General features: G+C 41.9%; 3 protein-coding genes, 1 non-coding gene and 1 pseudogene across 8 annotated transcripts; 2 read left to right on the top strand and 3 right to left on the bottom strand.

The window, feature by feature from the left end:
- The first annotated feature begins 11,455 nt into the window (after positions 1 to 11,455).
- Positions 11,456 to 18,748, top strand: LOC115749012 (thaumatin-like protein 1b). Of its 3 annotated transcripts, none has more exons than XR_007197454.1 (4): positions 11,456 to 11,681; positions 11,782 to 12,475; positions 13,375 to 13,880; positions 18,738 to 18,748. XR_007197454.1 is itself a non-coding variant. In XM_048274362.1 (3 exons), the coding sequence occupies exons 1-3, from the start codon at positions 11,618 to 11,620 to the stop codon at positions 13,562 to 13,564; spliced, it is 948 nt and encodes a 315-aa protein (XP_048130319.1). In that variant the 5' UTR covers positions 11,456 to 11,617; the 3' UTR covers positions 13,565 to 13,931. The 3 variants fall into 3 exon arrangements, 1 of the variants encoding a protein (XP_048130319.1); XR_007197455.1 differs by lacking the exon at positions 18,738 to 18,748 and having other exon boundaries at positions 13,375 to 13,666; positions 13,744 to 13,931; XM_048274362.1 differs by lacking the exon at positions 18,738 to 18,748 and having other exon boundaries at positions 13,375 to 13,931.
- A 1,706-nt stretch (positions 18,749 to 20,454) lies between these two features.
- Positions 20,455 to 20,538, bottom strand: TRNAL-CAA. Its single transcript has one exon. It is a non-coding gene; the product is annotated as a tRNA-Leu (tRNA).
- Positions 20,539 to 24,070: 3,532 nt separating this feature from the next.
- Positions 24,071 to 26,004, top strand: LOC115749016 (thaumatin-like protein 1). Its single transcript, XM_048274359.1, has 4 exons — positions 24,071 to 24,400; positions 24,501 to 25,179; positions 25,650 to 25,881; positions 25,933 to 26,004. The coding sequence occupies exons 1-3, from the start codon at positions 24,328 to 24,330 to the stop codon at positions 25,864 to 25,866; spliced, it is 969 nt and encodes a 322-aa protein (XP_048130316.1). The 5' UTR covers positions 24,071 to 24,327; the 3' UTR covers positions 25,867 to 25,881; positions 25,933 to 26,004.
- Positions 26,005 to 33,923: 7,919 nt separating this feature from the next.
- LOC115748912 (endoplasmin homolog) lies at positions 33,924 to 39,720 on the bottom strand. Of its 3 annotated transcripts, none has more exons than XM_030685565.2 (15): positions 39,561 to 39,720; positions 39,068 to 39,188; positions 38,810 to 38,963; positions 38,643 to 38,723; positions 38,382 to 38,493; positions 38,171 to 38,297; positions 37,949 to 38,087; positions 37,205 to 37,322; positions 36,855 to 37,060; positions 36,541 to 36,759; positions 36,272 to 36,434; positions 35,887 to 36,031; positions 35,636 to 35,786; positions 35,068 to 35,472; positions 33,924 to 34,397 (listed from the first exon to the last, which is right to left on the bottom strand). In XM_030685565.2, exons 1-15 carry the CDS (start codon positions 39,625 to 39,627, stop codon positions 34,131 to 34,133), a joined length of 2,475 nt encoding a protein of 824 aa, XP_030541425.1. In that variant the 5' UTR covers positions 39,628 to 39,720; the 3' UTR covers positions 33,924 to 34,130. The 3 variants fall into 3 exon arrangements, with proteins under 3 accessions (XP_030541425.1, XP_030541424.1, XP_030541427.1); XM_030685564.2 differs by having other exon boundaries at positions 36,272 to 36,437; positions 36,544 to 36,759; XM_030685567.2 differs by having other exon boundaries at positions 36,272 to 36,437; positions 36,544 to 36,759; positions 37,223 to 37,322.
- A 785-nt stretch (positions 39,721 to 40,505) lies between these two features.
- LOC115748952 lies at positions 40,506 to 43,963 on the bottom strand (annotated as a pseudogene).
- Between the last annotated feature and the right edge of the window lie 7,707 nt (positions 43,964 to 51,670).

Genomic DNA, 51,670 nt, shown 5'->3' with positions numbered 1-51,670 from the left:
CAAACTCCGATAACTCCACCATAACAATTCCTCAATTATTGCGGGCCCGCAATAATTTACTGTCCAAATACAAAGTAATTTGTCTGCCATATGGTCGTGGCCATAGCCATGCATGTATCTATCAATGGTCAAATTCTGCCAATAGATAGTCTCATACATAGAAGATGCTATAATAGACTTGATTAATGTACCTTCAAGAACCGTAACCGAAGACTTCCTTGATGTGTATTTTGTGGCAGTATATAATGGAAGAAGTTCATGTAAAATCCAAGTTGTTAGATCAGCCTATCAATGCCCATTTTAGATGGATGCCCTGAAGCTAACTCAAGTTGCTCTTGTGTATTGAGTTAAGGAACACATAAAAAGTCACGAACCTATTACAATTGGGTCAATTCAATCCAATTTTTTTTAATAATCAAGTATTAAACATTTTGCATTTGTGCCAAATTCAATCCATTTGGCCAATTGATACTGAAGTGAATAATTTTTAATAATAATTTTTTAATCTTTATTTTTTTTCCTTTTTCTTTCTCTTTCTTTTTGTTATTCTTCCCACCGGCCGCCGAGGGTCGCCGGAGCTTGCTAGGGCGTCGCTGTCCACGGACTAAGGCGCCATGGCCTCTCTAGCCGCGAACGAGGCTGCCCCGGCTAGTGGCTAGTAAGTTCCGACGACCCTCCCCGGCCACGGATCGCCGGCCAGTGGGAAGGGAAAAAAAAAACAAAAGGAAAGAGAAGTAAAATTAAAAAAGAAATTAAAAAATTAGAAAAATATTAAATATTTTGTAAAAAATCCACCTCAGTGCTAGGGAGGTCAGGTCATTGGCGGCCGGCCAAATGGATTGAATAGGGACAAATGCAATTTAGGAATCAATTAACAAAAAAAAAAAAAATTTAGGACTGAATTAACACAATTACAATAGACTTGTGATTTTTTTGGTAATTTTTCCTTTTGTGGCCCGAGAAATTGGCACCCTAAAAATTTTCCAATCAAGTAATCTCTTTTAGGAGACAGCCCTGGATCAGATGATAATCCATTACGATGCCATTGTCGGCAGGTAAGATGATAAAAAATAAATCTATTTCCAGCGTCTTCCTCTTTTGGTCTTATGATTAATTAGCTCATCAGTATGCTCTACGTAATTTGAAGCAACCCAATTGTCTACTAGCGCAATTAATAATTTACTGGAATAATCATTGTCATTATTTCCCTAAGTTACAACGGACACTACTAGTTATATATTTAAGCAATTCGTACTATGCAAACAAGAAATTGTGCTCATTACCCGTAAAATGAAAACAACTTTAATGTTCCTATTGCCGTTAGGTTTCATTGATCCTCCTGCCACGCTTTTTATTGTCAATGTGGTCAATATATCCGGTTATCATGATAATTTGACTTCAAACGTAAAGATCGCTACCGGTCGATATATTAGTTGGACCCACCTTCACTCAAAAGCTTAAGCCAATAAGTTATGGGACAATTAGAATATATTAACTGCTTAATACCACACCACTTATCCGATGTGGGACTTTCTAATACAACTCACACATGTATCCTAACATGTGGGAGGCTTTGCTATTTTAGTTGGTTTCTTTCCTTTCGGTCCTGTTCTCAACAAATTAATGTTTGATTGCACTATTTGTCCTGGATTGGCCTGCATACGGACAAATTTCGATATGCTTTCTGGGGCAATTTATCATTCTTCTACCAAGTGACTTATGATTGCAAAACTTCATTTGCAAGTTGATATCGCCTTCTGATGCTTGTGATGTGATCAGATTGTCACCTTTGTTTGAGTTCAATTTCATTCCATGTGACTTGACTAACACTGCAATTTCAGTAACCAAGCAACCAACTAAATTTCGCGTTAAATTCTTTGAGTGAAGGTGAATTATAGTGACTGCACTCTTTTGAATACCTGAGATTTCGCGACTGTTGTGCGACACGGTGCCATGTAAATATAGAAAGCTACTGTGTGTAGAACAACTTTGATGTAAATAAGCTTTCTGATTCTAAGTGTTATGGAACCAGTAACGGATAGTTGCACAAAACAGACTTCGGAAAAGGCCAACTCTAGAAAACACAAATGCATGAACAGGGAAACATAGTTTTCTCAGCTTCCCGGTGTTTTCATACATGAAAAACTTGTCATCTTGGTGTCAAGTTGGATTTAAGTCGCCTAACATAGCAACAGACATACCTGGGATTTTTTTTTCTTTTGAGGAGTGTTCAACTCTTGTTTACACGTCAATTTGCTTTTCTCAAAAAGATGCAGTGTGATCTTCCTGTGATTACATTGCATTAGGATTCTTATATTCTACGCTACACGTTATGTTGGGACGGCTGAAACAGGTACGACTTTGGAAAATGGGGTTGAGGACTGTGTCGATGAAATCCTTGACGAAAATGTGTCCACAGTAAGTTCATGAGGACTCTCCATGTTATCATTTGGCATTTGCTGAGTTTTTCTCTGCTTGAAGTCAAATTATCATTTCAAACACAGCATGCTCCTCCTAATGCTCGCAAAAACTGCCTTATGTGACAGGGTCATCGTATAGCAATCTGAGACTGTACCTGGATTTACTCGAGGCTTTCGGGCGTATCCCTATAACAGGTCAAGGCATCGAAGTTAGGAAGAGGTTGATGGATCTAAGCAAAGCTAAATGTGACCACCAGGATCAGGAGGAGCCTGTGTCAAGTTCACAGAATTGAGGTACTAATCATAGGGGAATAGTCATGCTTATATTGGTTATCTACTGCTTTACAGAGTGATATCTCTCTGATGTCTATCTCTGCCACATGTACTAAATGAATAACGTGATTAAACCAGCACAAAGTATCTGGTCTACTGTTGCCAGCCAGCTTGCGTCACTAATCTTGTTGCACAAAACCAAGCGATCGAACAATAAATAGACAGAGCAAGAAAATAAATCGGACACCAGATGTACGTGGTTCGGTCATAGAGACTTACGTCTACGAGAAGAGCAACAACGAATTCTACTATAGATCAAGCGATACACAGAGATTATAGATCAAATTCGAATAACTCAAACACTCTCAGTGTTTTCCAAGTCTCAATTACATCAAATAACCTGCAAGTATTTTAGCCTCCAATTTCTAATGAAATAATCTCTCAATCTCACAAAAGAATTAAGACAAACCTTAAACTCACAAGATTTAATCGGTTTGAACGCTGATTCTTCTCGATGTAATTCCGCGGACAAAACCAACGAAAATAAACCCTCTCAAGCACTCGACAACGAGGGGGCACTTCAATAGTGTTCACGTCATGTGCGCCGCTTCAAGACTTCGTTACGGCCAAATTCACGAATAATATATATACCTCCAAGAAGGGACGTTTGTTGGCCAACTCAACATGGACTAGGATTAGGAAATCCATGTTCACGGTTAATGTCCAAATCTTGGACTTTCTCCTTTCTTGCACGCAACCTTTTTCAACAAACAAGAAAGCAAATCTTATATTCTCTTTTCTTCTTTATTTCTTTCATTGTCGGTATCTTCAAGGAGTCCACTATGAACAAAATATCCATATAATTCGGTCAAAGTCAAAGATTGCACTTTCCCCTGTTCTCTTTCTTTCATGTGAACAGATAGCCGCCGGCGAACACATGAGCCGATTTTTTCGTTCTTTCACGTGCTGGAGCATCCACACAATATATCGTCGGATTTCGTTCGAGCTCAAACTCGAGATATAATTTCAACAGATCCAATAATTGAATTTTTGGGACCGAGTCCAAGATTCGCGTGTGCGGACATCAATATAGCGTTAACTATCTCAAACTGACTGTTTTGCCAAAAGGTTAAGAAATGGAAAAGTCGGATCCAACTTGAACTTTTCTTGAGCATCTCTAACAAAAACTCCTGCGTTGATGTATATGGTATATTTAGAGAACTTGTTTACCTTGAATCCAAAAAAGAAAAGGAGTATGATCACGAAACTTGGATTTGGCTATTTCTTATTGAAATTTCTCACCTTTCTAAACTAGTTTGACTTTGATCTCTCTTTAAACTTTAGAGTTGCGTATGTGACCCACGACCATAAGATTGAAAATACTGGTTTCAAAATGCTTGTTCAGAACTTGACGGAGTTGAGGGAACTTAAACATGATTTAGTAGATATGTCAGCTGTTTCTCCTAGTTCCTTCGCGAATCCATCGTCCTCCTCGACGTTTTTCAGCGCGCCTATGTGCAATTTACAAGGGGAACTTCCGCTCGACATACTCCGCTTGCCAAACCTCATTGATCTAAGTTTAAAGTTCAATGATATCACGGTTTCTTTCCTAAAGTCTAACTGCATGGAGCAAGTCTCCTGAATCCTTAACCCTCTCATTTACGAGCATCACAGGCAAAATGGCCAGTCCAATCGACGAACTGAAGAATATTAGAGCTCTCTATGTCGGCAATCGCATATTAATGCAGATCAATTCCCTCTCCGCTTGTGAACTTAACAAAAATAACCGGGTTCGACCTTTCGGACAATGAATTAACTCGCCATATCGCGTCATCCGTCGGAAAACTTGAACGACTCGTACATTTAGAGGCAAATTCACTGGTCTTTTAGACTTCAGAATCCTTTTCAACACTGAAAAATATGCAAGCCCCAAGGGTTTGAATCTAGCTCGCAACAGTACGAATTACACAAAGCTAAAAACGCTTTTACATGGGAATCCAATCCCGTTTGATTTGGCCTTAGGCGAAAGAAGTCGGAGATAGTAATGTATGGTTTGAGTGATGACCCATCACTATCTATGGGCAGTGAGAGTGAGACAGGCTACAACTTACAAGTGATGGAAGACAAAGGGATAAGATTAGGCGTGTTTGGACTTCTTTTTCTTCATCGATTGATTATGATTTCATGACTCTACTTGCCGCCTCGTGCAGATATAGTGTGCCTTAAAAACAGTCAAAGCCTTCAAGCTTTCAAAATAATACGCTGCATGGCTGTCACCTGTTACCCTCATGAATCATATTTGACATATGACATTTTTTATGAGGATTTTCTTGGTAATGAAAATGCCTCCGGAACCCTAATTAAGATAATTAGAAAGAGTGAGGATGATCATCAAGACCCTCTTTTGGTACTTTTGATGCTAAAAACTTGCACATTGATTTCGGGAAATTCACCCGTACATCGAATAGGAGAAGTGACATTTCCATTATATACCTAACCGACAGGCCAATTGCATCATATATTTAACAAGAAAGGGAAAAAGAAAAGTGCCCTTGTGTAGAGAGAAATAATAATAACAAATTAAATTTGATAAGACCAATCTAGTATGTAAAAGGAAAGATGAGAGACTTATGAAATACTTGATAAAGGTAAGAGGTTAATTAATTTTGTCCACCTATTGCTATTTGCAGCCATACTGTATACCAAATATATGCATGGGGAAGTTTGAAGCTGAAGTGACCATCGAATTTGCTTAATTAATAGTTAGCGCACTAACATCTAATGTCATTCCTCCATAGCTTTTTTTTTTTTTTTTAGGGGAGAGGGGGGGCTCAGATTTCCTCCATAGCTTTAACCTTCATAAACATGGACATTCATTCGACAAATATCTAAGCCAGCACCCTCAATAAGATTTGGCACTTAGCCACTTAAGAGAAGTCCAAAACCAATATGAAAGCCGCATAGAACCAAAAATCTGACCCAAACCCACGAGATATTTTCTGGGGAAGACGGCTGATTCAACTGAAAATGAAATCAAATTTGTTCTTAATTGATCTCACAGCCCGCCATGTTTTGCGCAGATCCCGCCTTCCAAGGGCCCCAAAGCAGCCAATTTGGAGAAACATACGTCATCGGTTTGAAATCCTCTAGCTGGTAAAATTGACCAGCATCACCATTCGATGGCTGCGTGCAGGAGGAAATTGATGTTTGCGGTGCATTTTGTTGGAGAAAGGTTTCCCACTCCGATCACGCCATTTCTTGAGGAAGCAAAATTTGACCCCAGGGCACGTTTATTCAAGACATGACTCGTTCTAGCAAATTGATTAATCTAAAGGTTTTGGGTCGTTGGTTTCCGGTAAGACCCACGTCTGGAGAGTTGACCTAATTCCAAGTTAAGCTAAAACGGCAGTTGCAGCTGAACCGAAGACAAGACAAACCATGAATGATTAACGTGGGCGACTAAGCAAAGCAGTTGAACCAAGTTGATGCTTCAATCCCTATACCTCAAATCCTCTCATTGGCGAGTCGTCGTGGGGTCAAGAATTATGATGACAAGGTTGACCCGGTTTATTGGAACCTCTTCCTCACTTGTCAACGGAACATCGACTTCTTCAATTTCGCGCGGTTCGGGTCGGACGAATTTTCCTCCGCCGCCAATCGATTACGGGCATCATTAGCTCATAAAAGAAGTCGTTTTTGCCAACAAACATGCAGGGCCAAACCAAATCGATTTCCTCAGGTTCGGTCTTTTGCACGTTGCCTTTTTTTGTCTTTTTTCCTGGTGTTGTGGACTGAATTTGAGTGTCGAAGGGAAGAAAATGATTTGGAGGCGATGAGATCACCCCCGCGAGGATATGATTATTGTCTGAATCATCACCGCATACATTGCTTTGAGCCAATGAACTCTTGGGGAAAAAAAAAGAAAAAGTACACTAGAATTACCATAACTTGTGTACGGTGTTTACTTGAGTGCCATAACTCTTGAAATACTAACGCGCGAAAACTAACTAGGATCTTGCAAATAAGTCAATGTAAAAGCACGGAAAAAATAACGAGGAACAATAAAGGACACTGGAGATTACGTGGTTCGGTTCGAATATCGATACCTACATCCACGTGAGAGACAGCACGAACAATCCATTATAATCGGAGAATCGCAGTTACAATCGTTCAATATGCTCATATTTCCCGCACCTAGATTATATCAAAACCTTAAGTGTTTATAAATAAAACAACTCACAAGTGGATATAATAAACTCACAAACATATCTTCTCTCTTCAGACTTCTTCGCGCGATCGGGAGAACGTCTCCGTATGCTCGTCCTTTTCTACAAAGGTTACTCTACGCGGCGTCTTTTCTGTTTTGTATGGCTCGTCGTGCTCTCTACCTTGGCTATTCAGAACAAGGCTAGAAGAAGGGCCCACCAAGTCTCCTTTTTGACCTTATATCTCTGGCGGCTACTGCAGGATAGAAATAAAAGCCAAGGAACCCTTGTTCTTTTGTTTCTTTCCTGACAAAAGACTTTTTTATCCCTAAATAATGAATACACATATTTATAACACATGTGCCCCTTATTTTGTCCTGTAGTGCCCAATATTCACTTTCTTTTGAACACGTCCTCCATTGCACGAGATTCAAAGAACTCACTTCTTGATCTGTCAAATCTTGCATATTTAACAAATCAATCAATATTCGTAAACAAATTCAAATTTGAGACATAATTAACAATAACTTTCAAAACGTTTATTTAAGTGTCATAACTCTCAAATATCGTTCACTTGAATGTTATATCGGAGCAAAATCGTTCACTTAAGTGCTTCATTAATTTTTCCCGCGCCCACGTCAACATGGCACTCAAGTGAATAATTTTTAAAAGTTATGGCACTTAAGTGAACGTTTTGAAAGTTATGGCACTCAAGTAAACGCCGTACAAAAATTATGACATTTCTAGTGTACTTTTTCCAAAAAAAGAAAAGAATTGATCGCCCGTCGATGAGTTCACATCTAAAACCTTGTAAGGTTACAAGTACTTGGAGGCTTAAGCTAGTGTAACGCCTTTTAAAATCGTGACTATAGGTATCGCGTTGCCAAAAAGCTTGTAAAGGGACCAGAGGATCGGGTCTCGCGTATGTTTCATGCTTAGGGGACGAAATCCACAGTTACACTTGATTCAGCCCTCTCTCATAGTCCCATGCGAGCGAAATTCAAATTCAAGGACGAGTTTCATAAAATATGCACGAAAGAAATACTTCACCTTCCGAGTCATAGCCCGACCATGGCATGATTGTCATCTTTAGCGATCGGTCCAATTTCCAATTTTATGTTCCACTCAAATTCAATATTTCGAATTCTACTCTTTCGTGACCTCATGTATTTATTGGACAAGATCGGAGCCGGATGCCTGACTCAATGCTTAGTCCGAATGGTAAAGGCGTCGATTGAGTTTCACGAGAAACCAATATCGATTCACTTCGCGAATGATCCTCTGAACAGCTCCTGTTGGATCATTTAGCCGAAACATGTCTCCAGTGCAGGGACTCCATGGCTGCTAGCACCTAGGCGGGACTATGGTGATGAGTTCAATAGCCTAACACCTTCAGGTTACGAGCAAAGAAGAGTAGCTGGGGCTTGACTTAAACACTTCGAAGCAAGTGTGCCACTCTCATGATAACATCAATGAAAGCCGTTAGTACTAGTCGGCCACCCTTCTATTTAAAAGGAAAAAAAAAAAAATTTGTATGAGGACGAGACGTGGAGAACAACGTGAATTATTGGGACATTTACTATAGCGATTTGGTCCAACGAAGCCAGGGAGTGAGTCGCCAGCCAGGGCCTAAACAAGAAGCGGCTCTTGGCAAACTTCTAAGATAGCAAAGATGGTAGGAATGAACTTAACTGTTCACCAAACTGGGGAAGAGCGATTATGAAATATGCATTAACTTATAAAGGTACATTTTGATATAACGACAATGTTTTCTTGGGAATATGTTCACCTGTAAATCAAAAGAAAAAATCGTTATTATCGATATGAGACGGGTTAAAAAGCGAATAATATCTCGGTGGAATTAATTCATGATGTCACATTTACATAACTATTTTTCGAATCTCTCCGGTTACCAATTAATGCAGTGAAGAGAATCTTTTGCCGAAACTATGTGACCTATATATGACGTAAGATTAAGCGGCCAAAACATGGGTGCACGTGATGCCTGCATCCTGGATTTGGCAAAGCAAAGTTTGAGTGCTGCTGCTGCTGCGGCGGATTTTATCCACACCAGAGTGGATCCGCGTCATTCTTTTTAGTGGGGTCTTAGGACAAAAATGACTAAGATTGCACCAGCTTAGGCCAAATTTGTTTTGTTCCGTAGAAAAGAAAATGCCACCTTATACCCACTTTCTCTAACGAAAAATAGACGGGACTCGATTATTTGGCACACGAGCCTATATCTCGAGTTTGAGTGAGAATGATTAGCGCTGATGTGACGATTTTTCAAAATTTTCTTTTATTTTTTTCTTTTTAACTTTCCGCTATTTCCCTATGGCCGGCGTAAAAGGAAAAGAAAAGAAAACAGAGAACAAATCTAAAAAATCTATAAAAAAAAAAGTGCAAAAATTATCCACGTTAGTTCTAATCGTGCCACGTAGGATGATTGACTTTAACTAAACCGTCATATCAACTATTTCCAATTAAAATTGACCAAAATGACTATATTGACAAATCGCCAAAAGATTTAGGATTAAATTGACCAAATTAAAAAGTTCGAGATTGAATTGGCTAACGTATAATAAATTAGGTCCTTTCGGATAGCTTTCCCCGTGTTCCACCGTAGCTGTAGTGTGGGCAAGCTCCCAATTCGGATACAAATTCTCTCCCTCTCTTCTTTCTCTCATTTCTAATTCTTATGTCGCCTAACATAGCTACAAAACAAATTTAAACAAAATCATAACATGACACGAGTACTTCAACGTGTCAATCAATAGTCCCACGATTTTCGTCAACAAAAAAAAAAAAATTCGAACTTCAAGAGAAAGAGCATGACGAGTAGAGCCGGCAATATGGGTCATGTACCCATTTTCTAACTTAGTTTAAGGAGGCCCATTCTATATGGAACCGGATTCCCTGCCATAGTTGTTCAATGTCAGGGGTAACATTAAATGAATCTGCACCGTCCATCCTCATCCGACTCCCAAGAATCCGCCATGTCATCTAAAGGAAGGGGAGGCAAAAATTGGGCGGCATATTCTATATGGGTAACTCACTTTTTTCTAAAATGTGCTAAAATGGGTTGAAGAAAACCGAAGCCCCAAAGGACAGGTTAGAGTTTGGGTCACCTTGTTGACCCATATTTTAACCCATTTTTCAACTCTACGTCTCTCGGTAAAAGGCCACCCCAACGATCAGGAAGCCATTGCATTCTTCATCTTTGTTTGCTTCTTCTTCACAGAGTCCGAGAGTGACGAACACAGAGGAAGATCACCCATACCTTCTACTCCTCATGGCGGTTGCCTTGGAGCTTGGAGGAAATCGCGATGATGACGATGATGCCGTTGATGACGTGGTAGATGTAGGGAGGCTCGAGCCACGTGCCAAGCGAGAGCCCCAGTAGGGGGATTTGGACCATCGCGAGCTCGGAGACTACTTCCGCCTACTTCCGTCGCAATAACTCCATCCACCCCAATGACTTCACCTTCCCTTTCCTCCTCGAGCCCCTGGCCGACCCTAGGGAATTCGGACAAGGCGTCTGCGTGCATTCCCATGTTGTCAAAATTGGCCATCTTGAGGATATCTTCATCCGGAATTCGCTGCTCAATCTTTATGCGTCTGGAGGTTGTGACATGGCACTTTGCCGCCGGATGTTCGACGAAATGCCCCACAGGGACGTCGTGTGGACTGTCCTCATCGCCGGGTATAGGAAGGAAGGTTAGGAGGTTCGGTGATGTCTTGATGGCGTTCCAGCGGATGTTGCTGTCCTAGTTAAACCCGAATTGGGTCACGATGGTGAATGTGTTGGCCGCTTGTTCGAGTGTTCGCGAGGTCGCCAGAGGAGGAGTTGTAGACAGAGGAGAGAGGAGGAAGGAGCAAGGTGGAAAAAATAAAAAAAAAAGTAGAAGAAATAAAAATAAAAATAAAAACACCTTTTAAAAACTTATAAAAAGTTAAATTTTTTTTAATAAATTTGTATTGCATAAAAATGCTTTAATAATATCATTTTTTAATCAAATTATAAAAAATAAGTGTTGTATGATTTGGTTAAATATAAAAATGTTTAAGAAATACAAGTCAAGTATGGGTTGAATATGGATTGAATCGGGTATGGGTCATAAACTTTGTATTGTATGAAAATGGGTTAAAATGGATCAATATGGGTCGGACCATATTCGATCCTACCCAAACCTAATCCAATCCACTCATTTGACATTTCTAATGACAAGAGGGACTAATGAGAGATACTTTAAAATATATAGGGACACTTCGGAAAAGAAGGCAACAAGTAAATGGACTAGTTCCATGTTCAGACCATCATGATAAGATTAACTCCAAAGAAGTAGCGTGACTAAAGATCTCATTACTCATACTATATGAATTCCTGTTATCTCGCTCACATTTTCTTATTAATCTTCCGCAGTCTTTCCAGGATCATGGGGTTGATTTCCCACGGGAAGGACCACCACCACCTTTTTGGACCGCCGAATGAAAGCATGGTCAGCCCGCGCTCCCTCTATAAGTACCCCATCTCTCGCCATTCCTCAAAGCTCTTAAAAAAGCCTCCTCTCCTCCTCTCCTCTCCTCTCCTCTCCTCCGTTGAAGAAGAAGAAGAACTTGCTGGGGCTTTGATTCTCACCCACCTTCACCAACCTTTCCCCCCCAGCTCCTCTTCTTCTTCTTCTTCTTCAATTTAGCTCCGATTCTCTGACACCATCAATGGCGCGACTCACCTTATTGGTTGCTCTGTTTTCTTTCGTAGTCTCTCCTCAGTTCGTACCAGGTCCATTGCTAGCTTGGAGCAAATTCTGATCTCCCCACTTTGCGTTTGCTCTTTGTGTTCTTCTTTAGCTGATCAAGATTGTGTTTTTTCCCCCCTGCAGGAGTGTACTCCACAACTTTCACGCTCGTCAACAAGTGCGGCTACACGGTGTGGCCAGGCATCCTCTCCAACGCCGGCGAGCAACCCTTCTCCTCCACTGGCTTCGCCCTCGACAGCGGCGCCTCCAATTCGCTCGCCGCCCCCGCCGCGTGGGGCGGCCGCTTCTGGGGCCGCACCCACTGCTCCGAGGACTCCACCGGGAAGTTCTCCTGCCTCACCGGGGACTGCGGCTCGGGCAAGGTCGAGTGCTCCGGCAGCGGCGCCACCCCGCCTGCCACCCTCGCCGAGTTCAAGCTCGACGGCGACGGCGGCATGGACTTCTTCGACGTGAGCCTAGTCGACGGGTACAACCTGCCGCTGCTGGTGGCGCCGCAGGGGGGGTCGGGCCAGAACTGCACCACCACGGGGTGCGTGGTGGACCTGAACGGGGAGTGCCCGTCGGAGCTGAAGGTGACGAGCAGCGACGGGTCGGAGGGCGTGGCGTGCAAGAGCGCGTGCGAGGCGTTCCAGCAGCCGGAGTACTGCTGCAGCGGGGCCTACAGCACGCCGGCGACGTGCAAGCCGTCCTCGTACTCGGAGCTGTTCAAGAGCGCTTGCCCGCGCGCCTACAGTTACGCGTACGACGACAGCACCAGCACCTTCACATGCGCTGACGCGGATTACGTCATCACATTCTGCCCCTCTCCCAACACCAGGTGAGGTGTTCAGTTTCACCCCCGTCACTCTCCCTCCCAGTCCAGCTTTTGCCGGTCGAAAGTTCGAGGGGCAGTCTTGTCATTACAAACTGACAATTTCGGTGAACGTTGGAGGGTAACGCTACTGTCCCCCATGTGACATGACTGACCAGACCAGACTTTACCCTTTGCGTGACCCCTTAGATGCATATAATCCGAACGTTAAACTTATTATTTTAACTCAACATTCTCACCTTAATTTTACCTTTTTTTTTTATAGCCTAGAGAGGTACAATTTCTACTAGGTAATTTTCTCCCCAGCTTCGGTCCAAACGAACCGAAATCGTCAGCTGGAAATTTCAACTTTACGAAGTCCTCCCAACCCTCTGAAAATTTCGCCGAGAATTGAATAAGAAGTCATTTTCCCGGTAAGCCAGGGTTGGTGCGAGCATTCAACGCCCCCACCAGTCCAACAAAAACAAACAACCTCCCCATCTACCACACTTTCTCATGAAAACGTAACCACAAAACGTTATTTCGCTTTTAACGTTTTTCCTAAGCAGCCAGTTGATAATTAATTCATTAATGAGCTTTTAAGGGTCCCACTCTCCCCGCACAGGTAGGGCTGGCTATGTGGGTGTAAATTGCATTGAATGTCTCAACAAAATAGCTCGCAAAATGCACGACGGCCTTTCCCAGACGGAGTCATGTTTTCGATTTCGCCGTTCCCTAGTTCTAGAGATCCGGGTCCCGTTTGTGTCTTGTCTCTCTTTTCGATGACGCTCGCACATGGGCCAAAGCCGACCGTTCCCCCCCTCCTCTCAACGGTCGTTGGCGGCGCCGACTGAGCGTGCCGTCCAGTCTGTCTCTATTAAAATTGCGAGCCCCATCTAACGTTTCTTTCTTTGGAAAACGTGCAGCCAGAAATCGTCGTCGTCTTCCTCCTCCTCCTCAGCGGGCCAGGCTCTGCCGACCGCCTCGAACTCTTCCAACAACGGCACGATGGTGTACGAGGGCGTGGAGGAAACGAGCGGCGCGTCGGCCAGCCACGCGGTGGCGGGATTAGTCAGCGTCGGCGTGGCAGTTTGGCGGCTGTCGCAGCTCTCCTAAACTCATCACATTGCTTGCGCTCACCCACAATCGGAACTTTACGATTACAATTATTCAAGCCCATTTAGCCTCGGACTCACATTCACATGCACACACACACCTGTCTATATACTTCCTTACGTGGGGCCCAAATCGGGTGGGTCTTCGAATTCGGATCAAACAATTTGGGATCCACACAGTTTATGATCTGATCTGGCACCAAATTGAGAACGAGATCACCGGCCGTGGCCCACACGGATCTGGCCACCGTGTGATGTGGAGCTGAGTCACCCATGACAAAAGAGAGATGGAGCTCGGACATGGCCGAGGATGTCCGGTCATGGCATCGTCCGGAGACCATGTTGTTATCAATTAGGAGAGGTTAAATTAGAATAGTTCGGGAATTTGGGGGGGAATTCTATACTCGGAGACGAGTTGGCTGTTTCTGCCCAATTCTTTGTATTCTTTAGGTGCGAAAATTTGTCATTGTAACTTGTTCTGGGAGGGGGGGAATTCTTTGTAGAATATGGTCATTTTGAAAATTGTCATCGTTTGGTGCCAATTATATAGAGAGATGCTATCTGAATAACATTTCCATTTGCTTGGAGGATACGAACTTTTGATTTTGTCAGATGGGTGAAATTTTCCGATCGATCAGTGGTCCAACTTTGTTTATCCGAGCTGCATGTTGTCAAATACAACGTGTCGTAACTCACGTGGGTACTTACTTTTACAATGTTTTTCCATCAAAATTTGACATCCGATCGGTTTGCAACTCGACCGTGCTGGTATTTAGAGTCGTGCCTCACCTCCAGGTGAATTATTATGTTAGAAAGTTCAACCCAAAAGCTTAAACCGATAGGTGGATGAAGATCATACGATTATAAAGAGCATATAAGACCGGCGATGTGGGACAACAACTTTAACATATTGAATGGCCGAGGATTTACAAAATAAGATAGTACTTGCTAGACGTATTGCTTGTATGTAGAACCGTAAAATGGGAGAATCAGGTCGAAAATAATCTAATCCATATTAAATCATTTAACTCGTTTCAATCCATTTTCGTTCTATACAAATATAGCGACTCATACTCGACCCAACTCATATTCGACTCATACATAACCCAACTTTTATTGTTAAAACATTTCAATATTAAAATCACTTTTAGAAAAAAAATTGTTTCTTTTACATTTTTAAAGAGATATATATTGCTATAATACTATGAACAATTTAAATGATTTAGCAAAAAGAGTTTAGTTTTTTTTATATATTTTTTCTTTCTTTTTTTCTTTTATGACCGGTGAGTGTGGCGGCAACCGACGATCCATATTTAATCCAATTTACGAAAATTTATTTCTTATAAATTCTTGAAAAAAAATATATACCTAAAATATAGTGGACTAAATTTTTTTATTTTTTAAAAAATGATTTTTTAATTTTTTTAAAAGTTAACTTTTCTTTTTTTTCTTCTCCCTCCTCTGTGCGCGTGTTCCGGGGCCTCGTGACCACTGGCAGCCGGTCAACCAGCAAGCTCCAGGCTCGCCAATGGACATCGCCTGGTAGTTCAAGGTCCTTTTCGCATCCCAAAGCGTTGGTTAGACAAGTCGGTGTTGTCATTTCCTTTTCTGGCCACGCGAGCAACCTAGTTAGACTTGTATAACCTTTTTTTCTCTAGATTGATTGTTGATTGTATTGGAATATAACAAGGGCTGAGTTGCGTGAAAATGTGGTTCTTGCGACTGATTTGTTGATGGCCGGGAGATGACATTGGATGATTGAAATTCTGTTTTGGTCGAAGGAGTGGTGGTCGTGGCGATGAGCGTCGGTATTGGTAACCGATGATCGACGGTAGAAAATTCCGGCAAGCGCCGATGAAGGATTTTTGGTGGAAGAGTTCTCGGTGAATTCTCGAAGAAGACGACCGGAAAAAAAGACAACAAAAAATAATATAAAAAAATAAATTTATGACTAACTTAAGATAGTTATCTTAACTAACCCATTTATGATTCATCTAAAATCTATTTAGGGGCCATTAAATTTCTAAGTAACTCATTTATACCTACTTAGCTTGTTTTTAAAACTTAAGACAACTCATTTATAACCCACCACCATTAAATATGAGTTAAAATATGGGTTGTAGATCCATTTTACCACCTCTACTTGTATGTAGATATATTTCGCGATGGGTGATGATGCGATCAAGGCTATGAATAGAGAAATTTTAGACTTAGTTTATCAATAAAATATAACGACCTAGTCCGACAAAGGCAAGGAGTGTACGCCAAGGCCAGAGGATTCGGACAAAGAGCGGCTCCCGACAGGCTTCTAAGATGGGGAAGGGGGACTGTGCATTGAATAGGGAGAAAGCATTACGAGGAGCCTTTCGACGTAACGAAACCAATGCAAAGTGTGCTCAGATGAGAGCATTACGAGGATGGGTGAGCTCTTAGAAAAGTGTCCACACCAAAGGATAAAAACGTGAGGCTCGGTATGAGACGGATAAAAGCAGAAAATACCTCGACTAAGTTAACCCAAGGGTGTCACAAATAATTCTGGCATCCATTATGGCGAATGAAAAGTCGTTTCCGGCACCAAACTAGAGAAATTCCTCCTCTATACTATCTCCGTTTCTACCTTGTTCTTTTCCGCAAAATAATCGTACCCTCAGTAAACTAACTGGACACGCGAGAGAGAGGGAGAGAAAGAGAGAGGGGGCCGTGATACGATGGTGTGTTGACATGAAGCGTGGTTTGCAATTGCATGCACATGGTTTTGCTTGTTCCCTTCCCTCCCTACGTCCCACGTTTTTCGCAATGCGTGGGCGTGCGGCTCGCATCGTGTCCACTTCTCGATCCATCGCACGATAGGAACGCACATGGCTTTGATCGGGACGACCACGAGACGAATGTGCTTCTCTCTTACTAAGAAACCTTGTTTCGTTTCTCTTTCTCTCTTTGGTTAGCAAATCAATCAACGTAAAGTACCTCGTTGCTTATCTTACTTTGAATAGGTTCACTCCAACCATGACGATTTATATGCGTATTTCTTGAGGGAAAATCGTCCAAAATATTTTTTCTAGATCTATTGTACTTCTATCAATTCAGCCCTGAACCTTTTCAAAAAATATGTAACTCAATCGAGTCCTATTGACCCTTTTCTTGAAGTATCTCAAGGGAGACAGTTGATGGTCGGGTCAAGAAAAGGGTGCTTTTATCACGCTTCTTTAATTAAAGAAATGCCTAGTTGAATAACGTCGTTTGATTAGTAGTATAGTAATGCCAAAATGCCCTGTGCTTGGTGTTGAAATTGTTGAGGTCGTTGGACTAATTTGGGCCAGTGAATATGACATCTCAACATATTCTATGTTGTTGTGGAAATCCGTGTTTAGCATTTATGTACCTAGAATATTATCACGGAAAATCTGTTCATAAGTTGACTTCATATGAAAGTTCTATTACGATCCGAAAAAGAAAAAGAACGAAATATTCCTCTTGAGTTGTTCACTGAGAAGTAATTAGTTCGTGCATCATTTTCTTAATGTCCTTCCGAGTCAAGTGACTATAAATGTCTGCGATCGAGTAAATCGTTTTATAAACTAATGGACAGGATCGAATTGCAAAATGAAAAGATTTGTACAATACTCTAAAAATTTCTTTGGATTTCGAAAGGAATAAGAAAATTCACTATTTTATTTAAACTCTTGAATCATGATATGAAACGAGTGCCGGAGGGACAAGGACTGTCGTGTCTAATCCTTGAGAGCTTATCTGAATAAGCTCGGCCCAACCATTGCCGGGTCAGCCCACAAATATCAATGTTTTCGAGAGAAGGCTTCGATTGTAGCCCCAGCCTCACACTCAATACTAACGATTATTGACCCAAAAAAAAAAAACTAAGGATCTTCATATCAGTTAGGGCTGTATTTTCCCCGCCTTGATCGAAAGAAATTTTCTCCAATCATGTCTTTGATCGGGCAGCTTACAAGTGATTATGGATATCGCACCACATGTAAACTTATATCTGAATATAAATGCGGGTAATATTTATATGTATAACCCACCCATGCAAAAGACTGGATGAGGGATGAAGGAAAGCATGATCCTTTGAGTTATGTTTTCTTTGTTTTTCTTTGAAAAATAATTTCTTGACAATACTGTCAAGGACAGTACAATCTTAACCGCAGATTCGCACATAATCAGAGTGTGTTTTGCATAAAACACTCATTAATTAAGAGATCGTGCGATCGAAATAACCGACAAGTACTATCACACTGTCAAGTTAGCAACTCCCATCATTTGTGTTTTCCTCCATCTTTGATCGGAAAAAGTTTCCTCCAATCAATCTTCTAATTGCTGGCTTACAATTACGGATACTACCTACATTATCCCATGCTTTTCTCCTCCAACCAATTTTCCGACCGTTAAGTTACTAACATGAATATCACTCACATTTATTTTTTGGCCATGATTTCCATCATGCTTGATCGAAATGAAACTTCTTCCAACTAGACTTTCGATTGGTAGATTACAAATATTGATGGACTTTGCTAGCATAACAGTCCTTTGGTGACCATAAGAAGAATAGTATTTTGTGAGCCGCAAATTCTTAAAAGAGTGGACTCCACAATAATTTTTAATTAATCGTTATTTATTTTTTGTGGAAAACAGGTTGTTAGCATAATAATCATCCAAAGACTGTTATATAATCAATTCTCAATACAGATATCATCCAACCAGGGACGGAGAGGAAAGTAGTGCGTGCAAGTTAAACCCATGCATACATTCAATTCCTTTTAGCACCGAGTGCAAACGAGTTTCCTATTGCATGAGCTCGGAATTTAGCTACTTGAGATTACATACATTGAGAGCTCTTAACTAAATTATTAAGCGAAGGAATGATATGGTGTACATTTGCAAAGTATGCAAAGAGCTCCTTAGCAGCCAAACACTCAAAAGTTTGAACACTAAGTGGACTTTAAGGGCTAAGACACGTGGATTTTCATGTATATAACCATAGCCTATGGATGGATACCGTTCATGGCATAAAAAGGAGCTTCTCAGCAGCCACCAAATTGCTACAAGGACATGAGTCATCCACCTTTTTCTTTCGACTTTGAGAAGAGATGCACATGGCATATCTTCCATGTATCAGATAATGGCTACAAACCCTTTTCCCTATTCGCCTTCTTCAGGTCAATCATCAATCACAAGAACCAAAATTTGCATACATAAGCAATGGAGAAGACATAAAGATGCACGATGGACGTACCCTTTCGACTACTGTAAGAGATAGAAAATATAGCCTCCCTGTCTGACGTAAAAAACTTCGATTGACACGCATGTATTCTTCTCCCTTTGCTTTTCCTTAAGTAAATCTCCAAAAGCACGAATGGTGTCAATCTACAACAGAAAGGAGGCAAGAAGGGAAAGGTACGTGAACCCGATTTCTATCCGGACGACCCTTTACACGATAGACAACATGCACGTCAACATAGACTACGTATATGTTCTTTATTAGACCGTTAAAGGAACCATCGCTGGCCAGTGGTCTCGTTTCTAGATTTGCATATGTTGACTCGTCGTTGGTTTCGGCCTCTTTACACGTTGAACTCCCATCACTTATCAGGAACTTGGATCAGCTTCTTCTGGCATCAAGAAAAGCCTAGTGGGAAGCTGCGGGATCCCGCTCAGATCGGTCAAATCTTGCGCTGGGTGCTCTGTGCACAGTCTCTGAAGCATGTGAAGTTGAAAGCACCCTCCTCCATGGCGTACCATGAATTACATTTGTCCAATGGTTCACTAGTGTTGCGCAACCAATCATCAAGTTCTACAGCGAGCGACGATTTTAACCCGTACCCGGAAAAATATTGATGGCAAGACCGCTCATGTAAGATTTTCTTCACATTGGCCGTGTATCCTCTAATCGGATAATTATGTTCATTTAGTAACTAAAAGACGCATATGCCGTCATGCGACAAAGTCGGATAAGAGTCTCTCAAAGGTGGTTAGCACGTGCAAATGAACATGAACGGTGTCATCCGACATGCAACGTAAGCTTTGAGCTTTTTCTTATCTTTCCTTCTCTTTTCTCTTCTTTTTTTACACCTTTTCCCCCTTTCTGACGAGCATTATCGAGACATAGAACCAAAGGAAGGAAAAGAAAGACATAACTTATGACGCAACTCAATCACTTAACAAAATCCCCGTAAAGCAGTAATTAAAAAAAGTGGTATTGTCTGTTGGTCTGGCCAACTCAAAGTGCTGGTTAAGTTGGACAAACTTCTGCATGGAAGGCACGTTGAGACGTTCCTCGAGTTCTTCTGCATACGCCACAAAACTTTTGCATGGTCAACTTCTTAACAGGACAGATAGCTGCAGGGTGGAGTGGTGTTCTTATCTCAATTCTCATGCTTTTTTGGAGCTGCTTTTTACCCTCCAAGAAAGATCAGAGATCAGCGTTACGTACGCGCTGTCGGCCGCTGTGTTAAGCACCACCCGTCCGTGCTTATCTTGAGATTATGAATGCCTTGAGGAGGTCAAATTGATCTCTCCTCTAGGAGAGGAAGAAGAGAATTCACTCACGTGGTCAAATGCCGACCACGTAGTCGATGTGCGCAAAAGCCGGCAAAAACACCGCCTTAACCCTCTATACCAAAAACAAGGAGGATGATGTCCCTAACATAAATAGTCCTAAACTTCATGCATGAACATCATACGATTTATAGATTTTGGTGATTACCACCTTTACACATGCGGGCTTTAAGACCATTCCCAGAATGTTTTCTTCCACTTGGCGACATAGAGACATCAGAAATTTGAAGAGAGAGAGAGAGAGAGAGAGAGAGAGAATAACAAAGGATAGGAAAAGAAGCAAATAAGGAAACAAAAAGACATGGAAGAGCCGAAGCTTGTCAGAAGTGGGATTTGAACCCACGCCCTCTTTCGAGGACCAGAACTTGAGTCTGGCGCCTTAGACCACTCGGCCATCCTGACGATGCGGTGGTGGTTTCTATATCAACATATTTAACAAGTTTTCGACCAAAAAAAAAAAAGCGTATTTAACCAGTTAATTGAGAAAATTTTGTACGTCTATCGACTAGGCCGCCACGGTCGGAATGCGTCAATCCACCTGTCGTTTCTCTCTGTGAGCGGGTCCCACAAAGTTCCTCAAGTGCAATTCCACGCCACTAGAGAAGAATTTGGTGCAAAACGACAAAAGCTTTTCGGGCCCAAAGCCCACGTAGCTCCTTAGCTTTTCTCATCTGCACAGATTTTACGGTTAATATAATACACCACACGCAACCGTCGGTACCTACAGAGAGGGCGGAGGAAGAAATTAGGAAGGTTGAAATGCGAGTGAATCACATTGCACTTATCCAAAAACAATCGTATTACGAAAATATGCGTATTGTTGCGCCACCCCATAAACCATGTGCATGCTTTTCGCATTAATTTCCTGTCTAACTCCGAACTTAAAAAGATCGATCCATCACTAAAAGTTATGTGCGTCTAAACATGACCATCTTCCAAACTGTAGGCCGCTCGGTTCTGCCCTCGCAACAATATCTACTAGGTAAGCCCATCTCCTCCTCCCCCCTTCCCCCCAAATGATGTGAGTGAGGAGCCCAAAATCGATGGTACGAGCTAAGGTCAAATCCAAATTACGCAAACTAAGCGATGTTTGTTGACATCGAGGATGAGCTAGGTAAACATATATGTGTTACTTAACACATTTCGTTCAAGGAATATTTGAATCTTTTCTCAATTATCACATATTATTGAAAAGAAAAATAAAAGTGCATAATAATTTTTGGGGGCCGGCGGTGGAGGCGGATCTTGGGTTGGAAATGATGAGGAAGTGTCCCTCTTGGGTTCTCCCAAGACCCAATCATCAATTGACGAGTGGCAACGCTTGAAGGAGTGCTTGCACCGTCCCACGAGCTCTCTCGATCGTCGATCCGTGGCATTTGCAAGTTTTGGTAGTTCTTTCTACGTTCTTTCTTTTATTTCTCGAGACCGATGAAAGAAAAAAAAAAAATCTAAGCAACAACTTGAAATTCATGCCAACTAAACGGAACATGTAATGCTTGAACACGTAAACTCACATGGGAATAATGGCTCCTTACGGAGGGAAAAGTGTCAAAAAAGCCTTAAACCTATTGTATTTGTGTCAATTTAGTCTTAAATCTTATAACGATGCCAATTTAGTCCAAAACCTTTTGACCTAGAGCCAATTCAATCTTTCCGACTAATTTTGGCTGAATATTGCCGACGTGAATGCCAGATCGCCTACATGGAGCGGTCGACCCCGACTTGAAAATTTTTTTCAAGTAATTTTTTTTATATTTTTCCTTTCTTTTCTTTTTTTCAGATTTCTCCGATGGCCGGCGAGACGAGGGTCGGCCAACGGAGAAATCTAAAAAAAAAGACGGAAAAAAAAAAAAAAGAAAAAATATTAAAAAATCAAATATTATTAAAAAAATTTGTTAGCATGACCGTGTCACATAAATCGTGTGGCGTCCACATCAGCAATATTAGGCCAAAATTAGCCAGGATGACCGAATTGGCTCTAGGCCAAAAGATTTTATACTAAATTGGTATAATTGAAATGTTCATGACTACATTGGTACCAATGCAATAAGCTTTGGACTTTTCTAACACCTTTTTCCTCTTTAGGACTCTGCATAAAATCACAATAGTGTCGCATACTCTTATTCTTGAATGGAGATACATTCATAATACTTCAAAAGGCCTAAACAATGGATAGAACATGCAATTCGAATTTACTTTATACACGAAATGTCTCCATATCTTGACACTTGCCATATCGAATAGCTTTAAACATCTCATCACTTCAATATGCATTTTTTATTCATCAATTCATTTAGTTGCATTAGAATCAGATTCTCTTGATTATTTAAAAAAAAGTTGTATGAAACCATAATGCGAAAGTCGGAAGATTCTCAAACGTGCATGGTGCTTAGGACACGCCAATCGATTTAGGTGGTGCGACAATTCGAAGTTTTCAACTCGATCGGGTCTAAAAAGGCTAATGAAAGATTCCTTGGGTCAGATTTCAGCCTCCACATCGATTGGTCTCCATGTCGCAATTTGATTGATCTGATCATGATTTGACGATCAACCGGGCGTCTCAAGAAAGGAATTTGAACGAAAGCAGAGGGGCCAATTTGTTCATTGAGTGATGCGAAATTTCCCAAGTGTGAATGCTGGTGATCGTGACTGAGTTGCCAAGAAAAAAAAGCCCAGCTCAGAATCGGATGCGAACTGTCTGCTTGATGTTTCTTTGATTTTGGCCACTTTCCATTTCATCAAACAGAGGAGAAGATAAACAAAATTAAGGGGGGGTAAGAGAATTTTTTGGGATAAGTAGACTGTGAGTGCCATAACTTGTGTACGGCATTCACTTGAATGTCATAACTTTCAAAACGTTCATTTGAGTGCCATAACTTTCAAAAATCGTTCACTTGAGTGCCATGACTTTCAAAAAATTGTTCACTTAAGTGCTACTTCAGCTTTTCCAGCATGGCACATCGGTGATAGCACTCAAATGAACGATTTTTTAAAGTTATGATACTTAAATGAACGTTTTGAAAGTTATGATACTCAAATGAACACCGTACAAAAGTTATGATACTGATAGTGTACTTATCTTGAATTTCTTGGCTGCTTTTGGGACAAGGAAAGTGATGGATCTTACACGATCTTTGCTTTGCCTTGCCCCTACCAAAAAGCCTTGACATGGTTGTCGTTCATCTTAATTGGGAAAAGTTGAAATTCATGATCAAAGTGTCACGAAAAGCATTAAGTGTAAATGTGCAATTATTATCTAAAGATCTCAACTTTAGTGATTGAAAACTTTATCCGGTTAATGGAAAGATGAGTTTCGGTTTCACCCAACTGACTGACATGTGTAGATACATATTGGATAAACTTTTTTTTAATTCTTGTAGATAATAGAGGAGAATTAGTCATTGACTTTTACTTCGACTCTTCTATAGAAACAAAAAAAAATCCAAAAACAAATTGAAACTTTCACAAAATATAAAGAGTGAAACGTAAATTCACTAATAATTTTTTTCGCGATTTTTGGAAACTCGAATAAGATTTGAAACTCGACGTGAAAGTGAAAAGTTTGGTTCAAGTGAAACAGACAGGCCCCGAATCTATAGATGAATGCTAATGCGTCATAAACTAATGGAATTGCTGAAGCGGGTGGTCATGGAAGGAATCAATGAAACGATAAGGCTACATAGACGAATTTCGTGGCAACAAAAACAACTTGGAAAACTAAACTTCAGGCACTTTTTAACACCTGCACAAATGTTTGTTCCAAAAACCAAATGGCTCTTCCATCTCAATGCCTGACCACACCGGCCGATCAGGTGGATCCGTCTTGCTCACCCCTAAAAAAGAATGACGTGCCACATCACTTATCGTTACGAAACCGAAACAGCAACTTCCAAATTGTACTCTCTCTCTCTCTCTTTCTATTTGTATTTAAAAGATACCCACATGAACCAGCTGACCCAAACTCCTAAACACATCTCCATCTCTCTCTAAATCTCTTACTTCTCTTACTTCTCTGTTCTTGAGTCTTGGATCCTTTTATGGGTGAAACCTACCAATTCAATCTCCATCCTCCTCCTCCCCCCTCCAATCTTCTCATCGACAGTTTCTCTCGGCATTCTCGCTCTCATTCTGATCGCTGTTGCTGTTGCTCTCGCTCTTCTTATCTCCGACATCAACCGCTTACAACCCCAGATGCATCCGGTCCTCTCATCCCCATCTTCTGTTCGGGTTTATGTTTCCCTCGTTCTGCTTTATTTATGTAGAGGTGAGTCAAGCTCATTCCACAATCTCCCGCTGATGCAAAGATCAACATTCTACGCCTAGACTTGGATCGAATGGAACTTATTGTGGTGCTGTATGTACAGGCATATCAGGAGCTACATTCACTCTCATCAACCGCTGCGACTTCACCGTGTGGCCGGGCGTTCTGGCCAATGCGGGCACCGCTGCATTGGGCAGCACCGGGTTCGAGCTCCCTCCCGGCGCCTCCCGCTCCTTCCAAGCTCCCCCTGCCTGGTCCGGCCGCTTCTGGGGCCGCACCGGCTGCAGCTTTGACTCCTCGACCAGCCAGGGTAGCTGCGCCACCGGGGACTGCGGCTCCGGCCAAGTCGAGTGCAACGGGGCCGGGGCAGCCCCACCCGCCACCCTCGCCGAGTTCACGGTCCAGTCGGGCGGCGCCCAGGACTTCTACGACGTCAGCCTGGTCGACGGGTACAACCTGCCCATGCTCGTGGACGCGAGCGGCGGGTCCGGCACATGCCTTTCCACCGGATGTGTGACGGACTTGAACCAGCAGTGCCCGGCCGAGCTGCGGGACGAGTCGGGCCAGGGCTGCAAGAGCGCATGCGAGGCATTCGGGAGCCCTGAGTACTGCTGCAGCGGCGCGTACGGTGCGCCGGACACTTGCAAGCCATCGATTTATTCGCAGATGTTCAAGGCCGCATGCCCGAGGTCATACAGCTACGCATACGACGATCGGACGAGCACATTTACGTGCACCGGCGCGGACTACGCAATCACATTCTGCCCTTCATTATCAGCAAGGTAGGGAGTCAACTGACAATTTTGAGTCTGATTATTACCTTAATAAATTAATTTAACATCATCAGTATTTTTTATCAAATTATTGAATTGAGTCGACAAATGTTATTTAAATTGCAAGATACGATTGTCCCATCTTACTTTTGCTTCCATGCCACTCGTTTCCAGCCACATATACCCACGATGGATTCCCTTTTGTATGCAAGAAGCTAACATGGAATATTTCTTAAGCTTTGTCATGCACAAAAATGGACGGCTGAGATAGGACTTTGCTGTATACTATCACAGACACGTACGAGCAAATTGCTGATCATGTTCTCAAATACATACAATAATGTTAGGTGTGCCAAGTCCGGGAGTGATGAGTCATGCATTGATGGTTCGGACTGCTAGATTTAAATGTATCTAAGATCTTGAACCAAGTGAGATGATTTATCAGCGTCTGATCTGCTACTCTTTCGAAAACTCTGCAGTAAAAAATCTGCCGTCAACGGGTCTTCGAATGCCGGAACGACAAGCGGAAGCAGGCCGGGAACAACTGCTTCGACCGAGAGTCCTCCGGACGACAACCCTCCATGGTTACCGGGTTTCTCCATTGGAATCTCGAGCGGCACCCTTCTTTCTCGTTGCGATTGGACGTGGCTTCTTCCTCTCGTCGTCTCTCTACTTCTCTGTTTTCTACATTCGTAATCACTCTGCTAACACATTGTTCCGCGTACACGAGTTAGTCAGTCTCACCCTCAGGAAGAGGCCCATATTCGAGGCGATTTCGTGTAGATATTCAACTGCTTTTTTTCGGGAATGGTAATTCAAATCGTTATCTCCAATCGTTTGTTTTCACCTGTTTGGCGCAATTTATACTTTCAGCGATCTGTAAGAATTACGGAAAGGAAGAGTCCATCGGAGATGGAATAAGGTTCTTGAGAAAAACACAAAAAGGGGCTGTTCTGTATCTTTCAAATGTGTTACACTCTGTTGTGAATCTGAAGAAATTTGCATGAGTGATGGCCACGGCCTAAAGAACCCCACTTTGCCGTAATTGCAAGCCTCGTGTCACTTCCTTTTTCATCCCAAAGAACAATCTTAAAAAAAAAAAAATTAATTTCAATGAGTGAACGAGTTTGAACTCTGATCTATTTGCGAGCCACTTGGCGTGAAACGACGACCATAAGTGGAAGGAGACACTGATGCAAAACTATCAAACGGGCAAAGAATTGGATGGATCTAATCTTTGGAGAATCGAATCTGTCTTACTTGTTTGGGAGGTGGGTGGCTTCGTCTAATTCTGTTGGATGGTGGTAGCCCAAAGCTTTGAAAGGAAAGGGTTCAGTGATACCTTCTATTAACAATGTGACAATGGAAGACACAAGATTCTCCGAAGCGTCGAAAGCCTCGATTCTTCCTCCTTCCTTTTCGATTTCTAGGCCCTCTAGTGTCGTCTTCAGTATCAGGCAAAAGCAGGGACAACAACTAGACTTGGAGGGCATGAGCTACACAACTTCCTAGTCCTCGAACAAGATTCTATAGACGTGATGGATGGAGAGAGACTTGCAACTTCGTGCGCTTGGACGACAGCCAAAGGACGTGGTTTTAGCCGCAAGTGGCTCATTGGCCATGGTGTACTCCAGTGCTAGATGTCATAGCAAATGAACCCATGAGCTCCCAAGCTCCCGATTGGACGTTAATGACCTGCCTCTGGAATATTTCATAAAGCATACTTGCCAAGGTCTCAATGTTTAAAGCACTAATCTCAAAACATCACCAACAAAGTTAAAAAAAGGCTTCGAAAATCACAAAGCTCTCTCTCCCTTTGTTCGTTTGTTCCGTCAACCCCTAGTCTTTTAACTGGGCAATTTTCCAAAATATGGTAAAAAAAAATTACTGATTTATGTGACTATTAAAAATATTTACTAATTTAGGGGAAGCTCGTCGGTGTAGGAGGCGCACATACGGATGTGCACCTGCTAAAGAGGAGCACAGATCGTGCGTCTCTGAGGCGCACCCCGTGCACCGTTATCGGGCGTACGGGCTCTACGCCCGTATCACATGCGAGACCGAGCGTAGAGCAATGCGCCTTTATTAGGCGCCTTTGCCAAAGAGGCGCACAGCCTTTGTTTACCTATATCGGGGCACTTCTCTCTCATTTTCTCTCCTCATTTCTCTTTGTCAATCAGCGAGTCTCTCTTCTTTTCCCTCTTCTCATTTCCCTCTACCAACCTTGACTCTCTCTTTGATCCTCTTTCTATTTGGTCGGCCAGCCTCCATAGCCACTCCACCCAAGCTCCCGCCACCGCTCCACCACGGTGCCGTGCCGCCCCTCCGTTCGACCGCCTGAGTCAACCGCCGACCCGCCATCCATCCTCGTCGTCGCCACCCGGTCCTCCGCCGACCCATCGCTCGAGGACCCTCGTGCGCCGCAAGCCCCTTGCGGCCGCTACGCCCGTGTCATTGTCATCGTCCGAGTCGTTGCCGAGTGTTGTCGCCGCCGCCGCCTTGTGCCATCGCCTCCGACTGTCATTAGTTTGTGAGGTAATCTTAATATTTGATTATGTCATTAATTGCACTTATGGTTAGTTTAATTAGTGTTAATCGTGGGTTAGATTAGTTTAGTTCAATGACGGTTTAGTTTAGTTAACCGTAGTCAGGTTAGATTAGTGACTATTGTTAGGTTAGTTGACCGCGATTTGTTTAAGTCAACCATGGTTAGTTAAAGTAACCGTAGTTACTTTTCGTTAACCGTAGTTACCTTTAATTAACTCTAGTTACTCTAATTAATCGTAGTCGGTTTAATTACCTAAAGTCGATTGACTGAATATTGATGTGCTAATTAACCGGAGTCGGGTTAATTAATTAATTATAATTAGTTAAATTAACTATAGTCAAGTAGTTTAATTGAGATGAATTGAGTGATTGTAGTCGGGTTAATTAAGGTGCATTTAATTAATTATTATTGGGTTAACTAATCACAGTTAGATTAATTAACTATGATCGGAATAATCACTTGCGACCGAATTAGAGAGTTGATTAAGTAAGGTGCATTCATTTATTTTTTTGTTAATGTTTTGGTAATATTTAAATTATTTATAGGTTGTTATCAATAAAATGTTTATCAATTTTGAAATGAAAAAATAATTTGTAATTTCTTTATTTAGCGGAATGTTGTCTAGATCTTTTGTGATTGTGTACCGAGGAGGTAGAATAGTATAAAATGAATATGGACATGATTACGCAGGTGGACAAACTAGTATGTTTGAGTTTGGAAGAATATCCACATTTAATGAGTTACATGCTACGATTGAGCGTATATTGAATCTACCAGAGAACTAGTGTATTTGTAGTTTAATGTATAGACAACCGATTTTAACACCTGGGAGTATTAGATATGACATTGTGGAGGTGGATAATGATGCTAAGATAATTTTGGAGTTTGCACTTCAAGATGGTTCTATGGGGTTTTTACGGTTTTATGCAATAGTAGATGAACAACAAGTGATAAATGCTTTAGCCGAGGGAGATTCGAATGTTGATGAAGATAGTATTAGTCCGGATAATCGATGCGTGAAGTATGATGATGACGATGACAATGACGATGATGATGATGATGATGATGGTGGTGGTGGTGTTGATGACAGTGATAAAGAAGATGACTTATGCCTCGATAGTGATGATGAAAGCAATAATGGTGATGGTAGTTATATGGTAGATGGGGGTCATGGAGGTAACAATATAGATGCTTACTACAACACTCATTACAGTAATCCTATTTTGTCATTGGTACATCCACTGCCCTATTCAGAGATTGACTTTGATATGATGGAAGTAGATACAAGAGCTAAGCTAGACCGTAATATGTTTGATCCATCGAAAGAATTTGATGTTGGAATATTATTTCCATCGCGGGAAGTGGTGCAGTTGACTACAAAAGAGTATTCACCGAGAAAAAATCATAAGTTTCACAGTGATGAGATAAGGAAGGAAACTTATGCGATAAAGTATAGTAATCCAAATGGACAATGTGGTTGAAGGCTCCATGCAACTAATAAAGCGGGTACCATGTTTTGAAAAATAACTAAGTATAATAGGTCACATACATGTAGCAATCCTGAAATGTCAAGGAATCACCGGCAACTTGATAAGAAGTACCTCTGTAATCGTATAGAAGCAATGATTGCCCCCCAATCAGATATCAAAATCAAGCCACTAATGGCCGAGATTAAAAACAAGCTAGACTTTGAACCTATTTATCGTAAAACTTGGGGAACTAAACAAATGGCGATTACTAAAATTTTTGGAGGATGGGATGAGTCGTATGGTAAGTTAAGCAAGTTTGAACCTATTTAAATGCTGAAGGGAAAAAACTTGTTCAAATGGTAGGTAAATTTTGAAATTTTTGGAAAATTGGTAGCACATTTGGTTGTTTATTGTGTAACAATTACTTATTATTTTCTTAATGTGCAGCTTGCGAGAATTAACAGTGGAAGTTCAAGTCCATCAAAAACAGAATTAGGGCGTGGGATTCAACCACGGCTAAATGGTTTGGCTGAATTCCAAGGAAGAAATGGACGGATGCTTATGATGTTGACGGAAGGAAATATGAATAGATGACAACGAATCTAATTGAATATGGTAATGGGATGCTGAAGGGTTTTCGTGCTCTGCCAATAACATCTACGGTGGAGAAGATATTTTATTAGTTGGTTCATTATTTTGATACCAAAAGAACGACATTTATGAGGCAAAAGGAACTGGGATGGGGCTATACTCAATTTGGGGGTGAAACACTCGAGCAAAACAGTCAAACCGCAAATGGGCATAATGTGGTACGGTTCGACTCTAATAGAAAGATTTTTGAAGTGAAAATTGGATATAATAGAGCAACTGGATCCGGGGACCAAAAGCACAGTTCACTAAAACCTGCAAACATGCTTATGTGAAAAATTTCAAGAGTTGAAAATGCCATGTTCCCACGTAATTGCAGCATGTCAAAAATATGTTTATGATTATCATGTGTTTGTAGATGACTTCTATACGTTGGATAAAACACTTCAATACTATCAATACATGTTTTATTTATTGGGTTTGGGCATTCTACTTATTGGCATGAACCTAACGAGCTGCCATTAATGCTAGACCCAAACCATATTAGGAAGAAAGAAAGACCCCGTGCATCACGAATACTTAATGAGATGGACTGGAGTACGCCGAGCAATAGCACTTCGCGTAACTATTACAGAATCTGTGAAAAACATGGCACAATAGGTAAACTTGTGTATATAGATCTTGCTAGGAATAAAACATTATTGTGGTTTATTATGTTGACATTAAATGTAATATATATGATTTCTATAACAGTTCCTCGGTTTATATATATGAATTATTAAACTTCTGCTTTGTATTTACTTGTTGTCGTAGTATGTGAACATTGAATATAATACATCCGATTTCCATAACAGTTTCTCAATTTATATATATGAATTATGCGATTTAGATATCTGATTTTTGTAATATTACAATATCATAATTGTGCAAGATTTATCTAGATGTATTGTTTCTAGTTGTAGACATGGAACAAAGTAATTACATCAAGTCGGGACCAAGGATAATTAATTACTTATACAGTAGGCCCGACATAAATCACGCATCGTATGGGACGCCGAGGTAATTAAGAAATTTAGCAGTTGATCTGTCATTTGTATGTTTTGTATCAAAATAAAAGTGACACTAACGTTTAATGTAACATTTCATAGATAGACCAAAATCAAGTTCTTGCATGTAGGCGAGGTGGATCGACGCTACAAATACATGAACTTGATAATCGGATAATACCATATCTTAGAGTTTCGGGATTTTATGGAGTTTATTCAATGGGATTTTGGGTACTTGATTGTCATTTAATTATAACTTTGGTCGAGAGGTGGATACCCGAGACTTATACCTTCCATATGCCTGAAGGTGAGTGTATGATCACACCGCAGAATATCGCAGTTCTTACAAGACTTCCCATTGAAGAAGATGCAGTTACTAGCCCCACTACTATGGATTGGGGCGCTCTTTGTGAGGATTTACTTGATGGTCACCCACCCTAGTTACATGGTTCAGTAGCTCGATTAGCCTGGTTGAGAGAACGTTTTGGTGTAATTTCTGACGATACCAATGAGGTTACCATACAACAGCATGCTAGGATATTCATTCTACGGTTGCTTGAAGGATGTATCTTTTCGGACAAATCTGCTGTTAGAGTTAGTTTGATTTTTCTTTCACTACCGGAGGACCTCGACCATCATACTAGATACGGTTGGAGTTCGGCAGCACTTAGGGAGTTATGTAATGCGACCGATTCATCAGCTCACCAAATCGGTGGTGCACTACATTTATTGCAAATTTGGGCGTAGAATCGCTTCGGTTGTGTCTCTCCGGCCATCACAAACCGTAACCCTTTACCAAATGCACATCTTGGTAATTGGTATGTGATTTATTCTTTTTTCAATTCTTAGATCATAATTTTTTTTCAATGCCCATAATATATTTAACCGTTCTTGTTTTTTGTTTATGCAGCTAAAGTCAAGCTCGATAGATAACTAAAGTCCCCACACATACTTTGCCACATCTGCGCTATTAATTTGATAGAATGGTATCTGCAGATGTAAGTAATGATATCAACCGATGAGTTCAATGTAATGTTACATTGTAAATTAATTCTTTTTGTAATTTGTTCGTTTAATTTGATGTGTTTTAATACAATAACAGATTACCTAAGAGCCCTAGACCGATCCCTTTCTCCAAACTCTACCAAATTACTGCTTGTAGGGACAATACATTTGGAGGGCTCGTGTCCCACTCATCCGTTTCCACATCGTTGAGTGGCATTATCCAAATCAAGTATTTCGACAGTTTGGTATGCAGCGGTCAATACCTAATCCTCCTCATGATCCAAAAGCCTTTCATGATACTGATTTAAGGCAATTTGAAAAGAATTGGGTCCATTTCCACAGACGGTGGATTGATATATGGGACGATCATCATAACTATATCATCCCTGGTATTCCTACAACAAAGTCACTTCACTATCATTCAGAATATATGGAGTGGTACAGTAGACACACAATAAGATGAATTTCTTACAAGGGATGTGCAATGGGTGCAGCGGTTTGTAACATTTTTAATTTACTTCATTAATTTTTCTAGTAACATAAATTATTGGCATTTGACAACTTCTATTGACTTTGATTTCATAAACAAGGTGATAGCATGGAACAAATCCTATAATTAAGTTCTGTTACATCTCGCAAGAACATGCGGGCTGTAGCGAGAATAATTATGGCAATGTTACTCATGTACGATGAGGAGAGAAGGATTACAATAATGACATCACCTCAACCAGCGCCTACAGCAACATCCATTGGGCCGCATGAGAATGACTCATCCGAGACGGCTCGGTTAACCTAGAGGACCACTCGAGCTCATCTAGCTAATAATGTCGTCCCCTACTCCGTGGCTTATCATATACAATCACATTTTACGGTCCCCAATAGTTCGACAAATTTCACTCTAGGGTTTGGCCGGTTGCCAGCCCAATTTTATGAGGGATCCGTTTTTGGCTTCCTTAACAATCGACAGTCCCAAATTCTCGCTCCAAATATTTTCTCTACTCAAGGAGTGTTTGATGATTCACAGAGCTCCTATGGACAAGATATGTTATCGGATTTCTCTCTTTTTTACCCAAGTCCTTCTACGGTAGGATACCTACCGTCTCAGCATGGATTATTTTCCCATTTTGATGATGCTTTCATATCACAACCACGCTTCCCATCATAGGATATGCCCTCGTCATTTATACTTCCCGCTCATCCGGAACGTCCTCGTCCTCGGTACAATACTAGACCTATCGAACGATGAAGACAACTCGATTGTGGAACAAGAGACCACGTAGGAGGACGGCATCATCATCAGTGATACTTTTGGGTTGTGAATTGTTATCTATTATTACACTGTTTACTTGCCGAATTTTTTTCAGTTCATGAATTACTATCTACTATTGCATTTTCTTTTAATATGAATATTTCATCTTTATGTATCTTACCAATTTATTTTATGAATTTTGTTTTGTATTTTTTTAGCAATTTTATCTATATCTATTAATTATTCACCTACTAAACAAATTAATTATATAAATATTAAATAATTTATTAATTATATGTCTTAATAAATTTTTAAATTAATTGTTAATAATTACATTATAAAAATAAAATTTAAAAGGATGTTATTTAATATATAAAAAAGTTAAAAAACATCAAATGTGCGGCACCAAAATAAATAAATAAAAAAAAAAGTTGAATGTGCGTTACCTTGAGTCGCACATGGGGGCTGCGAGCCTCTAAGAGAGGCGCACTTGCCCTAAACAGGTAAATATTTTTAAAATTCACATAAATTGGTATTTTTTTTTTAAACCATACTTTGGCAAAAAGGCCCCTTTTAACTGCAGTAAGTACCCACAACCTGGAAACTCTCTTTCATAAACTGATCCATGCCGTTTCCAGATGGTGTCACTTCATATTTTCATTTCACGAACCCGTCGGCAGATTGCTTTATCTAAAGAAGGTTAAAATGATCAGGCAGAGATTACCAAAACAAAAAATAGACATGCATTCAGGCAGCCGCCAGCCATCATTAGGAAGCACAAGCATCATCTTTACGATCCAAAAAAAGGCCTCATCTTGAGCGTTACTTGCGAAGGTGAAGAAGGCTAGTGAAGAAAAACATTCCTGACAAACTTAAACAATACAGTTATCCTACAACTCACATGGTTAACCCTCTCTTCCTGGACATTCAGAACCCAGAGAATGTAAATGCAGTGACTTCAGATTTCAGGTTACTCGCTAGAGAAACCTTCTTTGTTTTTTTTATCTAAGGAAAGATCCTGCCAAAAAGAAAATCCCCGAAATCACCATAGGAATTTACAACTCGTCCTTGGCTTCGGTAGTTTCAGCATCTTCAGTAGCATCAGGCTTGTCCTTGGGAGGAGCTGAGGCTTCCTCGGACTCGGTCTCAGCTTCTTCAGCATCATCTTCCTCTTCAACAGCAGCATCCGGACTAATATTTAGGCCAGATTTGACGGAATCATATATCCGTGAAGCAAAATCCTTTGGGTCGCTGAGCATGAAACCACTCTCCATGAGTGCTGTTTGGTACATGAGCTGGGCTGTGTTCTTTACGCTCTCATCCTGTAGAGCAAGCAGACCATCAATTAAGACGACCACTAAGAAATCCAACCAGAACTCAATCAAAGGCTGTCTCACTATAAGTTTCCAAATCATATCAAACAAGACATAAGAATAAGTGGGAAACAAAGGGTATACAAAGGTTGATTGCACAGGGAAAAATGCATCCATAAAACTGCTGACGTCTTCAGCCTTTTAGAAACAATAAGCACAATGAGTCCAGCCTGGCCAAGCCAAACAAAACATCTACAAAAGCGCGAATTTGCTTTAACTGGCCCCACGTTCCTCAAGGAACATATACTTACCAGCTATTTTACTAGCTCAGCCCCCAACAATGTTACCACCAGTCGTAACTAACAAAATTTGCAAAAAGCCAAAAACACAGACCAAACCTACTTTTGGCACTTTCATATGGAAAAGATTTTTTTGAAAGAACTTTGCGAGATAAAGAACCTTCAAAGTTGTGTAAAAAAAATGAGATCTTATGCGTTTAATTAATAACACTCCCACACTCTAAAACATTATTTGACCTTCACAAGGGAAAATTCAGGAAAATAAATTACAATATCTTCAAAGAGGAACAGTTATCCATTTTATTTCAAGGTTGTGCATGTTAGTTCAGCTAACAATAGAGAGATTACTAGTTACAATATACATGAAAAACAATACGTACCTCAGGGTCCTTCACCACCCTTTCTCGAAGCTCCTTGATGATTGGGTGTCTTGGATTAATCTCAAGCACCCTCTTTCCACGCATGTATGCCTGCTTGCTAGCATCTGATAGGGTCTGTGACTGCATGATCCTTTCCATATTTGCACTCCATCCATATTTTGAAGTCACCACCACACAAGGAGTGTTATCCAAACGATTGCTTATCTTCACATCATCAATATTGTCACTGGCAAGAGCACTCTTCCACCATTTGGTCAGCTCCTTGTAAGACTCCTTGAGGTCCTTATCTTTCGAGTCTTTTCCAAGTTTCAAACCCTCCTTGGACACATTCTGGAATTTCTTATCTTCATAATCCATTAGGTATTGCATCAGGTACTCATCCACTGGATCAGTGAATAAAATAACCTGCAAAGTCAAGGTACAGACAACCATCAGCATCAAAATTCACGACCGCAATATGAGAAAAGATTAACAAAGTATCGTAAGTGTAATTAACTTGTTACAATCTTGCATCTAATGTAAAAAGAAAAAAACAAAAATGCACAACAAAGAAAAGGAAAATATAAACCTCATAATTTTTCTTCTTGAGTCTCTCAAGGAATGGCGACTTCTCTAGCTGTTCCTTGCTGTTTCCTGTTATATAAAAGATATCCTTCTGGCCAGATTTCATTCTTGAGATGTACTGGTCCAGTGAAGTTAATTGACCATCGGACTTGGTACTGCACAAATAATGGGAAACAAAAATTAAGTCATTAGCCCAATATAAGTCGGTCATTCCATGCTGTGTTTAAGAATGCAGGGGAAAGTGTTTCATCATACCTCTCAAATCTGAGGAGCTTAGCCAACCGGTTTCTGTTAGTGGCATCTTCAATTATACCGAGTTTAATGGACTTGCCAAACTCATTCCAGAATTTTGCGTATTGACCTTTCTTCTCATCATCTTCATCACCAGATTTTTCAGTATCTGCTCCCAACAGTGAAAAGTCATTAAGCAGGCAGTAGAAAAAGAATTGGAAAGATCATCAAACTGTTCTAATGAACAAAACACTGCCTCTGACTCCCAATGAAGTTATCACGACTTAACAAAGCAATCCCCTGAGAAATCTAGGAATGCTTCAGAGAGGAGAAGTAAACGCATAATGTCATGATATTTTCATCTAGAGAGGAGAGGTTACTTCGAGATGAGAGACGGTGCCACTCGTACCTTTCTTGTCTTTGTTGTTAGCATCCTCCGGGTCCTCCTCAGCAATCTTACGGATCATATCAAGTGCCTTCCTGATAAGTTTCTTCTTAATTGTCTTCAAGCTGCTGTGTTGTTGAAGCATTTCCCTCGACACATTCAGGGGCAATGTGTCAGAATCAACAAGACCCTGAGAAACAAACACTTCTTTGAGGAACACAATCTAGAAACCAATATTAGAAAACCACGTTTCTCACTACGGATAAAAGAGCTAGAACCGAACACAATCCGGTTACCTTCAAAAAGTTCAGATACTTGGGCAAAAGCTCGTCAAATTCATCAGAAATGAATACCCGTCGAACATATAGCTTCAAGTTCGATTTGTTGGAATTATAATAACTTTCATACAAATCATGAGGCGCCTTAGGCGGCACAAAGAGAACTGCCTTGAACTCAACATCACCTTCAGCAGTAAAGTGACTCCATGCTAAAGGTTTCTCATCACTGAAATCCTGTCGGGAGATGAACAATTGATGATGAGCGAGGACAGTTAAAACTGGAAGAACATGACGATGAGTCATCCCTAGACGCAGGAATAGTCATTTACCTTCGCTAGAGAGTGATAGAACTTCGTGTATTCCTCCTCAGTCACCTCCTTTGGATTTCTCAGCCATATAGCCTTCACATCATTCAAAAGTTCCCATTCATAAGTAGTTTCAGTCACCTTCTTAGTCTTTGGCTTTTTCTCCGCATCCTCATCGTCAGTTTTCTCAGCATCTTCATCCCCTTCTTCCTCAGAAGAGCTTTTTTCCGCTGTTTTTATTGATCAGGATGGAAAGTACATAAGTGCACAAGCAATAGCAATCTCGACACACATTGACATGTTTACCACTAGATCTAGTACAAAAGAATATGTTAAAATTTAAAATATAGTGAAAGGCTTTCCAAGATACGCACAAGATTCCTCTTCCTCACTTGACTCATCCTCATCTGCAGGAACTTCCACATCGACCTCTTTGCTTGCCCACAAATAGATGGGAAAACTAATAAATTCCGAGTACTTCTTCACTAAATCCTGCAAAAGACAACAGGTGCCAGATGTTACCAAACCATTGTGACATCAGTGGGAAATCCCCAATGCAAAATTGAACACCGCTATTGGCAAGGTTAAGATACTACAAAATTTCATGAGAAATCGGTGCTGAGAACTCAGTCAGAACTACAGCGTCAAGATAAGAACTGCATAGTGTATGATAGCATAATAATCCACGAGGTTTTTTGGTTCTGCACTGACTTCATGATTCTGAAGTTCAGAACTGTGCTTAAGGATAGACAGTAACGACAAATAAGCTCAGACTGCCTTTGCAGATAAGAGAACCTCAGTGAAGGAACATTTACAACAAGAGAAAGAAGACAAAGGCATTACTGGCATTAAAAAAAAAGGCAAAGTGCAAAACAAATAAAAAAAATTAGTATAATTCACAAACACATCCTTGAATGCAGCTTGTTCAGAAGAAAATGTGCGTATCTAGTTCCAATCCAATAAGTTAATGTGCGTATCTAGTTCCAGTCCAATAAGTTATCAGTGCTGATTATTTAGAGAAGGATAAATGAGGCAAGGGTTGCAAAATATCCCAAAGCCTACAGTCCCTAAGAACAAATGGAACCTAGTTGTGACCATGCCGTGAATTAGAAATGCACCTTCAATTTGCTCTCTTCCAAGTATTCCGCAGCTTCCTCTCTTAGATGCAGTTTAATCTCAGTTCCACGTCCTAGCGGCTCATTCCACGTGTCTTCAGAAATTGCAAATGCCCCATCAGCCTTTGATTCCCAAACATACCTGAAATCCAGGTAATAAGATAGCTACAGTTAAGACAACTGAAGGCAGAAAATTTGATAATCCCAATAATGCAACCATCTTACTGTTTGTCATCATTATGTTTGCTGATGACTTCGACATAGTCAGCAACAAGGTACACGGAATAAAAACCAACTCCAAATTGACCAATAAGGTTGAGATCTCCACTTGTCTGCATCTTCTCCACAAATGCTGCATGAAACATTAAAATTGAATGGATAGGAGTTCGTTTAAGTAATTCAAGAAACCATCATGAGCTTGGAAATATTGAGGCACCTGAAGTTCCAGACTTTGCAATTGTTCCCAAATGCTTGATCAGATCCTCTTTTGTCATCCCGATACCTCTGTCGCGGATGGAGAGAATCTTATTTTCTTTGTCTAATTTAATCTACAGATATAAACAACCCACCAGGTCAGTAACTAATCAACCACCGTGTTAAATACAGTTTGAAATTATGAATTGACTAGAAGAGCTAAGCAATGAGTTTGAAACCAACCGGAGCACAAAAACCGATTGGGAAAAGGTTTCAAACCAACCTGGATCTCAAGCTTAGCATTATCACCCTCTCCCAATATCTCCTTGTCTGTTAGGGAAAGGAATCGTATTTTGTCCAGTGCCTGAATCAACAGGATCATACTTCAGCCTTTTTCCAAAGATAGAAAGGCTGGAAATATTGCAAACCAATGAAAGAAGATAAGCTTACATCAGAAGCATTAGAGATAATTTCCCTAAGGAAAATGTCCTTGTTGCTGTAGAGCGAGTTGATAATGATGTCCATGAGCCGAGAAACCTCAGCTTGGAACTCAAACTTTTCTGCATTGCTGCGGAGCGACCTCTTTGACATTGACTCCGCTTCCCTGGACCAACATCAAACCTCCAAACTCTCAATACACACCCAAGAAGACTTAAATCCTTACAGCGAAACTAAGTGGAAAGAAGAGCAAGTTTAGCGCTGAACGACCTTTTGGCGACATCAGAATCGGTGGACAGACCGTTTGGAACTGCACCGAGCTTCTCCTCGACCTTTGGGGGATCGACCAACTCATCCGCTTCACCCTCCGCATTTGCGCCCAGCTTCCTTCCTAAGCCACGACAGATCCGACCATCAGCAATACTTTACGTCTCAAAGATGCACGACTACATACACCGCACGATCTCGAAGCACGCGCCTCACTCCCATCGATCATTTGAAAAAGGAAAAAAAAAAAACAAATCTCCCCCGACTCAATCTCCAGCTACAGTAAGCTAACTAATCAACCGATCCCTCCTTCCTTGCGATTGCGCAAAAGTTCATCCAAGACAAATACGAGGATCTAGAAACTAAAGATTACGCCGAAATCCTCACAGAGAAGGCACCGATCTAAATGCCATTGCCTCGACAGAGTACAGAGAGCCCGCAGCTAAGGAAACGAAGCTTCTAGAGACGAGCAAAGACCTCAGCCTTAGGGTTTTACCTTGATCCGGAAGCGCGCAAAGGAGGAACAGAACCAACAGCACGGACGGGATCGTCCACTTCCTCATCGCGATTCTCTCCGAACAGCCTCTGCTTCGAGTTCGAGTTCACTCCCGGGTCGATGATTAGAGCTTCCCTAACCTTCCTCTCATTTATTTAGAGCCTTGTGGAGGAAGACGAAAACCTGGCCCCCTCCTCACGCGACTCCCGAGCCTACGAAGCCAGGTTGCTCCGATTGGCTGGATTCGTCCAGCGCGGAAGATCCGACGGACCAGAGTTCTCGGGCTGGGACGTGGCGGAAGGGTATTGGCTGATTGATTCATCCTTGACGTGGAGAAAATGGGGCTTTGTGGGGGAAGGGCCCCACGGGAAGACTTGGAAAGTCAAAGTCCCCGATCGTCTCTTGACCGATCTGATTGGCTATCGATGCCAGAGTGGCGGGATCAACGGCCCTGATGTAATTGGCGAACGTGGATGAGGCGAGTTTCTGGATAGTTCTTCCGGGGCGTTTGTCTACGGGGTTGAGCGTACCCAAACCCGGGATGGTTAGCGATATATATTTTACGATTTAACTTGAGAAACACGATGGAGTCAGTCCCAAATTAGAAATAAATGTGTTATACATAAAATATAGTACTCATTAGTTATTAATCATTTCTTTTTATCGTATCCAAATTTCTAGTCAAGATAGGATAAGAAATCAAATCCGGTGATTTCATATCATATCCTATCCACTATTTGGAGAACTACTAATTTATCGGGCGAACATTTTCATATCATATCATATCCATTATTTAGCAAAAATTGTATATAAAAAAAAGGACATATGAATAAAACTCCAAACTAGACAAGAAAAAAATATGATTCTAATAAATAACAAAAAGAACATTGTTTGATGTTGCTCATAGCAAATGGACTCATAGCTCCAACTCAATTTCTTATGCCAATGGTCTCGCTCCGTGATGTAATTGGTGCGGCATAAGTTACTCTTAAACTCGAATGCTCAATTTCTCAGGATATGCCGACGATCTTTCCAAGCAACCAAAGCACCAGGGAGAGAGCTCAATGCCAAATATGGCGTGCAGAGTACTCCTGTCTAACGTGAATCCATACACTGTTATCCCTGCCCGGTTGTTCTCCTAGTATGTCACTGCCATTAGGAAAGGAACTCGGCCAGCAAAACAAATATCCTGCGATCTACCAAAAGCATGAATTCTAACGTGAGATGACTATGAGTGGCAATGGGGACATGATGGTTCCACGATACCTTCACTTCTGTAGCTGCCGACTACGTACATGAGCAAAACCATACAGCGATCATGAATGTCAAAGATCTCTTCGCAGCAAAATCTACGTTCATTCGACAATCAAGCTCAACCTCAACATGAGTGGAAGGTGAATTCTAGCTCCCCCTATCAGGATGCCAAGGGCTACCAAGCAATCAGCTACTAGAGAAGGTTAGTAAGTGGATGATAAGCCTTTCCGCACATGTATTTGCCTCCACCCATAGTTATTAGCGTCATTTTGGTACAACTCGCCAAAATTATTTCTAGGACAAGACACGCTTCCATTCATGTTAAGGTTAAGCAAATCATTCTTCGAATTAAGGTAAAGGGTTAAAGGGCTTGCCAAGGGCTTGTCTTTTCTGGTATGTTTGTACTATAAGCATACGCTGGGATCAACTTGTTATTGTCCAAGTCATCTTCCTCATCACCAGCATCGTCACTATCTGATCCTGTCCAGCTTACAGGAAAGACTTTGCCAGGGGCAGCCTGAGCCACGGGTACCGTGTCTCACCGTCATTCGTCTCAAACTAATCATCGAGTGTTGCGCACACATGCCACTTTGCGGCCAAGGCACGTCACGGACTGTTGTAATCTTGGTTGCACTGCACTAGAAGACAAAGAGCCCACCAACCGGAGTCATAGAGCAAAGCTGTACAGTTACAAATGTTACCCCCACCTGGTACGCTGTTAATGCTGGAGAGTACTGAAAGAAAGGTGCCAGTGCACAAACGTATTTCATCATGTCACAAATTCATGATTTCTGGATTGGCATGAAAATCTGCAAATTCATTTCAGAATTAGAGTTCCTCATGGGCAAGAAAGATGCAAATATGTTTGTGAAGCCCCCTTTCTCAATGTTTAGAGAGCTAGAGGAACTTACGGCCAATTCTCCTGCTCCGAAAATGTTTAACATCTGCAGTGGACTTGGTAGCGACAAGCAGAGAGGCAATTAAACTGGCTTCCAGTGACCAAAACTAGAGCCCACAATATGAACGCACGGCATCTATGGCATATGATCCGAAGGTGTCTCTGTCTCCGGATCCTTAGATGCTCAGATAGGACCGTGGCCGCTTCTGAGTCTACATGAATTACCTGTGCAAAGTCTTGCAGTCACAAGATCTGGAGATAGCAGATCAGACGGAAGAGTACACGCACCAAGGAAATCCCTGAGAAGAGCTCCATGATGCGAGCGATGGTTTCGCTCAGCTAAACATTCCCCAAGAAGGGTATTTGAGAGGCTCCTGAGGCATACCACCATATCTTAGAAGCACTCTCAGCTGGAAAGCAAGGGATGACGAATATGGAGAGGATTTTCAGCAATCTCTGCATAAATGATGACATGTTTGTACAAACATGTAAGGTAAGACAATATAGCTAGCAAAAATCTAGCATGTCATAACAGTAGCTAGCAAAACCTACCACATGACAAATAGCAATCTTTCTTAGACACTTTTCCTCCTATTTGTTCAAGAGAAAAGGCCTAAAAGTATCATCCTTACTCCAGCGGTCATGACAATTCATGTCAAGCAAGTGATGGTCCATGTTTCTATGATGAGGTGAGGTCAACCTAATGCTAATACTCATGACACAATCATCAGATAGACACAATCATCGGTTGAGCTTCGAAATCACAGAAACTAGACAGTCAATCAAGTGCAGCCAATTATAATTGTAAACTTGACAATCCTGCAAGCCTGATATTCTCTCTCCTATCGCATTTTATGGGATCCAACACCATATCACTGTGTTCTCTTCATATTTTTGAACTCCATGCAGAGAAGACTGCAGTTTTTGTGAGTCGAACCTAAAATAAGTTATACTCTTCATTCGTCCCTGCTTGATCAGATGACTTGACATCAACGAATTTCCTATTTAAGAATAAAAAATGATCTGCACGTCAATTATAGCACCTCAATTGGTGGCACCACATGCTTCTGATATGAATCTAAGACTTAGAAAACGGTGGTGTTATAAACGCTTGCTCCACAGATTGCTGGAGACGGGAAGAGTTTTAACCTTCTCAGGGGAGAGCTGCCATGGATATTTTGTTCACCTTCAATCATGTATGAGAAGTACGAGATCCCGGTATTATACGTTCACTTATTTGGTTAACAATTCATCCAAGAATATGGACTGTTGGACCGTGCGGGCTGCGTGCAGATTCCCTAACCTAGTGATTTAGTTGCAGCTCAATTGAGCCATCAAGCTCGTGCAAGAATCAGATCAGATGACACCACACACGGAAAGTCCCTAAGCGCCAACATGGTGTCGAGCTGTTTTTTTGCTATGTGATCAGCTTGATCTAATAGAAAGAATCTATCGGTAACTCCTCGGTTGCCAGTAGATAACGGGATCTCTTTGCTATCATCGCTTGTAACATCTATCCCTCTCTCGGTGATGGATCCCTGTGCCCCACCAATACTGCAGTGCTACACTAGTCCAAGTTCAGACCAAACAACTTTACAGTCACAAACTGAAGCCCGTTGATTCGAATAAAGAAAAGCACTCGGGAACCCATCGCATTGGCCCAGAACCTTCTGATGCTCGTTACCTGTTCATTAGCTAGCAGCACGTGCCAGAAGGTACGAGCGTTGGAAAACCGATGAAAATTCATCATATTTACGTTCAAAAGTTAGAGCGAACCCTCTGCTCAATTATGAATTGGAAATTGAATTGGGTCGAGGTAAGAATCGCAATCTAATGTAACACAAACCAGAAGATCGTCATTACCGTCGCAGACACAGAAATCATGAAGAAGAGAGAGATAGAGAGAACGTACATTGAGCTGCTCGGCGTAGCCCTTCCTCACCGTCTCGCTCTCGTCCCCAAGCTTTCTGCTGAGGGACAGCTGGACGACGCCGTCGAAGGGCCTGTTGTGCTTGCTGTCGCAGCTGGAGCAGGCGAGCAGGAAGTGGGAGACGATCGGGACGACGATCATCGCGAAGACGAAGACCATGGACCAGGAGAGGCAGGCCGTCCCCGCGTTCGACTGGTACACGCACATCCACCGGAGGTAGGACCGGAAGCTCTGCAGCTCGTCCTGCGCATGCGAGGCGCACCGCACGAATATGACGCTCCTGTGGCTGTTGCTGATCAGAGCCTCTCTGTGGTCTGCCATGGCGGATGGTGACGGGTGAAGAGGGAGACTCTCCGAGGAAGTGGGGGCGACAGTAGAAAGTGCAAATTCGGGGTCTCTGTTTTTGAACGACGTTCAGTATTATACATGCGGTGGGCCAGAAGCGTCGCATCACGGACTCTCTCTCTCTCTCTCTCTTTTATGAGATATTTAAATAATATAAAGGTTTTAACCCATGCATACTTAAAATATTGATTTGGAATACTGAAGTTAAAACAATCAATCTCCGTTTGTTAAGACTGTCCTGGAAAGATGGTGTGATTAGGTCTTCGCTTAGTGACTTATTCATAAGCTAACGTAAGATCTCCTCGAGATTGTCACCTCCCTCTTCCTACTTCGTCTGTGATAATCTCTGTGCACTTGTCTTGTTGGGAAGGGAACAAGGCCGAAGCCCAGCAAAAGTCGTCTTGTGGGTTGTGACATTGACATTCATGTTTTGCACACGAGGAACTGAAAGTCCCTTGCTCATGTAAAGCCTCGTAGGAAATTCATGAATTAGGCTAGCCGTTGACAAATTTAGAGGTCGCCCTCCCCCGAAAACTTTTGTAAATCTTTCCAATTGGATGACCACCGACAAATTTTTGCTTGGTGGTATCAATCATTTTCTATTTCTTGTCTTTTCAAAGCTTTGTAGTTTTAGTGTAGTAGTGAAGAAGCCGATAATTGAAGTCATAATATTTTGAAAGCTCCACCAATAACGTGAATTTTGCTGAAAAATATGTTTAAAGGAATGTTTTTCATTTTGTTATGCTTATTTTGCAAAAGTGATTTGCAAATAACAAAAAACAAAGTCTACAACTTCAAGTCTGCATCGCGGAGTCCTTGGGGCCACCATCCGACCTTGGAGGATTCTGGGGGACCTTAGGCTTAGGCATGAGGATCTTGGATTAAAGTTAGATTACAGTAGAGTCACCATAATTTAGATTTTTCATAAAAAGCTTTTGTTTGACTAATTTTTTAAGTGCCGCAAACAATCGAAAAATTAAGCAAATGTGGAATAACATCAATCAAATTCAATTTAGAATCAATCAAAGTTTAAATAGAAGGCGCAACACATTTACAACATGAAATTGCGCGCATTTAAAGAGTAGTAGAGGAAGATCTGCGAGCTCGGTGCACGCGAATGAGAAGAGAGAAGCGCTCGCATTTCCAGTTGCGCGTGATCAATGCGCTCGCATTTCTTGAGCTTCGTTGCTATAGATTGTGTTCGAAAATACAGTGTGCGTGCTCGTATTTCCCTGATGCTCTACTTTGTTTGATACTCTTCGTTTATGATTCGTTTTTTCTTTTTGTTTGTTCGATTGTTGTTTGTGTGTGGAGCTAGTTGCTATGTCCTCTGTCGAATGAAAATGAATCGCGCGCCGTGTGAAAGGTAGGTCTTCTTCCACCTCGGCCTGCAGTGGATTTGATTGTGTGATCCAAGTTTGCTCAATCGTAGTGTTGTTTGATTTTCCATTGCGCGCGATCAGTGTGTTTGCATTTCTCGAGCTTCGTTGCTATAGCTTGTGTTGGAAAATACAGTGTGCGCGCTCATACTTTCCTGATGCTCTGCTTTGTTTGATACTCTTCATTTATAATTCGTTTTTTCTTTTTGTTTGTTCGATCGTTGTTTGTGTGTGGAACTAGTTGCTATGTCCTCTGTCGAATGAAACTGAATAGCGCGCCGTGTGAAAGGTAGATGATCTTCCACCTCAGCCTGCAGTGGATTTGATTGCGCGAGTGAGTTATTACATTGTTTTTTCTTTTTGTATCACCTATCCATCACCTCTCCTTCGATTGTAACTTCTGTTTGTGTGGAATTAGATCGATGTGGCTCAATTTCTAGTTAGCTGCAATTACTTTGATGCTCTGTTGGATTCTTGCTCGTTACTACAACTGTTTGATGGGGCTTCAATTTCTAGTTTTCTGCAACTGGTCTTCTTCCTGATTGTCTGATTGTACTAGAGTTTGTTTTTGTAAAGATATGTCTGGTTTGATTACATAGCAACGATACACGGTGCGAGTGAGTTATTACATCGTTTTTTCCTTTTTGATGACCTCTCCTTCGGTCGTAACTTCTGTTTTTGTGGAACTAGATCTCGTATCATGCTCTCGATCCTCGTTGTTTTGATACTTGATGCTCTGTCCTTGGTTCGTGTAGTTCCACCTCGATGTGTTGTTTGATGCCTTCGAAGTAGTTAGCGAAACTATATTTACCTGTGATTTTTATCTTGTTAACACATTGAAAAGTTTCTTAATTAATACGGATTTCAAGAGTAGTAATGAAAGCTGCGAAAAGCCATTATTCATCATGTAATCTAGCTTATTACTTTTTTGGAACTTCTCTTTGTAGAACAGTTTCTAGATCAGTTCGTCTTCTTGGCTGGATTGACGGAAAATCAGCAAAATCAGGTAATTGACTGGTTAGCATGAAGTACTAGTTGTGAATTGATGAAGTCTAGCTATGATTGATGAAGTCTAGTGCAAAATCAGGAGGATCGTGACACGGCCCGGGAGAATTGAATCATCCTCGAGGTTTTCTGACATAACAGACCGTGGTCTTCCAAGGAGGAATATTCTTGAGGACTCTAGAAAGATCCGGAGCAGGCAATATAGGAATTTCTCGTGTTTGTATTTATCACGGGTAGTTAGAGTTGAAGAGATGTAATCTCCACCGTTAGATTAGGGAGAGATCTACGGTTATCATTGTACAAGAATTTGTATATAAGGGATCCTCCTCCCCTCATTTGTATCATCTCATCTCATGAGTAACACAATTTACAGAACTTCTCTCTTTAGAGGGAGAAGTTCCTAAGGCCGCACGAGCGATCGAGGATCGAGTCTTGAATCGATCGGCCCGTGACAATCACATAGGAGAAGGCGAAGGCCGCTGATGCCTTCCTCCTCCTCAACACCGCGGCCGCCGCCACGTCATTCCTATTCATTGCGGCCTCGAATCAACACTGATGCTAACGATCGCGAATCAGCAAACTAGGAACAGCCCAAGGATCAAGCAAACTACTAGTTCTCGATCAAAGCTAAGTTATCAAACTACGAGAAAAGAAATCGTAGAAAAACCTCAACAGCTAATAGCGAATAGCTAAAAACATGCATCGCGAAGGATCAACACTTGGAACACAGATAGCCAGAGCATAGCTACCAGAAGATCGCGAATCAACACGGATGATGAAGCAAACTAGGAATGATCATGAATCAACAATCAAGCAAACTATGAACAACACTGAGGAACGAACGAAAGAGCAACGCTCGATCAAAACTAAGTTATCAAACACTACACTAGAACATTACAAGCAACCAGAATCAAATTAGCGAAGAGCATGCGTTTCATCATCGCCAAGGATCAACACTTCGAATAGATAGCTAGCTAAGAAAGTGGCGGACAAAACTGAAAGAGATGGAGAATACCAGTGGAGTGAGGAGCGAGGAGACACACGAGCTCACTCTGTCCTTGCAAACTGATTCTCTCGTTTAAATAGCGGAGAAGCTCTGCTCTTTTTTATTTTATTTTATTTTTGGTCGGAGAAAAGCTCCTCTTTAAAACGCGGGTAATTTTGAAAAAGGAACATGCAAGAAGAACGACACAAGCCTCGCATGCGTCCCATGTCCCACAATCTTCCCGGCTAACCGTCTGTCGTAAAGAAAAACTGGGTAAGGCTGATGTGTTCCAGCTTACCACTCCTTACGCGACACGTGACGATCGGGCCCCACTTACGAAAATTATTTGAAACGGCGAGTCTCTCTCTCCTATCTCGACCCCCTCTCTCTCCTATCTCACCTTCTCGCTCTCTCCTCTGCCGTCTCCTCTCCCGAGGGCCCCGCCGTCCCGAGCTCAGATCTGCCTCCGCCGTCGCCTCCCCCAGAACCCCGCCGGTCGCAACTGGTGGGTCCCGAGCCCCCTCCCCCAAGAGTGCCGCCGGCCTCGACCCCCTCCGCCTCCCCCAAAAGCCTCGTCGGTTTCCGTTGCTGGGTCCCGAGCTTAGATCTGCCTCCGCCGACGCCTCCCCGAAAATTCCTGCAGGGTCCCGAGCCCCCTCCCCCAAGAGTGCTACCTGTCTCTGCTGGGTTCCAAACCCCACCGCCTCAAGCGCATCAGCCAAGTATCAAAACTAAGTTATCAAACACTATACTGGAACATTACAAGCAACCAGAATCAGATTAGGGAAGAACATGCGTTTCTTCATCACCAAAGATCAACACTTCGATCAGATAGCTCTAAGAAAGTGGCGAACAAAGCTGAAAGAGAGAGAATACCGAGGAATGACGAGAAATGCGAGCTCACTCTGCCCTTACAAACTGATTCTCTCATTTAAATAGCAGAGAAGCTCTGTTCTTTTTTTCATATTTTTTTTGGTCGGAGAGAAACTCTGCTATTTAAAACGCGGATAATTTTGAGAAAGGAACATGCAAGAAGAACGATACAAGCCTGTTGCAGCCCCGCATACGTCCCATGTCCCACAATCTTCCCGACTAACTGTCTCTCGTCGAGAAAATATTCGGTGCTCCTGAAGCATAGATGGATTGGTGCTCCAGTCCACTTAACGAATGCCACCTGGCAAAGTGGGACCCACTGTCAGAAATTTTTCAAAAACCTCCAGCAGTTTGCTCTCCTTTATTTTTTTCCTCCGTCGCTGCCTCTTCCCCTCCTAGAGGTGGCCGATTCCGGTTCCGGTTCCTAGGCTCAATAGCTCTTTTTCCCGAGCCTTCTCCCTTGTTTTTTTTAAAAAAACTAGGTCGGAACCGGCGGTTCCAAGCTGGTTCCGAATTGGAACCATGGGTCGAGTCAACAGGCCGGTTCCGGGCCCCGGTTCAATATTGGCCATGTCTACTCCCCTCCCCCCGCCCCGCGCCCCCATTTCTCTCTCTCATCTTCTCTATTGCTCTGGTCTGGGGGGAAATTCGAAGCAACCCATCTCGTCTCACTTAGATTTTATATTATGGCCGTCATAGCTACCATTTTCAATACAGTATCCCTTCCCTTCATACATAGATGGAGTATATGTCTTTTGAGTAACATCCTAGGAGGATTGCGTATAGAAATCGGTTAGATCAGGAACACCACTTGCGGATCCCCTACGAGGAAGAGTATGATCTCTTGTGAGCATAGAGTTCAATTTCTTCGTGAAATTAATGCACTTTCGAAGCTATTTTATCAAATTTGCATTCACAAAACTAAAACTCGTCATGAAAGTGCAATTGGGACCTCAAACTTTCAAAAAGCGCAATTAAATCCTAAAACTTATCACGAAAGTACAACCGAGTCCTAAAACCTCTTAAAAGGTGCGATCAAGTCCTAAAACCTGTTACAAGAGTGCAATCGGCTTTGTTTTTCTTCATCATATTAAAATAGCTTGGTTTGGTTGGCTTTGTATCCAAATTGGATCCTTTTAAGTACCATGTTTCTTGATTTTACCCTAGATATAGATAGAAAGCATTTCGTGTAGTATATATCGGATATCAGACTATTCGATTTCTGGACCCCAGTTGTCTTTTTATTTTCGAGCTCTCTAATCAAGTCGTAAGTGACATCGCTAAACCGACACGGCTATCGCAGCCATTGGATTCCCGATGCTGGTCATGGGCATGTTGGAGATCTCCAAATCGCAAGGGTCGTGCAGGTTCCTACACCTGCATTTCCTATCAATCGGCTGGTGTCTATGCTTTATTCATGCCCTCTTGTGTCTAATTCTTTACGTCTCTTCAGGTGTCACAGCTTCGAGAGAGAACTAGGCGAAACATGCTGTGGCATTTTGCAAATAATTCTTTTACGAATAATTCTAACATAGTTGCTGTCTTCATAAAAACTATCAGAATGATAAGACATCAGGACAATGGCCTCACCTGAAGACAATGCAAGAGGGGGCTTCTTCTGATAGAGGGCTGGAGCAGTGAGTTTCTGATCCGGTGAGATGCAGAGAGCTCAGAACAGAGGGAGGATCGGGGAGCAGACCATAGAGAGCTCAGTGAGCTCTCGGTGAGAAACATCAAGAGAGAAAAAAGAGAAAAAGGAGGTGCAGAGAGAGCTGCAAGAGAAAGAGCTCAGCAAGAGACAAAGAGAAAAACCAAGAGAGCTTGTGCCAGAGAGTTTGTGCGACTGAAGAGCGGGGCTGCTGAGCCACTTTGCGACGGCCTGGCCAATCGTTACCGTCTTCATCCGGTGCCACCCCGAACCCGTCTCCACCATCCGAATCCCTGATCAATTGCCATCGTTGTTCGACGACACCCTCGAGAACTGGCGTATGGTGGATGGCGACGGCCCCATCCGCGGCGACCAGTTACGTCACTCAGTGATGACGACACACGAGGAGGCCTTCCACGATGTTGTGACGACGATGGGACCGTGACCCTCGGTATAGTGGCGCTCGGGTCGATCATCAGTAAGCGCCGTTTGAATCTCGATCTGGGCTGGGGTTCACAGCGTGGGTGGACAGAGGCGGAGTCGCAGAGCTCGTCCTTCCTCAGCTCGCTGGGCAACTCTCGGCCGACCGCGTTCTCCAGCCAATTCAAAGCGTAAGTCTGGAAGTACGCCTTTGGGGTTCCTTTCGATGGCCGGAGGTCAGGCGCTAGTTGTGACCTACCGACGGGGAGGTTGATGGCGGTCACTGGCATCGGCGGTGGCCCTTGGTCGTCGACGAGGGAGGACGATGGCGCTGCCAGCAAGCTCGCGCATGACGTCTCTGTAAAGAGCACCTCGTGCGTTGTAGAAGATGAACAGGAAGTGCCAAGCCAGACTCCTTTTTCTATTTCACTGGGCCATTTGGGGGCGGCTGGACCTGATTCCTTGTTAGGATTAGGCCCACTTTGTTTTGTTTAAAGGAATTGAGGACTTGACCTTGAGGGCTTGCGTGGGAAGCTGGGCCTGTCTTTAAAAGTACGACAACTTTTCCCGGAGTCTAAATATGACCTTGTTTTGTTGCGGTACCCAAGAGCCGATAGCAACTTTGGACATTGTCGCCTAACCAGCGCCCGCAAACGTGCGATGCTCGCGCGATTGGACTGATGGTTCTTGGTGCTTGAATTGATTCTTAAAATAATTCGAAACAAATATTAAAATAATATATAGTCGGGCCGCCGCTGCCCAGTTAAGTGCATTTTGATAGTAGTACCTTGAATTAAGAAGAATTAATCAGGATCTGTTGTATGATTTTGAACCCCATTCAAGCTACACATCATACCCAATAATCAACTTGACTCCCAACAATGTTTATAGCATTATTTTTCTTATTATTTGACAAATTAAATAAGACATTCTTGACAAAATAATGTACTCGGGAATATGGGTAACATCTATTTACTTTTAAGATGTCAATTTACATGGAACTTAAATATACTCGATAATTATATATTGCATCTATTTATATTTTTTAGATTGTAACATGAACAAATCTTCTTTATGCAATCACCCTCCCCGTCTCTGGGTATCTCTTCTCTAGGTCTCCTGCACAGTCATGCTTTTGACCTGCAGCAATCCTTAAGGTGTTTCATTTCAACCTTAAATTTTAACAAATCAATTTCTCACTTTCATTTTTACGCCTTGTAAACATTAATTGGTAAGTATAATTGTATTTTGAAATCAAAGCCGGTTGTGTTTATACAATTTAAAGTGGATTTTGATAGTAGTGTTAACACCAAAATAATAATAAGTACCGAATGAGCGTCGTCATCAATATATCCCGAAGTCGGTAAGTCAAG

The sequence above is a fragment of the Rhodamnia argentea genome, chromosome 2 (assembly GCF_020921035.1).
Source record: "Rhodamnia argentea isolate NSW1041297 chromosome 2, ASM2092103v1, whole genome shotgun sequence".
NCBI classification, from domain to species: domain Eukaryota; kingdom Viridiplantae; phylum Streptophyta; class Magnoliopsida; order Myrtales; family Myrtaceae; genus Rhodamnia; species Rhodamnia argentea.
Note: the sequence above shows the minus strand (reverse complement) of the source record. Positions and strands in the feature narration are given on the sequence as shown.

Bases quoted from the DNA above. Each gene is read 5' to 3' on its own strand.
- LOC115749012 (XM_048274362.1), top strand. From the start codon at position 11,618: ATGGCGCGACTCACCTTATTGGTTGCTCTGTTTTCTTTCGTAGTCTCT. The intron at 11,682-11,781 runs GTCCATTGCTAG...TCCCCCCTGCAG, and splicing joins CTCTCCTCAGTTCGTACCAG to GAGTGTACTCCACAACTTTC. The intron at 12,476-13,374 runs GTGAGGTGTTCA...GAAAACGTGCAG, and splicing joins TGCCCCTCTCCCAACACCAG to CCAGAAATCGTCGTCGTCTT.
- LOC115748912 (XM_030685565.2), bottom strand. From the start codon at position 39,627: ATGAGGAAGTGGACGATCCCGTCCGTGCTGTTGGTTCTGTTCCTCCTT. The intron at 38,494-38,642 runs GTTGGTTTGAAA...TTATATCTGTAG, and splicing joins ATGCTAAGCTTGAGATCCAG to ATTAAATTAGACAAAGAAAA. The intron at 38,088-38,170 runs GTAAGATGGTTG...CCTGGATTTCAG, and splicing joins AAACATAATGATGACAAACA to GTATGTTTGGGAATCAAAGG.
- LOC115749016 (XM_048274359.1), top strand. From the start codon at position 24,328: ATGCATCCGGTCCTCTCATCCCCATCTTCTGTTCGGGTTTATGTTTCC. The intron at 24,401-24,500 runs GTGAGTCAAGCT...CTGTATGTACAG, and splicing joins TCTGCTTTATTTATGTAGAG to GCATATCAGGAGCTACATTC. The intron at 25,180-25,649 runs GTAGGGAGTCAA...AAAACTCTGCAG, and splicing joins TGCCCTTCATTATCAGCAAG to TAAAAAATCTGCCGTCAACG.